Raw genomic sequence first — 71856 nt, forward strand, 5'->3', positions numbered from 1 at the left:
TAGCCCTTGGTGCAGGGTGGTTGTGTTTAACCCTCTGCAGCTGTATCAGTGAGGGCCAAGTGTGAGCTGTCATGAATCTCAGCTCTCTTTCTGGCATTCCCTGCCTTGTGCTGCTGCTCTTTAGGGGCTGTCTGCCTCCTCCATGTATTTCCAGCTCTCCTACAGATTTGTCTCCATCATGATGGGCTGCACAACTGAGCGGCAAAGAGCCAAAATTGATTTAATTTGCACAGAAACCTCTCTTGCTCATATCCACCTTTATCTGCTTAAGAAAAAGGGGGTCCTTTACTTCAGGTTTCCCTCTGACACCCTCTGGTTTAGCAGTGAAGAGTCTCTCATCTGCCCCAGAAAAGCGTGGGGAGCAGTGCAGAGGAGCTGGTGGACAGTGGCAAGGTTTTTGGGAGATGCTGCAGCTGCCCAGTCATTTCCATGTTTCCCCCCTCTACATTCACATAAAATATTTAATTTACATCTTTCCCTCTACCACAGGTCTTCATTTTAGATACAGACCTTCAATGAAGATGATTTTCTAGAAAGAAAAAAATATATGAGCATGTGCTCACTGCCTGTGGGAGGGGGAAGACTCTTCAGCAAGAGTGAAGAAAACAATTTTTTTGGTAATTTGCTATAAAATTAGTCAAAACCACGGATGACTCCCAGTGGCATAGGGGTTTATTACAAAGGCAGGGTTTTATGCTCACCTGGCCCTGCTGCAGGTCTGTTTTTCTTGTTTTATGCAGCTCTGCATCCACCACAGTCCTCACCAAACACCAAAAGTCTCCTCCTTTGCCCACCAGAGGAGCCATCAGCCTAATTCATGTGGTCACACTATTTAGACCTTGAGCAAGTTTTCTCAGCTATGGCTCTGTACAAGGTATAAATATTTTATATAAATATTTTACAAACACCCTGCACCCTTCTGCTTAGGCACCCTCGAGGAGCTCACATGAGAACTGGTAATCAGCACCATATTTTGAAGACTGTGTCTTTTATTTATTTTTTTTAATTTCTTCTTCTATTTTTTTTTTTTTTTACAGAAAAACAAGCAGCCCCTGCTCCATACTGGCAATTTTATTTTCACATTGCTGTTGACACACACTATCCTGACCAGTCAGGTTGTATTAACTTCCCTGATTGGCACCATGGGTAAAGTTACAGTTTGTGTTTCATTTCCAGCCTCCTGCTCAGAATTCCAGCTCCTTCATGGAGCAGATACCACCAGAGGAATTTGATGGACTGTGTTTGCTTAGTGAAGACCAGGCTGCTTGACTTACCTGACACTTACTCTTTTACTTTTCCTTTTTTTACCTCAAAAGAAAAGTTGGGATCTCAGAAAGTTGGGGTTACAGAAATTACAGATTACAGAAATCTCAAAAAATTTGGATTACAGATCACCTGACCCGAGGGAGGGAAAAGCTAAATAATAACAACAAAATACATTTTTTTTTAAGGAGAAGAGCTTTTCTGTATTTCAAAGAAAATAGGCATTGCAGCATCTGTGGGTTCCCTCAGCCCCTGGAGATTGCAGTGACCTTTGAGATGGATTGTGGGCCATCAGAAGCTAAATATGCTGCCTTTGGTCAGCTCAACATGAATTATGACTCTGGAATGCTGAAGTCCACGTTCCTGATATATTTAGGTATAACCAACGCTTGTAACATCAAATTAAACCAACAGATTGCTGGCTGGCAAAATGAAGGCTGAGAGCTGCTGCAGGCCACAGGGTAATGGAGTTACAGTCAGAACCTGGTCGCTCGCTTGCCCACAGCTGCCAAATCTGCAATTTTTGGGACTGTTTTCTCCAAATCCTTCCTCACTTCCCAGTAGATCTGCACAGATTTGAAATAGCACAGCCCAAAGCCCAGCAGGGACATGGGGCCAAGACCAGGCTGCTCCAAGGCCCATCCAGCCTGGCCTTGGGCACTTCCAGGGATCCAGGGGCAGCCACAGCTGCTCTGGGCACGCTGTGCAGGGCCTCACAGGGCAGAATTTCTCCCCAATATCCCATCTAAACGTGCTCTCTTTCAGTTAAACCCATTCTCCCTTGTCCTGTCACTACAGACCCTTTGAAAAAGTCTCCCCATCTTTTTTGCAGGCTCCCAGGATCTGAGCCTGATTACAGTTTCTCAGGGTCTTTCTGATGGTTTCTGGATCTAAGCTTGATTATTATTTCAAAAATCTGTTTCATGTTCATGCCCAACATCTGCTAGGGCTGAGCTCTGCTTGGAATACATTATTTTCCTTGGATTTGGGAAGGTGCTAAAGTTTCCCTGAGCAGTTGTGACTGCAGTACCTTCCCAAGGAGCACCAGCTCTGGCCTTTCATCTTGGCAATGAATGTCCTTCCCCACACTCCTGTTCAGAAGTGTGCATGTGAGTGATTTAGTGCTCCATGTCAGCAAATCAGGATGTTGATCTTAACTATGTTTTCCCTCTCCCAAGGCATGTTAGGAGCCTCAGACAGGACTGCAGACACCCTTGTGTTAGGTGGAGTAAAAATACAGGCTTGAAAATTGGTCTTTATCTTCCAGTTTTATAATTCAGATGCATTTGTTCTTGTGTCACTCCCAACATCCTCAGGTGTCATTAAAAATCCCAGCTACACCTGGGAATCTTCGTCCCACTTTGCCAGAAGTCTTCATGTTGAAAAAAATAAGGAAAATATCACATATGACAGCAAGAAACATCCTCCTGGAGCCATTCATTTCTCAGCAGGGGCAAAAAGGAGAAAAACACACCCAAGCTGAGTTTATCTTTCTTTCTTTCTTCCATGCATGGGCAGAGCTTTGATTGTGACAAAACAAATTCACCATGCTCAGTTCTGGCCTTTGCCAGAACGAAACCAGATTTTGGTGCCTGGGCAGCAGAAGGACAGGAACTGGGGCGGGATTTCTTGTCACAGGCAGAGCTGTGTGAGCCTGTTTGCTCTGGCAAAGTTCCCTTTTATTTATGTGAACTCGCAGCCGCTTTTCGCCGCGCGGGGCCATCCCCTGGAGAGTCTCCTTCAGAGGAAATCTGTCCAAACTTTGATGAAAACTGTCTTGTTACCTCCCTCTCCTAATTTGCCTTGGGTGTATGGGCCAGGAGAAAAATGCAGCCGCCCACCAAAATGGTGAGAAGAAATTCCCCCGCCTAAAAATGAAACGATTCAGCAATTTCTTTTTTCACACTCCACATCTCTCTGGGTTGCCCCACGAGCCAGGCAGCAGTAAAACCATTTATCAGCAAGCAGGGCTGGGGCCACCTAATCAACCATTTTTATAGTCATTTGGGCTTCCAGTTTGGCTGGAAAATAAGTTCTCAACAAATTCATTAAGTATTGTTACCACACAGAAGCCATAAATAAGTACTTGCTGCCGTGGCCATCTGCTGCTGAAGGTCACTGAAAAATAACTATTTCAGGAAAATGTTTAAATTCTTATTGGTAATACCTCTAACCAAAGCCAAGCCAGTAGGGAGATCATATGTTGGTTAGTGGGTGGCCTTAATGATTTTACCTTAAAAGTAATTCCAAAAATACACATATCAGGCATTGCAGCTAATTCTGCAGCGTGATTTGACAAGTAGGAACCAAAACATATCCAGCAACCAGGCAGTTCTTAGTGGTGGGGCAGGAGGGTTAAAAACTGCCTTGGCACAAATGGCAGTGTGGTGCCTTTGTTTGAAATCAAGGGGAAAGCTGGAATTTTGTGCTGTTCCCAACATTCCCTCCTCTCAGAGGGAAAGCCAAGGAGACTGTAGGTCCCTCAGGTATTACCTGGAGTTTCTTCCTTTGGAAAATGCCCCCCCCTTATTGCAGGGATGATATTGGGATGGAGAAATGGACACTTTCCACTGGACCAGGCTGCTCTAAACCCATCCAGCCTGGCTTTAATCTTATAATGTTCCCAAATCTCTTTCTCTTGCCATGCTCTCTCCTCAGCCTGTCACTGGCTTTGTCCCTCATGGGAAAATCAGAAAAACTAATCAGAGACATTCATGTGAGCCCCACAAACACAGTGGCTGAGCAAAGAGCCAGAACTCCATGGAATGTGAAGGGTTTATTTCCATTCCCCAGGCACACACTGAACCAGGGCTGCTGGGGCTGAGGAGAGGCATAAAATCACTGTCAGATCAATTTGGTTCCTCTGTCTGTGAAGGCTCCTCCCAAACTAACCCATGAGATGGACTTGAAATGGAAAAGTTAATCTTGAAATAATAATCTTCCAACACTTCATTTTCAGTGTTGTTAAGCATGGCATGTGATGTTCATGATTTGCAGGGTGATAAAAAGTCGCAACAAATCAGAAGCAAAAATATGGGGTCAAAATCTCTTCAGTGCCAGCTATTAACAGAACACTTTCATTGCAGAGAGGTTTCTGAGGTGGAGCAGCCTTTCAAAAACAACTTCTACCACCCTGTCCTTGTGTTTTGCAGTGACATCTCCCTGTCCCACCCTGTCCCAAAGGATGCCCTGGGCCAGGGCTGCTGTCCCTCTGTAGGGTCAGCAGAGCAGCAGGACAGGAGCCCCAGGGGCTCGTGGTGACCTTGGGGCACACATTGCCATCAGCAGAGAGCAGAGCTAAGCACAAATCCAGAAAGGATTTGTTTTGCTCAGCCCCTGAGCTGCTCACTGCCACAGGATATCGGAGTAGACACAGCTTGGAAAAGAATTCAGGGAGATCCCCATGGGATGGATCCATCAGTGACCATGAATAGCAAGGACACACCAGCAGCCTCCAGATGAGGAAATCCCCGTGCTGGAACTCACCAGAAGCTGGGAGAATATTCAAGGCACTGCTCTTAGTTTGTCTTTTATTTTGTGGCATTTCCCTCAGTGCCTGTTGCTGTCTGTCAGAGGAAGCAGACCTGATCCTGTGTGGCCATTCCGACCCCTTTGCACATGGCTAAATGCTTTGAGCCCTAAATGTGCTGTCCTGCTTAGTGGGAAGAGGATTTAGAGCTAGAGGCATTTAGGAACTCACCCTCCCTTCCAAAAAAAAAATTGTTTTCCTTCACCTTGAGGGAGCTGAAAATTCTTTGCCTTCCCCAATGGTGTAAGTGAGACAAAAGGACCTTTATTGTTGTGAGCACCTGCTAATTTTAGAATGAATTGAGGGGGAAAGGGATGTTCCATTGGCCTCAATCCCTGGAATCAAGAAATTATAAGAATGCTTGTAGCTGTGCTGTGCATCCCATTCCTCAGGAATCTGCTGTTCAAACAGACTCTTCACCTCCAGTTTTGCTTCCATTCATGATGTGACATCAGTGCTTTGGTTTTCCTTGTAATTCCTGACATTTTGCCATTGCTAAAGCCATGGGGATATTGCAAATACTGACCTAATGCTTAATAAGGGCGTTTGAGGGGATATATTAGTGTGTATATGTATATATCTATATTTTTAATATATATATTATATTTATAGAAATTTTATTTTTTATATCATTCTGTTCCTAACAGCAAGATACTTAAGGCACATCCAAATGCACAGAGACAGCACTCCCATTTTTCTCCTGAGATACATTTTGCTGTCATTTGTGTAACCTTTCTTTTCAGTTTGTTAATCAATTACACTTCGGGCTTCATCAGAGGGGTCCAAAGTGTAACAGCAGCCACTATTGTTGCAAGGGAAGGAACAAATTGATTGATGGTGGGTAATCAAAGTAATATAGAGACTTGGCATAGGCAATATTTACTTTACATCTGTCACTGAAGATATTTTACTGCCAATCAGTGCCTTCAGAAGGCTGCCTGGAACAATAGAGGTCTTTCTACTTAATTCCTCCTATTGACTGGGGCTTACACTGACAAAGTTCACTTGCTATGTAATCCTCAAGGCATGCACTGGCTGCTGCAGCCAAGTTTTGAGATATATATCCCCCTGTGTCAATGAATTGGAAAAAAGCAGCTCTTTGGAGCCAAAGCATTGAAGGTGGTCCCTGAAACACGGCCCACGACAGCGTTCAATTGGCGTTGTTGGCTTTGGAGGTGTCAAATTGATAGGAGAGCTTACAGGAACCCTCCCTGCAGCTGCTGGAGATGTGAAAGGCCTTTGATGGTTCACTGGTGACCACTGTTTGCAGGTCAAGTCTGGCCAGGAAGATCCTCTGCAACAACAAAGGAGGGGCGCTGGTGGGAAGCGGGAGGAGGGGGTCATTTTTCTCCATTTCTCTCTGGTTTTTTGGGTGTTTTTCCCTCTCCTTTTTTCTGTTCTGTCAGTCCTGCTTGCTGCAGAGAATGGTGTTTACAAGATGAGTCAGAGTAGCCACAGACCAGGGCTGGAGTGGGGGAGCAAGGAATCTGGGAAAGAAAAACTCCTTGTGCCGATTTTTGGGTGCCAGGGTGCGTTGGATGCCCAGTGCCAGCAGCAGAGGGGTGACAGCCACAGCCCTGTCACCTCAGGGGCTGGCTGGGGACACGAAGCTGCCTTCACCCTTCCTGGGTAAGGTGAGGAGCTGGTGAGAACAGGGGATGTCCCTGTCAGCTGGAAGTCATTGGTACCTACAGCACATTCCACTTCCAGACACCAACTGCCCTGACCCTGACCTAGACCCATCAGACCAGGGCAATGGCTGTAGGCTGAGGGAGGGTGGATTTAGATGGGGTATTGGGAAGGAATCCTTCCCTGTCAGGCTGGGGAGGCCCTTGCACAGGTTTCCCAGAGCAGCTGTGGCTGTCCCTGGATCCCTGGCAGTGCCCAAGGCCAGGCTGGACATTGGGGCTTGGAGAAACCTGGGACAGTGGAAGGTTCCACCATTGCAGGGGGTGGAACTGAAAACACATTTTTCCCTGTTTTATTTGCAGGTCTCCTGGACATCCACCCACAAGGATTTGGTGCACATCTTGTCTGTAGCTGGTGCTGACTCAGTTCCCAGTTTCCTGGTTTCCCAGTTTCCCAGTGCTCCTGTCACTTCATTCCTGTGGCAGTTCATCTCCTGGGTTAAGCACCAGTTGAGAGCCTTTGGCTCACAGGCTTTGCAGCTCCTTCTCACACAGCAAAATCAGACCTCTGCCCTCCTTAAGGCACACTCTGAACTGTATAACCCACTTCTGCTGAGGACTTATCAGCCAGATTGCAATGTTTTAATGACTCTCAAATTCAGTGGAAGAAGTTACATCATCTTCATACTTTAAAGAGCAAAGAGGGTCTAGACCTTGTTGTCCTAGAGGTTGTTCTTAGTGACAATCTTCTGTCTCACAAAAGGCAATTTTCCTGCATGCACTATATATATCTCCCAAATATCCTCAAGAGAGTTGAAAGTGAAGCACCAGTGGGGTTTCCTGGGTTTCAAGACCCTCTGCTCCAAATAGATTCTATCCTCTTTTTGATTATTATTATTTTTTAAAGAGTGGTGGGATAGCAAAGGGGAAAAAAAAAAAATAATCCTGGATCTCTTCCAAAATAGCTAGCTAACTTCCAAGACATGTCTGTCAGTAGGCTTGCTCTGGAATTTCCTCTGCAGTTACTGGAGGGTTCAATTTTTCCATAAAACCTGGTATTATGTAAGGGGCACTGACAAATGTTTCCAGTTGGACCCTGGGATTGCAGATGCATTTGACAAGAGGTAACAACCCAGGCTCCCAAATCTCTGCAGTCACCCTGGAGCCAGAGCACACTTGTAGCTCTTCTGCTTCTCCATGGATCAAAAAGAACCAGAATTAAAGGTTGGAGATTTAACCAGATGATAGCGGAGACAAAAAGAATTCAATCGGATTTAGGTGCATAAATGACAACACAGTGACAGGACAGGGTTATCACAGCACCTGGAGCCTTGGAGCACATTCAGGATTGTTCTGAAACGTCCCCAGGTCTTGCAGGTCTGTGTGGGTGGGGGATTTCAGTGTCAGAACACTTTTCAGGGAAGGCCTGGCATGGCAGAGGGTGTTTGAGGGTCGGGGCTGGGGAGCATGTGTGGGAAAGGCTGACACTGTGCTAGGTCTGGCCACAGCCTCTGCAGTCACACTGGCCTCCCCAGGAGCCAAATCCAGCTTCTAATTAGGCAGGGGAAAATGAAAGGACACTGGCATCTGCTCTGCAGCTCAGAAGAAGCCTGGTGTGCAATCAGATGTGAGTATATGTAGGAGCACTCCTTCTGTAAAACCCACCCACCTGTGAGCATCAATACGGTTGGAAAAAATGGAATTATATGGGGTAACTACAAAAAAATGGGGATAGCTGTCCATGATTTACTGCTCACATTCTGGAATAGCAATAGACTTAGCTGAAAGGACTGAGATGGAGACCATTTTAGCATATTTGTTAAGGACAGGGACACAGACACACAATATTGCATTACTTTCCAGCAGCTGATGCCTTCAGTGTAGCTCAGGATGGGTTTTTTAATGTGCAGTGACACTTTGGTGTGTCATAGATGTGCCTCATTTCCAGAATGTGTTTGTCACCTGCCACTCCTATGCCCTGTCACAAACCCTACGGACCCTTCACACCACCCTTGGGCTCTGTCTCCTCTTATGCCTGGGACCATCAAGGAATCACAAAATGGTTTGAGTTGGAAGAGACTTTTATAGGTTACTGAGCCCGACCCTCTGCAGTGAGCAGGAACATCTTCCATTGCATGAGACTGCTCAAATCCCCATCCAATTCTGGAATTTTCCAGAGATGGAACCTCCATCCCTTCTCAGGGCAACCCACACTGGTGTTTCACCACCCTCATTGTAAAAACTTCATCGTCACCCTCAAGGATGCTCCATCATTTGGCAGCTTCTGGGGATGCCAGACTCACCTTTAAAAGTGAGCAAAATGTGTTTTAATCTGCAAATCCATCTGAGCTCCCTGCAATACCCTCCAATATTTCCAGTGTCAGCCCAGGATGAGAAACACAGCAACGAAATGGGGTAGAGAGGGAATATTTGGGAATATATTCCAGGGAATGCCGGAGACCTTTCCATGATTCCGTGGAGATCAGGGATCAGTCTGAGGGGAGGAAAGGGTGAAGGGAGCTGCCTTGCTGATAGGTAAAAGGTAAAAGTTCACAAGTCCACACGCACAGATGCCGAATATTTCATGAACTTGGAGGGATTCGGTTTCAGATCACGCTGCTGGAATGCAGCCCTGGCTGCAAAGACTCAGAGCAGAAGGGATGAGGGGGTGACAGAGCCAGGGTTGCACTCAAGCTCTTTGCACGCTCAGGAGATGGTGGAAAAGAAGAGAAAAAGGGGATTATTGGAGTGGGATGGTGATATCCTGGTAGGTTCTCCCAATGGAGGGGAAGGGGAGTGCAGGGAAACGTTGCTGGCTGCGTTTGCAGCAGCTCATGCTCAAGTTCTGGTGGTTTTATTGATCCCTCAGGGAGCAGACTTGAGCCTTTCCTGTCTGGATCTACCTGGAATCCATGCCCAAATACCTGGTCTTTGTAGGTTGCTCAACCAGCTGAATCTAGTTAAAAATCAATGGCCATTTCTTCCCTCTGAATAAATAATTGTAATTCATGTGGTCATAAACGATTTTTTTCCCCCTAAGAAAGCTCCCCTTGATATGCAGCCACTGGTTGTCAAACAGAGGCTTGTTTCCTTTCCTGTTAATAAGTCCTGTCTCTTTTTTTTCCTGAACCAGGCTTTTTGGGGCATTACATCACCATGCACCAAGTTGTGTCAAGGCTGGATGGAGATAATTCACATCCTGTCAGGTCTGGCATAAGAGAGTGGGCGACCTTCCAGCAGGGAAAAATATGAAAGGGAAAGTAAAATGGATTTATTCTTGTGTAAATGAGGGCCAGGGAATACCTGACAGATGGATTTGGGAGGTGATTCAGGAAGAAGGTTACGTGTTTAATTCTGTTCACTTTTTGCTCCCCTTCACCTCGACTAATAATGCCTTAAAAGCTTTGTGTCATGGCCAATTGTCATCTAAATACCTACAGGGAGTTACACCTACATTATTGCTCCTTGGACAGTGAACGCATTTGGGTTCTGTTCTGCCAGTTCATTGCAAAATGGGAAGGTAAAAAAATGACCTAAAAAGTGATCAGAGCCAAAAGTTGTGACCCATAAACGACAAAATGAAACTGTTCAGTCAGAATTGTAAAATCACAGAATGGTTTGGGTGGGAAGGGAGCTCAAAGCTCATCCAGTGCCACCCCTGCCATGGCAGGGACAGCTCCCACTGTCCCAGGCTGCTCCAAGCCCCAGTGTCCAACCTGGCCTTGGGCACTGCCAGGGATGGAGCCACAGCTTCTCCAACCTGTGCCAGGGCCTGGCCACCCCTACAGGGAACAATTCCTTCCCAAGATCCCTTCTAAATCTATCTTTGTTCAATTTGAAGTCTTTTCCCCATTTTCTATCACTCCATGCCCTTGTCAAAAGTTTCTTTCCTTCCTTTTTCCAGAAGAATTATTCTGCATTTCCTTAGAGTTTCACAGCCACTGTGCCACCCTCATTATTTGGAAACTTTTACAATTTTTAATTTGAGCCTTTCTTGCTGCAGTGCAGTCCCACTTTTTCTTGTCCCCACCACTTCAGTCTCTGTGAATGAAGTTTTTAGGTTTTCAGACCTAAAACATAGCTAGTATGGAAAACCTAAAGCCTAATTATAGTCCCATTTTAATTAATGAACACCTACTATGAATTTAACTAGATTCAGGATGAAGCCAAAGCCTGAAACCTGCTCTTACTCCACAGTTACCAGAAACAGGCGACCAGAAACAAGAATTTCAGATTCTGTTGCCCATGTTTGTCCCTCAGGGCTCTGCTCTGCAATTAAAATAAGGAAGAACTGAAAAGTCACACTTTATAAAAGTGACCGTAACTTTGCATCGGGCCAGTTTGAATTACAAGCTGTGATGACTTGGAATAAATCCCTTTTCTGGAGATATGTCTCTGATATTTAAGGTGTGGGATCTCTGCTCTGTTCTGCCCTGAGGTCTCCTCTGTAACAGTGTAAAATCAGTGAAAACTTCAGCATTTGGGGAGATTTACTCTGGGTTTATGGTAAGTAAAGGAGAAGCATCATTGCACATGAATCTTAACTCAAAATAAATTTACTAAGTGCTTTAGTACTTCACATTTGGCCTCGAATTACTACTGTGTGACAAGATTTGAGGGCATGTGAAACAGGAGCAGCTTCAAAATGAAAAATCTTGCAAGTTATTTCTATTTCATGTTGCTACAAACTCTTCAGAGTCCTCCACATCCTTTTGGTTTCTGATTTTTAATGAAGCCATCATAAACCCACAGCAAATTTAGCTCAAGGAATTCCAATAAAGCCTTTAGGAAAAAAAAAAAAACCTTCCAACATACTATATCTGAAATGACAAGTGTGTTATTACAATCAAATGCAGACTGACTAATGTTTATTTGGGGTTGGGGAAAAATGGATTTTAATTCATGACAGCTGATTTTTATACTTTTTTTTTTTTTAAGAATAAGAATTATTTACCTGTCTGAACCAAATTATGTTGTTTGAATTTGAACATTTAAGGATGAAAATGCGACTGAGAAAGGTTATCCACCCATTTTAACATAAAAACCAGTTGAACAAAGAGCCGTGTATTTAAAAGTGAAAACAAAACTCTGTCATTATTGCTTGTGGAGAAATGTGCAAAATTAAGTAAAGGCAACGGAAACGTGGTTTTTGCATGTGCAGCAAATAGGGGTATTTCATGGTGGAACTTTTCACTACCTCATTTCAGGCACTTTATTGCTCCTCCAATTTCATTTTCTGTGTAATTTGACAAAATTACAAGTTCCTTCCCGCCCAAGGATGGCTTTGCTTTCAAACTGTAAATGTGTAATTTCAAGCTCCAGCTTCATAATGCACCTTTAAAACAAATTGAAGCCAGATTGCCCCAGCCAAGGAGTCGTGTTGGAAATGAATAAAGGTTCCTTGCAGAAGGGTCTGTGTCTGTTCTTGTACCAAAAAACAAGTGGGCTCCACATCTGATGGCTTTGCTGTTGACCACCACAGGCTCTCACTCTGTTATTCATTAATGTGTCCATTAAAAAAGCCTTTTTATTATGATTAAGCTTTCACACCTACATCCTGACACAGAAAGCATACATTTTTTACAAATGGTACAGAAATTATCCACCTTCCTTATTCTGTCTGTTCAGTGATGCTCAGCTGAGCCATTGGAAGATATTCCTAGAAGTACTATTGGCAGAAAAAGCTGCTTTTCTCACTGAAATAAATGTACTGGAAATACTAATGAGTGGGCAAAAACCTTTCCAAGAAATATCCAAGCTGAAGGATGCAGGACCATCATCTCCTGGCAGTGGTGAGGATCAATATTTGTTCCCAAACCTGCTATCAGAGGTGAGCCCCAGTCTTGTGCTCCAAACTGGGATCTGGAGAACCACGAGTAATTTGTGAGCACAATTAATGTTGCAGGTGCTGTTTCCATCATTGATATTGTTCCTATCATTTAAATAAAATTGCAGAATATTCTGGGATGGAAGGGACCCACATGGATCATCAAATCCAAGTCCTGATCCTGCACAGCCCCATCTCCAAGAGCATTGTCCAAACAACTTCTGTCCTCCCCAAAAAAGGGGGGGAAAAACTAGTTTTAATCAGGTAAAATGCAGGTTTTCTCTACTTGGGAATGTGCTCAGGTCTGCTCTGAGTGCTTGGGCTGAATCCCTGACCTCTGGGTGCACACAGGGTGGTCTGACAGCCACCACAGTGCTCGGGGACCTTCTCCTGACACTTTCTTCCCTATTTCAGCACCTCTCTTTTGGGTCTCAAAGGATGTGATAGAGTGGGAAGCGGGGCCTGGGAGTTCGTGGAAGGATTTTCCCCTCGTCCCCAGATGCTTTTTTCAATTAAATAATCTGTAGGCTCAGGAACTGCTGGTGGATTTACATACCATTAAATATCCCTGGGTGTGGGTAATTGAAAAATGTGAGGAGTGAAGCATAAATCTGTTAAAAAACCCTCTACAGAACCTGCTTTGGAGATTATTACTTAAGTCAAGGATATTAAAACTATGCTGAGGTTATTGGCTAATCCACCAGTGGGATTTCCTACAATTCTCCAACAGATAAAAAATAAGGTGATCCCAACTGGCCTCCAGCTCCCTTGTGTCAAAGGGAAGCCTGTTGTAATTACAGGAGACAGAGAAAAGAAAGATTTGATTTAATTTAGCAAAAGACCAGGACAGCATCAATATCCTGGGGGAATTGTTTTTGCTTTAGACATTTGTAAAAAATTAGAATTTGTGGTAATGGCACTTACTTATACCTTTCTTTCCTCCCCCAAAATAACTGTAAAAGCTTCAAACCTGGATTTTACGCCCTCAGAAGTGGATCTGCAGCAGGTCCATAGGTCAGTCTGCAAGATTTGAGGTGATGTTTTGAACTTTGAACAAGTTACAAATACTTCCTCGAACAGCAAATGCAATAAATATCTCAGCAGAAGAAATTTCTTTGACTTCTTTCCCTGGATGAAGTCCAGGGAAGAAAGTGGGGCCAGAGCCGTTCCATGATGAGGAGGAATTTAAAAAGTCAGCTTTAGGAACCTCAGCAGAAAGCTCATTTCAGGCTTCGTGTGAGTTTTTGATGAACATTTAAGGTGTCTTGAGCCATTTTACTCATCCCTGTTAAATTGGGGCTGCATCTGTTAAACCTGTCAGCCGTAAATGTGAAAAGCAGAAAAGCCCCTGCTGAAGGTTTGAAACCAGTCCTTATTTATCACTTTGGGTGGAATCGAGGGCTTGTTTTCCTTCTGTCTGGACATGTCACCTACAAGATCTCCTCAATCCTCCATCCTTCGCAGTTTGGGTTCGCATTTGGTTGGAAATTTGTCTCCAAACTCGGTGGGGTGGGCTGGGATCCCCAGCTTCCATGACAGATATTCCTTTCAGAGTAAACAGATATTTGTGTTACATTTATGAACAGTGAATGATGAAGGGGGAGTGACACACTTTCCTTGATGTGCTTTGTCACCCAGAGCTGTTCGAGCTCAGGGCAGTCAAATTAATTTAGGCCTGCAAAAAAGTGAGTGATGGGCCCTTTTCTCTGAGGTAAAGAGATATTTGTAGTGGCATGAAGCAAGCTGGGAACATTTCTTGTAAGATTGCCCAAAGGAAATAGCACCGTGAACAACTGGCTTTTTGTAGGGAAGACTACATTAAAAGGAAAAAAAAAAAAAACCAAACCCAACAACATAGTCTAAAACTATATTTATAAAAAAAGGGGGAGAAAAAAAAAGATGACATATTTTTTCAAGTCTTGCTGAAACGCCTGAAAAGTTTCCCTGTGACACTAAAATGATCTAAGTCATGTCTCCAAAGAGTAGCTCATCATTTCTCAGACAACAGCAGGAATTTGTGGCTGACCTCCTGAGGGAAATGGTCAACTTTCTCCATCTTTCCTCTCCATGCCAATGTTTGCCTTTAATTTATGTTGGTCAGTTGAAAATGGAAAGTTCAGTACCAAAGCTCAGCTAAAGGGGGGAAAAAAACCCAGCCTGAGAAAGGCCTTGTTTTGTGGGATATGTTTTCCACAGCACCCTGGTTTTACCCAGGCTGTTTCCCTGAGTTTTCCAGCCTGTTTCTCACCCTGGTGCTGCACCATCCCAGTGCCCTCCCCAGATGGAGAAATGAAAGGCTGCAGTAATTGAGGTCAGTTGTCGTTCCTGCTGACTGTTTGCAAAGGGTTTTTTTACAAGCTGTCAGGCCACCTCCATCTGGTAGAGAAGCTCCACATCTCTCCCAGCCAGGGCAGCGTGTTTTCTTTCAAAATATCGCGGAGGAAACGTGTTGCTTCAGGAAAGATGCAGGGAATTCTCAATGAAAGCCAGGGAACTTGGATTTCATGATGGGCATTGGTCCCTCAGCCTCTTGTAGATCTGGAGGTTTAATAGATTTAGTAGTAACTGTCCTGTAGATTTGTAGAATTAAAATTCTACAATTTAATTTAATTCTACAATCCAATTTAAACACTACCCCAAAGTAGCACAAGTCATGTGAGTTCCTCAATTAAGGTGAAGAATTAAGGTGCACCAAGAAGACAGCACCCAAAAATGGCACAGGAGAAACTCATGCTCCAGGCCACGAGAAGAAGAGAGGTGAAAAAAGCTGAAGTTTGGGTCTGTTGACTCTGCTTTGGTGGGCTAAGTGTGCGTGCATCTTCCTACACCAAAGGAAGGTCTGAGGGACAGCAGGGAGTTCCAGAGCTACTTCCATGATGCCTCCAGAAAAGCACTGAGGTGTTACCACCCCAGGAAGACACAGCTGCTTCTGCCTTCACCAGGCTGATATTTAACACCAGAGCAGATGGACGCTGATTTTGGGTGGGCTGAACATGCCCAGCCTCACAGATGACTACAAGAAACCCTTCTGCTCCGACCTCTTTGAAAGCTCCCTTAAAAAACAACAATTCAAAAAAGCAATGAGAAACTGATTGAGCTGCAATCTACAGGGCAAAGGTGATTAATAATTTGTGATGAGTGAAAGATTTTGTGTCACTGGAAGGAGCATCACAGTGATGCTGTTTGCCTGACAACACAAGGCACAAGTTTTGTCAAAGACAATTTAGAAGGAAGGTTTGAGATTTGTGTTCTAGCACAGTGTGGAACAGATCTCCATCCTGCAGATATTTATTATTTTTTGCAATTCCTTTTCTATCAGTAGCCTGCTTTTTGTTTATTTCTTTATTTTTCTGGTGAGGAGCCTTTATCAACCCGTGTGAGGTTTTTATCATTTCCAAAAGGCTGTTTTTGCAAACACAGTTTCCAAAACTGGAGAAATATAGAAATTTAGATTTTTCTTCCAGAAAAAGGTATTTACAGGCATGGCAAACATAAATGCCATTTAAGTTGAGTTTAAAATATTATTTATGCTAAGACAATCCCTTGAATGCAATTTCCACTTGGGAGAGACCATACTCTCCTGAAAAGATGAATTTTTCAGCAGGTCACACACTTTATGGTCCCAATGAACAATCCCAAATTGTGTAAACATGAATAGCAGAGGGGTTGGGTTGTCTGTTTGCCATCTGGTGGTTTGTTTTTTCCCCTTCACCCCGGGCACATCATGCTGTCTCATGCTTTTCCACACCCAGGACGTTGGAAAGAAGTTGTTCAACAGTTCAGCTCCTGCCAGAATCTCTCAGGCACGAGCTCATTTCCAGGGCTTCCACCAAAGATTTCCACTACCTGACACCTCACTGGACTTTCTCCCCGATCTGGAAACATCTGGACTTCCCTGCAGTGCACATCTGGATGAGGCACAGCTGCTGGAGGGTCACTCCCAGCCAGGGAAAATCAGAGATGTTGGGAAGATCTCAGAGCACCAGGCAAACACGAAACCCTACAATCATCAGTCCAGCCATGGTGGGCTCCTTCGTGGCTGAAAGGTTTCAGCTTTTTCCCATATGATCAACCCTTGGCACAAGCTCCAAATGTATCAAACTGAATTCACCTTTAACCCCTCAGGTTTCCTGGGTTTTTTCCTAGGAAAGAGTCTCCAGCTGGTGAGGGGAAGAACAAGATGCTCACATTTCCCAGCAAGACCAGAGAGAGGATGTTCCACACCCTGCACTGGCTCCTCCATCCCTCCTAAACTCCAAAGCTCAGCTGAAGCACAGCAGGCTCTGAGTCCTGCAGACCACAGGGCTCTGTGAGTGAGGAGGAGAACTCTCAGAATTTTGGGCCAGATCTGGAATGACGTGTTTTATACACAGATTGCTGGGAATGGCCAACTTTTCCCAGCTGGGAGTGGGCAGAGGGTGCTCCTGTAGGCCAGGGTGTCTGTGCATTGTCTGTGACAGCCCTGGCAGTAGCAAGTTGGGCCCTGTATATGAAATATGGTATTTTCACACATCCAGGGAATGCCACAATAAAACAAGGAACTGGTGCAGTTTACGACTGGGCCTCATGCTGAGTCCAATTAAACCTACTGTTTCCAATCAGGTTTAATGTGAGGATAAAGTGAATGCTCCCTGAGATTTGGAGGAGGATAATTTGTCAGTAATAATAAGTGTAGACAAACAGGATGTTCCACAGTGCAGGGGCCTGATTAAAACCAAATGTGTTTCCAGGGATCCTCTCGAAACTCCTGGCAGCCAACTCAGCCAGCCTTGCTTGCAACTTACAGCAGTTCTTTTGCAAAAGCTTGCAGCCTTTGCAATTCTTCCCAAATCCCATGGAAAAAAAATCAGAGCCAGGCCATTGGGTCACCCAAGAGCCATCTCTGTGCATTGCTGTTGGTTTTTGAGGTTTTTTATTCAGAGTGTGTTTCAGCTTTATAACCTGTCAATGCAAGGACATCCTAACAGGAAAGGGAAAATGTCTTGGATTTTCAGGCTGGCCCTATCCTACTTCCTGACAAGAGCCTGCCTAGCTGGTCTTAACATTGGCAAAAATGCATTTCCTGATCAAAAATGGGGTTTCCTACAAGAGGTGAATTCTTTCTTGATGAACTTTACCATAGAAACAAAACTAAAAAATCCCTTCAGTTTCGGCAGAGTTTATTGAAAAGAAACGAGGAAAGTTTTAAACTATCCCAGACTTCAGGTTTTAAATTAGACTTGAGATCACTCTAATAACCTTTTTTCTTATTTCCTAGCAAAGGATTTTCTCACTTTTTGGCCAGATGGGAGCCAGGGTACCTCAGCGCTCGTTAGTCAAGTTACAGTCCCTGGGAAATCAGCGGTTACCTGGTGCTGGAGAGCTGCTTTTGTTTATTAGAGACAACCAGCCTGAGGTCAATGTGCAGAGCACTTAACATACTAACAAACCACTAATTAACCCGACACAGAAGCAGGAGCCCGTGCCCAAAATGTGTCTCCAATTCTCCATCTCCGCGTGCCTCCAGCAGCACAATGGATTGTGTGTGGAGCAGGGGCGGTGGCACGGACCTGCCGCTGCTGCAAGTTCCAGAAATCTGGGTTGGGATGGGGGAAATCTCTGAAATAAATGCAGCCCTGGGTGTTGTGTACTGCTGATTTTCCCTGTATATAATCACCTCCTCAAGCACATTCTTTGGGGCTGTAATCTCTATTTCAAATTTACCTTTGCCTTAAGGGTGGTTCAGATTTACCGGAATTTTTCTGTCTGGACCCTCTCTCTCTATCTGCCCTGGTGGCACTTGCTTTTTTCAACAACAGGTTATGGGAATCACTGCAATCCTCAAAAATATGGATTCTGTAGGTCTCAATGGTTTTTTGGTGCCTTATTTCCAATAACAGAAACCTCCATTACTTCCTGACATCTCATTCCTTAATGACTTCTTGTTAGGAAGGTCTGATGAGTTCTTTCCAGTCCCCCCAGGACCAAATATATATTCTGATATTTAAAAATATACTTTATATATATGAACACAGTTAATAAACCCCATTCTAGGCTATAAACAGGGAGACAACCCCAACACTGGAATCCCAAAGACTGTTGTGGGTGAATTCCCATCAAAAATGGAGCGCACATAGAAAAAGGTGGAAGTTTTGAAGTCCCAAAATGAAGCTCTGGTGTGGTTTTGGGGCATGTCCCCAGTGAAGTGGCCTTGCTGGAAAAAGGCTGCACAGGCACTGAGGGGTTTATTTCAGTCTCAAAATGGGTGGAAAACTCTCTCCTTTCTTTCAGCCTGGAAAAAAAAAATGCAGGTGAATTCACAGGGTTGAAAAGGCCTGAAAGAAATCAAACTTTGGAAGAAGATGTTTTGGGGTACCTGAAGATTTGTATGTCTCTGGCATAAAAAAATAGAATTTTCACAAAACTAGGAATTGAGATGGGAAAATGGCACCAATAAAGAAAAGAAAACACATCCTAAATGGGAGCATGGAGAGAAAGAGGCCGCAAAACAGGGATGCCAGTCTGACACAGTCATGCCTGACTCTTTCCTGACAGAAGTGACAGTGGCCAAGATGTCCTTTCAAACAGCAGCAGCTTCTCCAGAAAGCCCTGGATGTCTCTGAGCAGAGCTGCCCCAGACAAATAAACCATTTGATTTAATTTAGAGCCACAGCTTGTTCCCAGGGAAGGGTAATTGGATCCAAGGCAGAGAGCTGGGAAGGGGGCCTGAGATGAAACAAAGGAGGCAGCTCTGCTGCTTGGGATCCTCCTGTCCTCCAGTGGAAATTTCTTATGGAACAGAAGGGAACAGAACCCCTTCTCCAAACAGCAGGGCAGCCTCTGTGACCTAATTTCCTGCCACTGTTCCCTCTCCTCTGATAATGGGGAAGAACGCTGCTTTTCTCCTCCCACAACTAAACAAACAAAGCATGGAATGAGTGGGAATGTTTCATGCCAAAAGCCTGCAGAAGGAGAGCTGCTCTGGCCTGGAGACCTGTGCAGACAGAAGGTGAGAGCAGGGTTATGAGGTGATTGTTTCTGCTGCTGCTGTCCTGCAGCTCCCAAGCTTGCTGCATCCTGATGTTCTGAGAGCTTCCCTGGAGTGGTGAGGAGCTGGGAAAGAGGAGAAGCCGCCTCTGACAGGGAATGGAGCAGCAGGAGAGGCTGAGGGAGCTGGGCAGGGGCTCAGCCTGGAGAAAAGGAGGCTCAGAGAGGCTCCTGTGGCTCTGCACAGCTCCTGACAGGAGGGGACAGGTCCCAGGGAACAGGGACAGGAGGAGAGGGAACGGCCTCAGGCTGGGCCAGGGCAGGCTCAGGGTGGGTATAAGGAGAATTTCCTCACAGAAAGGGTTATTGAGCATTGGAACAGCCTGCCCAGGGCAGTGGTGGAGGGATCTAAATGTGGTAAAGGTGTCACAGGTGGGGATGTGGGTCAGAGGTGTTCACGGCGGTGCTGGAGGAATGGTTGGACTCGATGGACTCGATGACCTGAGAGGTCTTTTCCAACCCAAATGCCTCTGGGGTTCCATGCTTTGCCTCCTCCCTCCCTGACTCCAAAGAGCTTTGGAGGAGGACAGTTGGGTTTTCAGCTGTTGGCCATTGTCACCTTCCACTGGTGCCCAGTAAAAGTAAAAGTGACATTTGGGGCCTGGGGTGGGCTGGGAGGTGGAATTGAGGCCCTGGCTGTGGTGCCAGGGGGTTGTGGCAGCCCCGTGGGTGGTACCATGGACAGTGTGCCCATCGTCACATGGCGCTGTTCGGTGAGTGAAAACCTGACATTAAAAAATAAAAAAAAAAAAAAGGGAAAAAAAATCTAAAAATATCCCATCCCAACACATGGTCACAGGCTGATCTTGGGACTTGCAAAGAGCCTGGAAAATGATATCAGTGTCTGAATCTGATTTGAGTCTTCTTGGGTCTTCCTGACCCAGAGTAATTCAACAGTGACCTTTCCTTGAGCTGTCACCACTTAGAAACAGCTGCGGAGCAGAGCTACATGGATATATCCACAAGATAAGGCATTTGCAGCTTTTTTTCTCTTTTTTTTTTCTGTTTTGGGATCAGGAGAGAAGTAATAACACTGGTTTGTGGTGTTGTTTGATGGGGTTGTTTTTCATTTGAATATAAATTATCACTATTTTCCTCTCTCCTTCTCCTCGCTGCACATCATTAAACACTCAGCTCTGGACTGCTCTTCCCCACACCTCTCAGATGTGTCATTTACTCTGTTGGAAAGAAAGAAAAATCCAAGACTATTCAGGATAAAAAAACAGTTGTTTGAAATTCTAAGGCATAATTATAAACATTTCCCTCAATGCTGGATTTCCTTTTTCTAAGCAAGTGCTGTCACTGTCATTGCTTTCAGTCTGGGCAGAGTTCTTGTAACTTTATATACTTGTTTTGTAACTGTGACTGGTTTAAAATTCAGAGTGAGGATGGTAGGAAGCAAATTGGAGATGTTTTTTCCTCTTTTTTTTCATTGATTGTTTAAATTTCATACCCCTGAATAATGGAGCTGGTTCCTGTTCACAAGAACATTTTCTCATTTTATATTCCCACCTCCAAAACCAGTGCTCAGCCTGGGAATTATTTTAGGAAGATTACTTTTAATAAGATCCATACAGTTATAAAACACCATCAAAATATATTAACTCTTCTCTAGTCCTTTGCTTTAGGCTGGAATTCTCTCTGCCCTGTCATGCCTGGAAAATTAAAAATATGTTTTAAAATATTCTGCTTTGTTCTCATGAGAGAAAAAAGGTGTTTGCTCCAGAAGGCTTCTGATTTATGTTGTGTTTTTTAAATTTCTTTTAAATAAACGAGGGGAGGTGTCACGGAGCCGCTCAGCAATGTGCTTGGCGAAGGTGGAAGTTGCATTTAAATCTCTTTTTCCGATTTTTTTTCCGAAGGAAAATGCTCCGGGAGGCCACTAGAGGGTCCAGCTCGGAGCAGGCTGCAGGTGGAGCACCCACCCTGCTCCCGGCTGGAGGCTGCTCCAAGCCCATCCCCAGGTCAGAAAACACCTGGGAGAGGAGAAAAGGAGGAGATCAGTCGGGAAATTTATCCTAATGATCGTCAGAAAAGGGTCAATTGTTCCTCACTTCAGTTAATTTGAAGATGGGCGTTTTTGGGAACCAGAATTGCTGCTCCTTCTCGTGGCTCTTTTCTTCTCCCTTCTCATTCCTTAAGAAGCTCTCTGGAGTTTTAAATTTCAGTTTTGTTTTAGTTTTGAGCGTTTTTCTTACAACTCAAGGGATAATATATATATATATATATATATATATATATAAAATATAATTATATATATTTAATATATAATATATAATGTATAATATATAATATATAATGTATAATGTATAATATATAATATATAATATATAATATATAATATATAATATATAATGTATAATATATAATATATAATATATAATATATAATATATAATATATAATATATAATATATAATATTATATATAATGTATAATATCTATTAATATAATATATGTAATATATTATAATATTATATAATGGAATATAATATAGTATGATTAATATAATTATATTATATTATATTATATTATATTATATTATATTATCACGTAGAGCCTTTGAATTCCAGCTGGCTTGTGCTGCACTGAACAAATCAGCCTGAAATACAGAGTGGCAGCGAAATTGATGCCTTACTTCAATTTTTTTTTGCCCTTTTTTGTTTGGAAAGCACGGAATTATCTGAAATGGACCCTTTTGTGGGAGGCTGTGTGCTAACACCATCCAACACGACAGGGAGTCCTCAGGGGCGTTGAGGATCCCAAACTGGGACAGCAATAAACCACTTATTGGCCCATTCGTTCCTTTTTGGCACCTTTGCCAAGACCAAATGCAGGGGAGGACCAGAAAGGGAGAGGCTTTTATGGGAGCACAGAAGGGAGCTGTCAGAAATGCCCTCGGGAATGCCATTTTGGGCCAGAAAACCCTCCTGTAGTTCAATTTTACTGATCAACTTCCTGGGAATGCCATTTTGGGCCAGAAAACCCTCCTGTAGTTCAAATTTACTGATCAATCTCCTGGGAATGCCATTTTGGGCCAGAAAACCCTCCTGTAGTTCAAATTTACTGATCAATCTCCTGGGAATGCCATTTTGGGCCAGAAAACCCTCCTGTAGTTCAAATTTACTGATCAATCTCCTGGGAATGCCATTTTGGGCCAGAAAACCCTCCTGTAGTTCAAATTTACTAATCAATCTCCCAGGGATGCCATTTTGGGCCAGAAAACCCTCTTGTAGTTCAATTTTACTGATCAGTGTCCCAGGAATGCCATTTTGGGCCAGAAAACCCTCCTGTAGTTCAAATTTACTGATCAATCTCCCAGGGATGCCATTTTGGGCCAGAAAACCCTCCTGTAGTTCAAATTTACTGATCAATCTCCTGGGAATGCCATTTTGGGCCAGAAAACCCTCCTGTAGTTCAATTTTACTGATCAATCCCTCAGGAATGCCATTTTGGGCCAGAAAACCCTCTTGTAGTTCAGTTTTACTGATCAATGTCCCAGCTTACAGCCCTGGGAGTGTTCAATAAACAGGGGCAGATAACAGGTGGGACACGGGGAGGGGGGAGCAGCCCCACACTGTGCCCATCTCCTTTGGCACTTCCATTCCCAGAGCTCCCAGGGGACACCTTGGAAGGTTTGACCTAAAAAATGTCACCTGCAGGACTCAGTGTCCCCAAATCTGGTGCCACGTGCAGCAGGAGGGTGCCTGGTGCTGCAATTCTGCCTGGCACGGCTCTGCTGAGGAAGCTGAGGAGATTCCTGCCCCCAAAGCAGTGAGATTTTAGCAGGGCAGGCCACAAACACCCGACAGCAACTGGCCAGAAACAACCCCAATGGAATATTGTCCTTTTATCAAGAACTGTATCTTTTATCGTCTCTTTCTCACTTCAGTGGCAATTTTTTCCCTGTTTTCTGGGGCTCTGGATTTTGGTTTCATCATGGGGATAGGGGGATAGGGAGGTGATATCCACAGCTTTATCCTCAGAGCTGACAGCTACTGAGAAAAACCTGCTTGTGATGTGGCTCCATTACTCTGGGATTACATTTAGGCATGTAAAATTCCTGCTCCTGCTCCTGAATTCTGTCTGTGCCATGTCATGGAAAGTTATGGCTTGGCTTTCACGGGAATAATTCACTCTGCTGCTGCCCTGCATTCTGCTGCCAGCAGAACTGTCATGCTTTATGGGCAGATCCAAAAGTGCCCCCTTCCATAAATGTACAGTTTGAAAGGAGAGGAAAGGCTCGGGTTGCAGCAGTCCCTGTTTGAAAAGGCAGCTTGGAACACTGATTATTTTCCTTCCTCCTGCACCAGAGCATACCAAAGGTCCCATTTTTCTCCAGCCCCCCCACTCCAAAGGCCAGGCCCCAGTCGGGGCTGGGAGCTTTGCTTGTGTTAAATAAAACAAAACACAGAGAGCTGTTCAGAAAGGATCAATAACAAGTGATCCTTTACCAGGCTGCTCAGCCTTCCCTTTGAAAGCAGGGCTAAAATTTCCATTGATTTCAGCAAGAACCAGGGATTTACCTGCAAGTCAGGGTGGCTTTGGTCTGAACACAGCAGGCTGGGATGTAAATAAAGCTGTGGTTTAATCCTGCACTCTGCCACCAAAGTTGCACCTTGAATAATCCTTTTTTTTTTTCTTCCCTAGTGCCTCACTTTCCTCACCTATAAAAATGAAGACAAATGTTGCTGGTTTTCATATTAGACTTCAAAATTAGAAAATAATTAGGTGAACTAGCAGAATATCTTTCTAGTTATCTCCTGGATTCGATTTTTTCTGCTGTTATTACTTTTGTTAAAATCAGCTGTTCGTGCTCTCTACTCCCCTGCAGTCCACTCGAGCATCCTTAGGTTGGTAAAACTCTACTAAGGAGAAGAACTGAGGATCCAGGATTTAAATTTTGTCAATTCCACTTACTCCATGCAATCATCCATGGATTAGACAAGCAGTTCTGAGGGCTCTCCCAGCTCCTTCCTTGCTGTGACCATCTCCAGGGCCTGATCCCTGTGACACTGGGATCCAAGGGGGACGTGCTGCTGACTTTAATTTGAATTTAGCTGGACCACACAGCCCTGACTCAGCATGCTCCAGCCTCAGTGACTGTTGGCAGGATTGGATCCTATTTTCCATATTTTTTTTTTTAAATATACATAAACTTGCTTTTAGGGACAGCCTGTGTGCATGATGAAAAGATAAACTTCACTAAAAAGAAATTACGGGAAAGACACCCAGGTGTTTTAAAAATGTATGTTAAGACCTCAGTCACTCCACCCGGATTATCTTTTATTTGTTTTGTAGGCAAACAGCAAGATCTTAAGGATTTTAATCCACAGAATTACAACCCACCAAACAAAAACAAGGAAAGGTTTTCTCCTGGCGCATCAAATCGGGATTAAATCCTCCCGTTCCAACGGGGACTAAATAAATATTTCCCTCTGGGAGTTGACACCGCCAGCCTCTCCACACGCTAAGGAGGTGAGTGTGGGTTTAATGGCTGTGTAGATAAGCCCTTATCTAAAGGATACAACTCCACTTTACAGCCTGCACACTTATTTACCAACTGCTAATGCAGAGTGCCTTGGTGGCACTCGTGCCTCGGTGACAACAGCCCCGCTTATCTGGGCCAGGTAGCCCCATTGTAGTCATGCCCCAAACGGCCCCGAACAGGAGTTTTTGGTAAAAAAAAAAAAAAAAAAAAAAAAAAAGCGATTTACAGGGACCTGCTAGGAAAAAAAAAAAAAAAACAAACAAAAAAGGTGTTTTGCTCATGCTTTAAGCGAGCAAAGTTTGCCCCGGGCATTAAAAGCACCGCGCGGCTTCAGCTGAATTTCAGCCGCGTTTGGGAGTTTGTTTGGGTTGCTGGGTCAAAGCGATCACGAAGGTGATTTTTATGATTGTTTTTTGTTCTTTTTGTTCTTTTGCAGAGGAGAAAAGGAGGGAAAAGCCTCTTCAGCCGCGTCCCTGCCGCTGCCGGAGGAGGGATGCTGCCTGCCCAGGCGCCGGGACCTCTCCCAGGTGATGTTTAAGGCACAGAAAAATCTCCTCATGCCGGCTCACAATGGCCACATTGTAAACGCGTCCCTTCCCATCATGTAGGACGTCGGGATCGTTAGTTTTGGCTGGAAATAAAATATATGTATTACACGCAAAGCGCTCTGCTCGCGGGCAGCAAACGCGCGCTGCCGCTGCCATGTTTCTCATTACATTTCCCCTTTGTTCCCAAAAAAAAATGACTGAGTTATTGCATAATGCGGGGATCAAGGAAAAGGGAAATACAGCATGAGGATGGAAACGAAGGCAGCCTGTCAGTTTTAAGCGCAAATGAATGCTCGGTTTCTTTTATAAAGAAATCCCGCTGCAGGACTAATCGTCTGGAAAAAAATTAAAAAATCCCATTCTGACAAGTAAATAGTTTGTTTCCTCCCCATTTCAAACAGCCTTGAGAAATCTCCAGCACCTAGTCAGAGGATTTATTTAAGTTTTCTCGATTCTTGAGTTTTCCCCCCGAATTTTGCGTGCGTGCGTTTTATTAGGTTAATAAAACTCGATTTCCAAGCTTTTGGACGCCTCGGGGGTACAATGAGCTCGGATGTCAAATGCATCAAGCAGCTAATGAAGGGATTTCAGAGGTCTCCAAAGTGTCCATAGCAGCAATTTGTAGCGTCTCATAAAGGTGAAGCCCATTCTGGCTCCAGCGTGTTTTGTCTGACGCTTTTCCGGGCGCTCCAACTCCGATTTGCTGCTTCATTCGGATTTTATGTGGTTTTCAAACGCCCCGGTGTCGCTGTCACAGGGATTGTGGGCAAAGAGACTCAAAGCAGCATCCCCAGGAGAGCTCATGGCAGTGGTACTGGGAAAGGGCAAAAATCCCAAACCTATCGTGCTTTACAGGGATTCACCTGAAGGGATCCAGAGGAGAAAACGGCACAGGGGAAAATCCTTATCCAAGGAAATATTTTACTGTGTAAAGGTCTTGTTGGGAGTGGGGCGGGGGAAGCTGGACTGTTTTTTCTTCTTTTTTTTTTTACTTTTTCTTTTTTTATTTTTTTTTTACTATTTCAATTGAAAATATATCTCTTCTCTCTTGTCTTCTCTTGTCTTCTCTTGTCTTGTCTTGTCTTGTCTTGTCTTGTCTTGTCTTCTCTTCTCTTCTCTTCTCTTCTCTTCTCTCCTCTTCTCTCCTCTCCTCTCCTCTCCTCTCCTCTTCTCTCCCCATTGTTTTTCTTGCCTTTTCTTTCCAAAATATATTCCTTTTTTTATTTTTTTTGTTGATTTATCTAATTTCCCTTTTCTTCCTCCCCTCCTTTTAATTTTTTTTTAATTACTGTTTGTTCTTGGGGCTTTTCCCCCACGACTGTTGGTGTTTCATCTCCTTTTCTCCAGCCCCGAACCCTCTCTGTGCTGAGCTGGGTGGGTGACACTGAGGGAAGGAGGGCGGAGCGGTGGCTCCGCGGGCTCCTCTGGGCTTTCCCCCGGCCGGGCCACTCAGTTCTGCCCCCACTCTTTTATCCCTGATTCGCTCCTCATTCCCCCTCCCCAGCCCGGTGCTATTTTGGCAAAAAAACCAAAACCCAGCGTCTCTCCCCTCCCAAAACCCCATCCCGGCCATCCCGGGGCTCCTCTTCCCCCGGGATTGGTGTGTTTATGGAATTCCTGGGGGAATGACCTTGCTGTTGCCAGTTTTCCTCCTCCTTTTCGATTTCCAGAGGTTCCCTAGAAGCCGACCCGCGCTCCCCTCGCAGCTGGAGCAGGTTTTCCCTGTCCCGGCTGCGGGAGGTGCCAAAGGCGCTCCTGCCACCGCTGGCAGCTCGCTCTGACATCGGTTCCCAGCTCTTCTCGGCCGCCAAATTAAAGATATCATCGTGATAGTAATAATAAAAAATAGAATTTAAAATTACGGGGATTTTTGAAGCCGCTGCTTCCGCTGGGAGGACACCCAGAGTGTGTGTAACACCCAGGCATGGGAGAGATGGGGATGGAGAGGGGCTGGGGGGACACCAGAACCCCAAACAGGGAGAGATGGGGATGGAGAGGGAGTGGGGGGACACCAGAACCCCGAACAGGGAGAGATGGGGATGGAGAGGGGCTGGGGGGACACCAGAACAGGGAAAGATGGGGATGGAGAGGGACTGGGGGGACACCAGAACCCCAAATATGGAGAGATGGGGATGGAGAGGGACTGGGAAGACCCCGAGAACCTCGGGCAGGAAGAGATGGGGATGGAGGGGGAGTGAAGGAACCCAAAGCATCGGTGACTCCCAGGGAGGGCAGAGATGATGATGATGCTGGAGAGGATCTGGAGGGAGACTCAAAGCACCGGGCAGGGCAGGGCTGGTGATGGAGAGGCACCGCTCTGGGGGTGTTGTCACCCCTAAACCTAAAGGGCTCTTTTGGGGGGCACGGATCAGCAGCAGCGAGAGCTCTCGCAAGGCAGGGCTCTCGCTATGAGGTTAGAACAGCAGCGTGGGTCTGCTCTGCAGGGTTTACAGAGCCAGCTCATCCGTGGGGCGGGTGGAAGGCAGCCAGCTCGCCCGAGAACGCTCTTTATTAAAAAATACGGACTCGTGTTGCTTCTAGCGGTGACCCCGCAGTTCTGGGGGAGGGCGGCTCCCCCCGCTCCCAGCCCCGCACCCGCGGGAGTTGGGGCATCCTCGGCCGCCCTCAGCAGCTCCTGGGAGAAAATCCCTGGAGGGGGTTCAGGGGGTGATTTTCACCCGAACGGGAGCCTAAAGGAGCCACTCAGCGGAGGGCAGGACAGGGCAGCTCCGCTCCGCACGGCTCGGGGAACTTCCAAGGATCCACCTATTTGTTTGTTTGTTTGTTTGTTTGTTTTACCTAAGGAAGACACGGAGGGGGGGGATGTGCGCGGCTCGCTCCGTCCCGGCAGGCAGAGACTGAAATTCGGGGATGAGGGAGGGACGGGTGAATTGTTGAAAAATCAGGAAAAAAAAAAAAAATATATATATATATATATATATATAAAACAAACTCCTCTCCAACCTCTCCCTGCTACCCTCGCCCTTGTACAAACTGCACTTGTAGCAGAAACACCAGCACGGAACGGGCTCATTTCTCCATCCTGCTTATCCCAGCCCCTGGGAAGGGAGGATAACTCCTGGGAAATCGCTGTGCATCCCGCACAGGGGGCTCCTTTTGCGGACAGATGTGCGGATTTCTGCCGGGGGCGAGGGACACAGGAGCCAGTCCCTGCCTCGCCTACCTGGGTGTCCGTGGGGTAAAAGATTCAGGAATGTGAGGGAATTGCGGGCGGGAGCCCTGGGAGCGGTGCGCAGCTCCCCGCGCTGCCTGCGCGGCTCCGTCCTGCGCCCGCCCTCGCTCCCCCGCCGCCAAAGCGAATCTGTTGCATTTCCTCCATTGATTGTTTAGTCAGAGGTTTTGCCAACTTCCTGACGGTTCGGTTTCTGATTCAGAAAAAAAAAAAAAAAAAAAAAGAGAGAGAAAGAAAAAAAAAAAGAACCGCATTTCCTTTTTGACTTAAGAGGGAGAGAGAGAGAGACAAGCGGAGGCTGGGGGCTGGTGGACGCATCGAGCTGTATGTATATGTACTGGACTTTTTCTCTTCCCTCTCCCCGTCCCGAAACCCTCCTCCTCTTCCTCTTCCTCCCCTGCGAGCCCGGGCTTTGCAGCGTCCCCTTCTCCTCTCGCAGCTCTGCCTCGCAGAGCTCCGCTGCTCCAGGGACGGAGCCTGAGCAGGGGAAGCGGCTCTGCGGAGCTGCTGCTCCGAGCTCTTGGGTTTGCTCCCTTCTCCTTAAATTGCTTAATTTTTTTTATTATTATTTCTTTTTCCTGTCTTTTCTTTCCCATTCCGTACCCTATGCTTGCAGTTCTTGCGGCTACGACAAGGGATCCAACTGCAGGAAGAAAAGTAAACATGGAAATCTGTTCCACTCGCCTTTATTTGCTTCGGGTTTTTTGTTGTGGGGTTTGTCTGAGCTTGGTTTACTATTATTTCTTTTTTTTTTTTTTTTTTTTGAAAGCAGCAAAACGCCCTTTGCATTTTATTCCCTGCTCTACTGTCTTTAATCCCGCTGCTTAAAGTGTAAGAAAGTCTACAAGAGCTGTGCAGTTAAAAACCTGTAAATCTTAAATCTGTATCTATCTTTCTCATAGTTCATTTTTATCCCTAATCCTGCCATACCAGAATATGCTTAAAATCAGTGGTGCTTATGCAAAGCTTGGCATTAGCAGAGCAAGCTTTATGGAAAATTATTGTCTTTTCCCCCCCTCCAAGCCCCTTTTCTAAACTGTTTTTGTGTTGGCCGATATTTATCATTCAAATCAGCAGAGACTGAGCCCTGGCTGCAGCAGGTCTGGAGCTGCAGAAGTGCAGGGCCCAACCCCAAACCCCCTGAAATCAGCGTTGGGTCCAGCCCTACAGAAATAAACCAGAGGGAAATCCTGGGTACGGTGTAAAGAAAATATATTGGGGTCAGAGAGAATGGGGCTTTGTTCAGCTGCAAGGGGCACAGGGCACAGCAAAATCCCAACTGCTCGCTTGATGCCAGGGGTTTCACAGGGAAATCTCCAACCACCTTCAGCGGGAAATCTCAAACCACCTTCAAATTAGGGCCTGCTTTGGCAGTCAGTCCTAAAAGCTGGTCCTAAAGTGCTGGGCCCTGCATTTCTACGTGTGCACGGGTAAGCTGCGTGTCTGCAGCGCTGCCCAGGGGGTGTGGGAGCACTCCCGCACGGACAGAGCTTTGGATGCGCTGCGGAAATCACATATGGCACGGAAAGAGGCAAGGACAGATTTCTCGTCAGTCTGTCCACGCTCTCGGTGTCCCCACGCGTGAGCCGAGCCGTGGGGGAGATGCTCAAGCGCCCCGACCCCGCCTCGAGGAGGGCGATTTGCGCATCCCGCGTTATTTTCGCATCCCTCTTCACCTTTTCCTCCCGCCAGGAAAATCTCCTGGCGGAGATCACAAACCGTGCGCCCAAACAAACCAACCCCAAACTCCCGCTCTGGGGACCGCCAGGCACCCCAAACATTTGCGCATCCTTTGCTGCGGGGTTTTGTCATCCCAGCATCGCAGGCGCGGCTCTGAGGAGCTTTAGGGAGGCTGGAAAAGCGCGGCCGGGATCGCTGCGAGGTGCGGGCTCTCCGTTAGGTGGCATTGGAAGTTTGGTGCTGGGACAGGGAGCGCTGCCTCTGCCTCGCCTTTGGGAGCGGATTTATCTTTTCAGCACTTGTTGGATACTCGCTGCTTAATTTGCTTTATCAACAGGCGGTTTAATGGTTTGATCGGGGAAGAGAGAACCTCCCCTGTCCCCTCGCGGAGCTTTGTGGGCAATTAAAGGCGTTATCAAAATAATTGGTTGTTGTACGACACTTAAAACCCATAACAATATAATGTATATGTAATATAGTATAATGTAGAGCAGATATATATCATGTATATATAATGTAGAATAATGTAGAGCAGATATATATAATGTAGAATAATGTAGAACAGATATATATCATGTATATATAATCATGTATAACATAGAGCAGATTATACACAGCCCTTTCCTGTTTTCTAGAGGTTCAAACACCTGAGAATTCATCCGTGCCTTGCTGCACTCATCGGCAAAGGAATTTTACACACATCTTGTGGGGGTGCTGTCTGCTGAGCAAAGATGAAAATAAGAAAATAAAAAACCCTTTTTTAATGGGTATAGCACGAAGTAGTTTTGTTCTGATGGATAAAGGATGCAGTTTTAAATGGTAAAAATAATTAAAATTTCTTAAAAAATAAAAGTCGATATTAATCAATTAGGAAAAATATTTTCCTGCTCACAGCAACTTTGTGAGAGTTCTGTTTTTACATCTCATTCCAGCAGTTTTTGTTAAATTAGAAAAAAAAAAGCCCTTCAACTGTTGTTTTTTTTTTTTTTTTTTTTTTTGCAATGATAGAGATCGTTTTAATCATAGGATAATGAACCTAATTCAATTTACACTGGTGAAATCTCATTAACTAAATTAGAGCCAGCTCCTTATTTACAATGAGCAGAATCAATCTCAAACTGTTTGCTATTGTTTGGTTTGTTTTGGTTTTTTTTTCCCCCCTGACTTCTCGCTGTCATTTAATTTAAAGGGCAGGCTCCACATTTATCCTCATTTGGGGAAAACATTCTAAAGAATTAAATCTGGATTTTGATTTCAAGGCACTGTGTTTGAATGGCTTTAAAACCTCCTGATTACTTAAAACCTCCTCCTTATTATTATTTAATAATAATAACTACAGTATTATTTATCAGAATGATGACTGACAAGCTGTATCAGAAATGTTACCTGAAGATTTATATATAATTAAATATATACATGTACTAATGGCAAAATATATGTTAAAGCTTTTTTTTTTATCTAGTAAAAAAATTGTTTTAAGCTACAAAATTTTCTCATCGTATAATTTTTGCCCATTTTTGCATTCCTTACTGTGCCTTTCTTTACCTGCTCTGAAAATGTGTTGAACTTCTATTAATGACCCTTTCTCCCCTCCCATGGGAGGGAATATTCTGTTTATTTTGACAACTGATGTTTTCAAATATTTTTTCAATTTTTTTTTTAATACAGTGGGCACATAGTTTTATTTCAAAGTGTGATTCCATGATAATTAGCAAAAAATTTATCATTTTAATAGCTTGGTTCTCTAGACTCCAGCAATAACAAAATGAGTGTTCACATCCCAGGTATACTTTCAAATGTAAGTTTGAAATACTGTCCCTGTAATATCCACAAGGGCTCAAGAGGGTCAATGAATACCAACATTTATGTTGATTTATCTGAAAAAATAGTGGTTCAACTCTTGGAGCCCGTTGGGAACATCCCAATCCAGTTCTGCAGCAATTAACAACAACGATGACTAAAATTTTGGGGTTTTAAAGGTCATTTTTGCCCCTTGCACAACTGGGACACACACACACACACACACACAAAACTATAATTTTCCATGGCTCATTCCATCCATTTTTGATGGAAAATTGGAGAAACCCAAACCATTTTCCCGCCCTTGCCTCCGTTTGCAGCTGAGAGCAAAGAGCCGAGGCTGAAGCCAACCCAACCCCGCCAGGGCAAGCTGGGACTCCCAAAATTCCCATTTCAGATTGAACTCTGCTGAATTCTGCCACGCTGAGCTCCTTATTCCCCTCTGCACCAAGGCACATTCCCACCCCCAGCTTTCTCCGACTTTTTCTTCCTCTCTTTCTCCTTTTCCTCAAGGTGGGTTTCCCCGAGGGCTCTGTTTGTTTTTTTCTGAGGTAGCAGCACCAACCTCCAGCGCACCGGGATTTTTGGGATTTTTCCCCGTGCGGTAACAACGATGTCACCATCCCGAGCTGAAACAAAGCCGGGCTTTATTTGAGGGGCAGAGCAATATGATAATCCAGGAGAAATCAGAGACCAGATCTCAAACAAGGAGAAATTGGTGAATTTCCATGAAAAATCAATGAGGAGCTGGAATGATTTTTTTTTTTATTTTTTTCCCTTTTTTTTTTTTTCCCCGCGTTGGAAGAAAACTGATATTAAAGTCAGCAAGCTCCGAGCTTGCCCCAGTGTGTGGAAATTTCGACATCCATTACCTGCTTTTGACCTTTAGCAGGGCAGCAGAAAAAGCAGCGCTCAAACCCTCGGCAATGGCACAGAGTTTCTCTTTCACCCACGAAAACCAGAGGGGAGAAATTCAAATTAATTTATTTTCTAGAATTAGAAAAGTTCCCTTAAAAAGCACGTACACAAAGGAGCGACGTGGTTGTAGGAATTAAAGAGTTTTTGTGGCTTTTTCTTTTTAATTTTTTTTTTTTTAAGGCCCCCAGGTTTGCTCGCGGCTGAAACTCCTGGAAAGCTCAGGAGGAGAAAAAACCCAAACAAACAAACAAAAAGGGGATGTTTAAGCCCTGGGGGTCAGGTTACCCTGCTTGCCTATTCATCACCGCCTCCTCCAGGGATGTTTAACCACATTTTAGGGTCCTCGCAGGCTGCGAATTGTTTGGGAATTGTTTGGTCCGACTCCTCTCCCTGACGGCATCAAAAATGCGCAGCATTTTGGGGAGTACGAGATCGTGGGATGAGGCTTGGGACATTCAAATTGTGGTCTTGGGCAGTGGTGCAAGTCTAAATAAACACTGAAAAACTGCAGGGAGAGCTCTGCACGGGCTTCTAGTTAAAGTAAAACCGTAATAATAATTAGGGAGTTTGAACTAGGAAGGGCCAAACTCTGCTTTAAGCGGCCCTAATGATAATTACGTTGTGGTAATGAGTGTGCAGGCCAGTTTTAAATAACGTAAATAACAGTGGCTCTGTGTTTTTGCCTTCAGAACGTTTCAGCAGGAATAGATCTTTGTATAATCCTATAGAAATTCCTATGGCTCTGACCTGATGCTTTATTTAGGTGGATCAGGGCTTTAAGGTGGCTCTTCCCCATCACTCCCAGCCCCTCAGAGGCATTTCCTTGCCTTGTTCGTGGTTTTGTTAAAAAGAGATAGAAACTACAGGCTGGCTGTGATGCCATCCCAGGCTCACATCCACCTTCCAGCCTTGGGAATGTTTCAATCCCATGCCTCCAAAGCAAAAATGCCCCGACAGACAAATCTCCTCACACAAATGTGGGGGGGGTGAAGCCTTACCTGATGAATGAAAGCAAGGAAAGGACTTCTTGCCCATGATTAAAAAAATAAATTGGTTTTAAAAGAACACATTCCATTTATTCAGATTTGAGTTTGGCTGAGGTTTGTTATAAAAATAGTGCCGTAATTTTTTAAGAAACATTTTCTGTTTGGATAGATTAACTGTACACGCAGGCACTTTAGCTTTTGATTCCTTTCAGTAATAGAGTAATATTCATTGCTGGCATACAAAAGTCCTCCTAATAAAAACAGTTTGGGAAATCTTCCACACCAGACAGATAAAATCTCTTTGAAATGTCGGGGGGGGGGGGTGATGAGCAACAGTCAGAAAATGGGATTTTCTCGGCCCCCAGGTTCCAGTGCTGCAAAAGCATCACCATCACTGGCAGAAGTGCATCTCTGCAGTGCTCTGCTGCAAATTCCTAGGTTAAAAAAGGCATTTGGGACTGATATTATTCCTAGCTGATTGCTAGAGCCAGAGTTTTGTGTATTTGGGACAAAAATAATTTGGGAGTCTCATCACTGTGGGAGCCTCCCTCCCTCTTTGTACTCTGTATCTGGGGCAGCGTTCTGGTACCAAGCAGGATCCTGGCACATCCTTTCCTGCCCACCTTGTTCTCTGGGTTCCCTCAGGCTCTCAGAGAACTGTTTTGCTTCCCTTTAAGTGTGGGAAAAGGCTGAGTGAAGCAGCAGGGCAGGGGAGCCAGCACAAGGGATCCTCTCCCCTCTGCCCCTGCGCTCACCTTCCAAACAGCTCCTTGTGCCCATTGCCTTTACCATCTCTGTCACAGGCTTTTTGCAACAATTCCTCTGCTGGCCTGAGAACCTGAGAAGTTCCTTTCTCTCATTTTATGTCTGTTAAATCAGGGCAAGGTTCATCTGAGTTAAATTTTCATAGTTCTCTGAAAATCCCCACCTCCCTGAGCTGAGGCTGCAGCCCTGAACCCCCGCACTGCTGCTGTCAACTCAACGTCAGCAGAAGGAAAAATTAAAACAAAGGAGAAAAATAGCCAAAAACTGGAAGGAACAAATATTTCTCCCATTTTCTGTGTCAGTGGGTGAGGGCCAGCCTGGATCTGGCTGGGTCTATGTCTTTGGTACCCCTCTCATCGATCCAGCCCACAGAATTCATCCCAGCCCCAGCACATTTGTACATGCGGGGCTGTTGCTGGTCCAGGTTTCACTTGTATTTGTTTCTGCCTCACAATTCTCTTTTGTAAATCCTGAACCATTTCTGTGCTGTTCATTTCAGTCCTTTTCAAAGTTGCATTTTGGGTGTTTTCTTTCTCATTTGTGGTGTTTTTACTTCAGTGCCTCCACGGATGCACTGCCAACGCAACCGTGAATGCACCCAAACCTGAAGGTTCAATTTAGCAGCTCACTGCTCTTTTGACATTTTAATTTCATCTCCTTTTTTCTTTTTTTTTTTTCTTAAAGAGAATTAGTGGTAACTTTATCTCTCATCAAATTCCAGGATTTTGTCTAATTCAATTATGCCTATGGAGGCTCTTTTCTTCTTTCTTTGGCTTTACTGAAGTGACACAGATGATTGTAGATCTGTTTCTGAGAAAATCCAAATCGCCCTGGAATTATCTGCAGTTTTGTTTCTTTGTGTATGTCTAATAATATCTCTTATAATTCTTCAAGACTAGAAAGTTCTAATTTTTTTTTTACATATTATTATTAAACCCATTTAATGTTCACTTGCAGAGATTGGTAATTTGTTCCCACAGCAGTGGTGATGATAATACAAAAAAATATTAGGAAGCAGCACCTCTGTGCTTTAGGCTTCCTTGCCATGTTCCCTGTCAGCTTGCATCCCCTTCTCCTCATCTGTGGGATAGAAATAACCTTGGGACTGGGAGAAAAGTGTGTTTCTCATAAGAGCACAGGACAGGAAAGCCTTTTCTTTAAATCAAAAGCAGTTGGCTGCTGCAAGAGCCTGGAGGCAGAAACTCTGCTGCTGCTGTTGATGTCTGTCAGCCCCTCCACCTGCCCACAGGCAGAATTCTCTGGGGTTAATATCGACCCCAAAGTCCTTACTTTTAATACTGCTCTAATCTGAGACCTGCTGCAAAGCTCTGTGCTTTCCGTGTGGGAACAGCCAGGCTTTCCTGGAGGCTGGAGGGAGCTGCCTGTGGCAGGGGAACGGGTCATGGGACATTCCCCAGCAAGCCCCTGACCTCCAGAGCTGCTGCTGCTGCTGGGAATTTGGGCTGGGCTTTGCCCAGGGCCCCTCTCCTGGAGCTACACTGGGGTTTTTAGGGGGTCTGTCCAGCGTGCTCCCACCACCATCCTCTCCTCCATCAGGCACATCACAAGGATAGCAGCGATGCCTGCATGCTCAGACCATTTTGGCTTTTCCCTCTTGGCAGGGAATTTCACCAATTTTCCTTCTGAAACGCCCTTTTCTGGCCAACTGTGGAGCTGAGATTCTCTTCCCCTGCACAACTCTTTCTTTCCTGGGTAGGTGGGAAGTCTATGTGTGCCCCAAGAGAATAACAGGGATCATCCTCCCTTTCTCTGTAACCCAGTAACCCTCGTGGGCTGAAATACAGAGTTTGGGTCGGGAAGGACCTTAAGACACGACTCTGGGAGAGGGGCAAAAGACACTGTGGGTCTCTGAATAAAATAAACTACTGGAAAAAACAAGGAAGCCTCTATTTGGACTAACTGGAAATTCCACAAAGTGCTATCACCTCCCAACTTTGTCTACAAAATTATTAGCTGTGTTCCCTACCCTTCTTCCTAGAAACATCCTTGCCTAGAGGGAGGGATAGAAACCTAATTAAAACATTACTTTTGGCACATTTATACTAGTAACACCACTGATTGAGTTGTGTTTTTCACATGAAAGCTGTAAGACAGAAAAAGGGCAAAGATGAAGCAAAATCCTTTTCTCCCAGAAGTAGGGGATTTGGTTCTTGAGGAAATAGTTGAAGTTTTGACCTTTCCATTCCATTTGCTGTTGTAATCCTCAGCCCCCCAAGTGGTCCCACAGAATTGCTGGTGGTGCTGCACTGGAGGTTGATGTGACCCTGTGAAAGCTGATGCTGCTGGTTTCACACAGCTTTGCTCCAAAGTTCCCAAAGATGAGGATGGACATGTTGGGAATGCCGGGAATTTCGGGCCTTGCAGGCCTTGGCGCTCTGCAGGTGGATTGGTATGTGGAGAGGTCACACCTAACCAACTTCTTAGACCTCTGGTGTGAAAGATAAAGCCATCTGGTCACCATTTGACAGCTGAAATTGTAATCACACCATTTGGCCCAGGAATTGCTGGCAGCCACCGTTTGAAGCTGTCCCAGATAGGGATCGAGCCATCCCACGGAAGCCGGGCCGCTGGAATTCATCTCTCCTCATCTCCCTGGCCTGATTTTCACCTTCCCCACTTTATCTCTGCAGATTCCTCATCCCGATTGTGAACTTGGCAGCGGCTCTTTGGCGTGAACAGCCCCAGTGGCCACTAACCAGGAACACCTGCTGGCTACCCGGAACGGGAGGAGAAGATGGGCATCTCCAGCGGAATTCCAGCGCGGAATATGGAAGTGTTTAAAGGAAGACCTTCCCCGCTCAGGGTAGCAGAGATCTGAACCTTTAAATTGCAGCCATTCCCGGCCTGACGATAAGTAAATAAACAATTCACAGCTGCGAGGGCTAAACACAGAACACATCTATCTCTCGCCTGGCCTGATTGCTGGACGAGTAATTAAGTGCGAAATGTGAGCCCTCAAAGTCACCGGGAGATGATAAAGGTCTCCAGTTGTAAATTAGCTGAACTCCTCGATTTTAACCCTTCAGGAGCCCTTGGGTGGCACTGGGTGCCTCAGCGTGACTCCGCTGCAATTTGCATGCAATTATTCCTGACATTTTGCCCCTGGGAATATAGAGGTGTTATTTTAACAAATTAAAAAAACAAGGGAGGGAGTTGCTTTGTCTCTTCTCGCTGGGCTGACGCAGGGCACCCTCACAGTCCCAGCTCCTGGCTCTGTCACGATGCTCGTCCATCACATTCCTGCTGTCACTGTCCCTCCTGGCGATAGCAGAGGTGTCACAAACCCAAAATGCATTAAAGCCTCTGCTCAGGCTCTGAGATAAAGGCTGGGATGGGCAGATATCCATCAGTGCCTTCAGATTGTGCTCATTCAGGATTCACCTCGAGAATCAGGGTGTAATGAATGACTAGAGATTGAAGTATCACCACTTGTTAAGTAATTCATTAAAAGGGTTGTGGTGTTTTGCTTTCTTTGGTTGTGGCTCTGGTTTTGGGGTTTTATCCTTTTTGTTTCCTTTAAATTAAAACTTTACTTTTTATTTGATAATTTATTTTAAGGACTCAGCTCCTGCAATTTTATGACTATAATCAATGCATTTTCAGATGTGTAAGTAATTATTTTAGCACACAATGAAAACTTTGTCAATGTCCAACAAATGTCCAGTTTTCATAGTTCAAATGTCCAGTTCATAGTTCCAATGGACTGCTAACTACAAGACAAATAAAAATAATTCAAAGTTGAATTTTTAAAAATAAATAATTCCCACACCGTCCAATAATTTTTGAGTGCTAGGTACCAACTTGGCAACTTAGGCTTTATTTAACTTAATGGAGTTTTTCTCCTTAGATGATGCACAGGCCTAGATGACCTGTTTGATGCTGGAGCTGGATTTGATTTGAATCCTGGACTATGAAGCCATGGAAGGACGGATCTATGGATCTGGATCACACTCAGATCACTCCATAGTTAATTTTTATGTGGACCAAATGAATTCTCAGGCTCTCTGGTGAAGGGAGAAAAGTAGAGAGTGATTAACAGCAGGACCTCAGCTTCCTTCTCACTGAATCATAAGGTTTGTTGGGACTGGCCTCATTATTATGAATTTCAGATTTAACTCCCAGACTTTCACTTTTCTCCTGTTCTGAAGCAGCTGCTTATATTTTACAGCTTTTCCTGAAGCCATGGCAGGAGCTGTGCTGGAAATGGTGCCGTGGGAGTCTGCATCCCAGGTCAGGAGACCAGACATCAAATCCCTGGTGCATCTTGGCAGCTGGGAACGCTCCAGCAAACCAGGAATGCTCCAGCAGACCCTGCCAAAGCAGCTGCTGGGAGCACATCACCGGTGGTGCAAATGGTAGGTGGGATCAGAGGAGAACCAGCCAGGGATGTCCTTGTTGAGCAGAAGAGCCTTGTCTTTCCCCAGTCCCAGAGAATCCATAAAAACCACTCAACTTCACACAGCTGCTTTGCTCGGAGCTGAGGCCACGTGGAACACAGCTCATCCTTTTTAGATCCTTCTTCCAGTGGGAACTGGGCAGGGAGACAGCAAACTTTCAAACCCCAAGCTGTGAAGGAGCAAGAACACTCCCAAAATGTCCCTTCTAAAAGGGAGCCTCCCTTCTGGGTTTCCAATGCTATCTTTGTTACCACCCTTGGTAACCTCGCTAGCAAAGAGCTGAATGTTATTAGAAAACAGCTGAGCATGGGTGGGAAGACAAGAAAACAAAAGGAAATGGAAGTCCTGGAAATTGATTTTCCATTTGAACCTGTTATTTTTTCTTCTAATTTTTAATAAGACATTTTATGAAGTTTGCTGCGCTGCCATCTATTTTCTTTTAGGGTGTGTTATCTTTTGTGACTTAGTTTAGACTAAAATAAACCTCACTTGCTAATTAAGGATAGAAATGGAAATCCAAAGATTTGCTTCTCATCAATGCCAAGCAGTAAATCCTTTAATGCTCCGGGATTTTGCTCTATAGCTCTAAATTTCCCATTGGTATTTAGTAATCTGCTGATTGCATTTACTTTAATTCTTTGGTCTTCAGAGTGTTCGTGTTGAGGCACTCACTTACAGTAGCTCTGCATGTAAAGGGCAATGAGTTAAAAGCTGGAGAGGTTTTTTTTATTAAATTCCAGCTCTGTTTTTCCTATTGAGTTCCCAACTACTGTGTTATATCACACTAATAGGAGTTGTACTCTGGCTGGACAAATGGCAGCGTGTTGCAGTGTCCTGGGGGAGCCATGACATCATTTTTAATTTGCTTATCTGGACTCGGGAAAAATAGGAGAGTGTTTGGTGAGAAAGTGGATTTATTTCTGCTCCAGCTCACCTCTTCTTGCTGTGACGTTATGGGAACCGTGTCCCTGTGCAGGTTACACCCACTGGCTGCTCCCTGGAGGTCTCAGATGTGCCCATTCCAGCACCTCAGAAGGAATGGAGGGATTTAATGGCCCATAAACTCATTTTCCCATTCCCAAGGAACTGAGGAGGAGAGGGCCACCATTTCCTTTAATGCATCCCTCAAGATTTGAGGCTTGCAAGCTGAGAGAAGCCAAGGAAACTTCCAGGCAGTTTTGTGGTTGGGTTCCACAACCAACTTGACACTGGGATCAACAAGAATAGGGACTGGGGAAATTCTCTGGAGCACCTTGGACACCTTTGGCTGTGTTTGGACTGCATTAGCTCAAATAGGATTTGATTCTTAATTTTTAATTTTTAATCTCCTCATTCCAGCTGAGACTGGAAAAGGTGTTTTATCCCTATGAGAGCTGGAAAAATGCTTCCAAAGAGCTCATCTAACCTTTGCTCTGTGTGTCTCATGGAATTAGGACAGGAGGCAGGGATTTCAGAATGGGAGACAGCTTTTAAGTCATATCATTCTGAGCAAATAGTTTACATACAGATAATGTTGGATAAGTAGTTACCAAATCAGTAAATGCTTTTCTAATTTGACCCAAGTTTTTAGCATTTGCTGAAATCATGGCTGTGTCTTCTCCAGAAAGATAATTTTGACATAAAGCCTTTAATAACTCTGTAGAACTCAGCCCACTGGGAAATTATATTTTCCCTAAGTGAAGGTCTGGCCATTCTGTCCACTTGTTTTGTAATGAGAACCTTCAAAATTGAAGTGCAACAACATTTTTTATCATTTATTTACTTACTGCACTCATTCCAGAGAATCACTTGTGAACTACAACTTGCACTTTCCCACTCCTAACACAAACATACATTTAATTAATCTCACTGATGCTCTTTTAAGCTTCAAGTCTCAGAATTCGGATATTTAAATTCTCTTTGTCAAGTTGGATAAATTAGGTTTGAAGAAGGGAACCAAAGCTGTATTTTCTGAGTGATTTAGGAAAAGGGAATCAGTCTCAGTAGCTTTCAGTCCAACCAGTGCCATAAGCTCCTGGCCACCTGGAACAGCTGACTTGGCATTCCAGAGGCGAGTGAGGACCAAAGGCTCCAGCTCCCTGCAGTGGGAATGACCTCACAGCACGAGGAAGACCTGATTACATCACGGAGATAACCTGTTCCCTTAAAAATAGCAGGGTCAGGGAGGCAATAAAGCTGTCAGCATGGCAATCACAGCTTGTGCTCCACCAGCTCCCCAGGCTGGGGAGCTGCAGGGTGGGGACCTCACAGTGAGGACGGCCACGTTTGGGTAAACAAACCCATGGCAATACCCCAGTGCTATTGTCTGCTCAACAGCTCTATTTGTGCCAGTGATATTTCCAGGTTAGCTCCTCCTAGGCCCATAAAAAATCTTGGTTTTATTCTTTCTGCTGTCCTTTTTTTCTTTTTATTTCCCCTGGATGCAATGATAGATGGAGCGTCCATAAAAACCTCACGGCTCCATGTGGGACATCCCCAAGCTCTGAGCCAGGTGTGGAGCAACTGGTCATGGAACAGGCTTCCACCCAGGCCAGGGCTTGGCTCGAGCCTCCTGTCCACTCACTGGGATGCCTCACTCTTTGTTCACATCCAGCTGTGGGAATATTTCCCACCAGGGGCCAGGCCAAGAATGGAAAACCATCCAATCTCTGCAGCCAAGCAGCCTTGGGAGGTGCTGGTGGTGCAGGTGGCAGCACAGCCCAATATTCTCATTGTGCTGGGCTGGTTGGTTTTCAGCAGAGGAAGATGTTGTGAAGGGTTCACATCCTGTTGGTGCCTCAGATACGTTTCAGCTATTGCTGTTTTCCTCTGGATAACGTGTCCCTTGGCTCAGCCTCCAGCTCAGCTTGGACAATGGGTCAGAGTGATGCAACTGCTCTGGGGACTTTTGGACACAAGTGTCGAACTGTGAGGTTTTGATAAAGATTGAACATGGGCAAAGCAGTGTCTAGGGATAAAACATTTCTTATTATATCCAAAATGAAGCACAAACTTGTGCCACTGATAATATATAGCAAGGCTTTGTCTGTAAAACACCGAGTCTTCAGCAAATTTTGGGGAAATTTTTGATTTTTAAGGTACTTTTCAGCTTAAAGCCATGTCAGGGGTTTAGTTCAGAGATGAGAAAGACCAAAAGAGGCATTGGCCTCATGTGAGTGAAATGTGGCTGCAGTCAGAGCAGCTGCCACTGCCTTGCACAGCTTTGCCCTTCCTTTGGTCATGGCTCAACATTGCACTCAGAGAGCTCCAGGCTGTTAGAGCCTGAAATTCCTGACAATCACATCCACCTTCCCCCATCTTGGCCAAGAAATCCATTTGGAAATGAGCTTTACATCCAAACTTCCATTGCTGTTGAAAAGGGTTAGGGGTGGGATGAGATTACGAGCAATCAGATGGGATAAAATTGGGGTTGACCAGAAAATTTAGTTGCAACTCAGAAAAAACTTTAGGAGTTTTTTAAGTATATTTGCTACTTTGCATAATATTTTGTTATATTGTTATATTTTGTTATATTGTTATATGTTCACACTTACTGATTTTGAAACACTGTGAGATGAGGCTGTTTCCATGGACTATTTTTGTTCTGTACTGGAGTGGGGGGAAAACCTGTTCTTGTAGGATTTTCATCCTAGAAAGAAATAAGAAAAAAATAATTTGTGAGTGTTTTTCTAAATGGAATAATTAGTCTTAAGCTTGCCTATCACCAAGTCCTAATTATTTTTTGATGTTAATTCCATTGATTGTCCATAGGTGAGTCAGAGTCCGAAGGCAATGAAGGAATTTAATTGGAATGATTTTTCAGTTTTTTGGGTCTATTTACAGACTGTGGTATGTCCATTTGATCAAGTGCCAGAATGTGAAACTGAAACACCAGTGTTTTCTTCTTGCTATAATTGGAATCTTTTAAGATTCCAGTGTTTGAAGGTGTTCACTGCAAGGTTTTGGTTCTTTCCCATCAAGATTTCAATGCTAATACATAAAATATGAAACCCAACGTTGGCTGCCTTCCTCTTCCATTGAACTCAACGTGGATTTAGTTTTTTTTATTTCAATCAGGACAATGTTTAGCACTTCTGGCTGCCCAAAAGACACCATGGTCCAGCCACCTGCTCTGGATCTGCAGGCTGAGCTCCACAGGTGTTACCAACGCTTCCCAAGCCATCACTGCTCTGGAAACAGGAATTTCTCTCTTTTTCTGAGCAAATTATAGTGACCTGAAACACGACTGATGCTTGGGGCTTCTTGGGAGCAGCCCTGTCAGGGAGGGAGCTGAAGGATGTTAATTTTTGGGATGACAACAACATCTTTTAATGAACGGGAAGGTTTGGCCTCCAAGGGCTTTGCCTTGGGGAGAGGGTGTGAAGGGGAGCAGCCCCTGAGCCCTGGGTTTGCCATGCTGGCTGGAGGGCGTGAGAAGAATGGGGTTTGTACCTCTGCCAAGCCCTTCCCTGCTGCTCTTGGAGGAACCAAGCTGCAAAAAGCTCTTGCCTGCGGAGTGTCGCAAGGACTGTCTTGAATTTGGCTTCAGGAAACAGTTCAATTTTTTTTTTTTTTTACATTTTTTTTTTTTAATCTAGCTTGCTCCACATTATTAAAAAATAAAGATATGATTTATATGGATCTGTTGCACAGGGCAGGAGACCTATGTCACCTACAGGGATGGTGATGGGGTGGCAATTTCTCTGTGTTGGAGCAACCAGACAGCCTCAGTTCAAATCCTTTCCTTCATCCAGTGCAACAATAATATCTTTTGGACAAGGGATTTTGGAAAAGTTGACTTGTTTGCTTTACAAAACAGACATAAAATTTCTCCTTCAAGGTGCTAAATTTGTGCTGAGCTGGTCCAAAACACGACTGCATCTGGCTGTGTCTTGTGTCTGCCACTAAAAAAATGTCCTAAATTCCAGACAACCTCTGGGGCTTTGAAATAAAACTCATTAATCCTACATTTGAATTTAATATTTGAAATTTTATCCTAATCTTTTTTTTCTTCCACATGAATTAACTTTAGAATACTTGGAAAGGAACACAAGGGTGGGTTTTTTTCTTCTTCTTTTTTTTTTTTTTTTGAGAGAGAGAGAGAGAGAGAGAGAGAGGGAGAACATTCTTAACAAAGGGTATAAAATTAAACTAAATTTGACCTCTGCCTTTAGCAGATTTTCCACCTGGTCTGTGCAGGAAATCAACTTCTATATAGCAGCTCTTTCATAAGGAATAACATACATGAGTCTGTAAGTGACAGTTTTTCTTGGGTGGACAACAATGTTAGTTACTTTTTATGATTAATTGATAAATGTTTTGATATGGTGCCTGGGCTCGGAGTCAAAAATCACTCCAGTTAGATGATCCAACACTTGGGAAGCTGAGCCAATTACAGCTCAGGCACAGTGAAAACAATTCTAAAATATTTGAGCCTAAAAATGTGCATAGTTGTTAAGGAATCTTACATGTGGGTGTATGGTGGTATCCTGAATTACAGCGACTTGGTGGGCCAATTTCTTCAGGAATGCAGGGAAGCGCGGGGATTCGAGACTCCAGCATCTATATTTCAAAAGACTTGGGAAAACAGAAGAACCACATGGGCTCTTGTGGCTGGGCACGTGCTGAGGAAAACCAGAGCATGGGCCAAAATGTACTTTTAGTCCCTTGGGTTGCACAAATCCCTCTGCTTTTCTGGGGAAGGTTTTAGGTTTCGAGTCTCCTTCCCTTGACTCTTAACCCCCTCTGAGCTTGCTCTTTTCTTTTTTTAGGCTCCAGAATTTGCTTTCTACACCAGTCTTTCGACTTTCATCCTCAGATTTGCACCCTGATGGATTTTTAAATGGTCCACAAGGAGCAGGATTTCATGTCTGTGATCAGGTTGCCCCTACCAGCAGGGTGGGCTGGACTCAGGGGTTTTAGGTACAGCCCAGCACCAAAAAAACTACATTAGACGCAGCTTTTGGAGGTCCTTCAAAAGAATAACCTCGTTTGCAATCAGAGTTTATTTTCTCAGATTATTGGGAGAAAGAAAAAACACTCTATATTTCTCTTTCTACAAGTAAGTGAATACAGAGGAGTTTTTTCATAAGGATTTTGGGGTCATCAACCCCAAAATTTGATTACTCAAAGACCATTTGGAAAACTCCCTGTTGCAGATTGCTGATGGCTTTGTGTGTGACAGAGCTGTTCCCAACAAAGTCAGTGGAAATGGAATATCTGCTTTCTTTTCTGGTTCCACGGCCTTCAGTTCCTAAAATGTTACATGGAAATTTTGAGGGATGCATGCCTGGAATTCTGTGCCACCATAGATCTGGAAACTGGAGGGCAAATCCTGAACTTCAGAAATCTCAGGGGCTTTTGGCTGTTCAGCATTTTCCATGCAAGGATCTAATCCTAGCTCCAAGAATTTCATTGTCTTCAGTGTATTTTTATTCCAAGGCCAAGCTTCACTTTAGAAAAATTAATGAGGAGAAAGAGGATCTGCTGGAGGCTGTTTGATATCACTAAGGCCATCAGCTTCTGAAAGGCTTGAAGATACTTGAATAGAGTTAGATCTAGGTATTACTCCACCTTTTTAGAGCCCTTTACTCTTGATATTTTGTGAAGGAAGTGAGGAGAGCTGAAGAACATATTTTCAAATGGAAGAGCATCTTTCCTATCCTTGTTTTCCAGTGAAGATCCACTCTGCTATGTGGTTACAAATACAATTTCCCCAGAAAATGTCTCATTTCAATTATGATTTGAATGGCATGACACCCCCTTCCCAACCCTCCTTCCGTCCCTGACACCCTGTTTTGATCCTGGATCTAAACACATTCCTGCTTTCACTTTATTTAACCCTGGAGGATTTCACCACTGTTGATCCAAAAGGAAAATTTCTACCAGCACACTGTAAGCTTTACTGCTCGTGACTTCTTAATCATGCAGATTTTATTTCATGTTAAGCTAGCAACTGAACTCTTCTAATAAACAGAGTAAAATCTAATTAGGCTACTGGAGGGGAATAGAAGAATTTATACTCCTCCAGACACACAGACATTAGGAATTCTGCCTCAAACATACAGCCAGGCTTCCTGGCAGCCATCCCCCTCAAAGAGTGGCTAATGATCCTGCTAATTTGCACTTAGCTGATACTGCGAGGAGTTCCTCACAGATGGAAAATATACTTCTTCCATGAGATCATCCAGGGCAGCAGGGCCTCGTGGATTGTGCACAGAGAGAAAGAAATCCCAGCTCCTAATCCCACGGCTCCCACTCCTCTCTGTGTGGTCTCTCTCAGTTTCTCCATGCACAATCTCGCTGTTCATTCATGGGCTCGTGGTGATTACTCACTCACTCCTTTCTCTGTGTTCCCAAAGCAGAAGGCACAATTAAAGCACTGAAATGCTGTGGTTAGAGACTCCACACTACCTCTAGAGCATCTGTAGAGGAGATTGACAGCACAGATGAATTTGGCTGATTTTTGGGCTGGTAATTATTTCAAGTGTTGCTGGGGAGAGGGAGAGCAGAAACCACCTGGCCTTGGGGAAGCTGACCCCTGTGGAAAAGGACAAATCTCCCCACAAGAGGCCACACAGCCAGTCTGCACCCAACCCCTCAGGGACATCTCCATGCACACAATCATCCCTGCACACCCATGGTCCCTCCCAAGGGGTGATGCTCCCCAAAGAAGTGGTGGAGTCACCACCCCTGGATGCATTCAAAGAACATGACACTTTGGGACCTGGTGCAGTGGGCATGGTGGTGATAGGACAAAAGTTGGACTGGATGATTTGGGAGGTCTTTCCCAACCTTGATTAGCCTGTGGTTCTATGATACCACCTCAAGATTTTACCCTTTACAACCGAAAGCAGCTCAAAAAGGCAGTGGGGTCAAGCTTGGCCTCTCTGCTGGTTCGGGCTGGGGTTGATGTGTCGTGCAAGGGGCAGGGAGTCCCCCAGCACATTTCCTCACTGCTCCCTGCAAAGGACACCCCAGATGTCCCCCAGCTGTCCCAGCTGTCCACTGGCATTGGGAACCATGGGATAGATGGCCAGAACTGACTGGGAAAGTGTGAATACCATGGAAGCAAAGGGTACAACCCAAGGCATGCAACCCTCCCCAGGAACTGGTGCTCAAGGCTCTTCCCCAAGCCTGTGTGTTTTCCAGCATTCCCTTTTTCAGACTGAGAGCTGTCATGTCCTTTCCCAAGACAGTTTAGCTCTTCCATTGTCTTGTCAGAGTTGCTCCTATAAAACCATCAGCCATTCCTTTGGCTTGAATGGAGGGCAGGGAGAGAATATAGGGGTAAATGTTAATATAAAACCAGAAAAAAAAGCTGGGGGTTTTTCATAAGCAAATGGAATAATAAAATTATAGGATCACAGAATGGTTAGAGTTGGAAGGGACTTTAAAGCTCATCTTGTTCCAACCCCCTGCCATGGGCAGGGACACCTTCCACTATCCCAGGTTGCCCCAAGCCCCATCCAACCTGGCCTTGGACACTGCCAGGGCTGGAGCAGCCACAGCTGCTCTGGATAATAAAGCAGGACATGGCCCAGCCCCTGGTAATCTCAGGAGACAACTTTCCCTTGATGACATTAGGGCAGAGTGCCAACAGCTCTGGCCCCTGGAGATGTAAATGCTCCAGGAAGGATTCAGGTCCTGCTGAGACCAGGTTTGTTCAGGGAAGGGTGTAGCCCCAGGAGTGGGAGGAGAAGACCTTCCTCCTCATATTTCAGATTTTTCAAAGTCAAAACACAAAAAGTTCCAGAAAAAAAAACAACCCTGCAGCGGGCTGAAGCTGATGTATCTTTTTCTAACACATGGAGCTTTTGTGAAATGAAATCCCTGGCCTGAAACCTGGAGGCATGGCTTACTTTTAACTTTTACTTTATCCAGGCAAACCTCCAGCTGATGTGAGAGAGCACTGGGTCACATTAGGATTTGGCCCACAAGGGCAGAGCAGAGCCAAGCTCCCAATGTCACATAAACATTTTAACTGGAGACTGGGATTTCTGCAGGATCCCAGGGACAGAACAGGGCTGTGATTTGGTCCTCTGTGAGACATACAACGAGGTTTAACTGCCTAGAGCATGAGGAGAACAGGATCCAAAAATCTGCACAACCATCTGTATCATCTCTTCCTCTTCCCAGAGATGTCTGGAATATTGTCTGTTTTGTGTGATGGGTAGAAATGAGCTCAAAACTGCTTAACCTGTTCTGTGTGGGTGAAAAAAATTCAGAAACCAACCCCTGGGTTGTTCATGCTGAGGTGGGAAGTGTGTTCTCGCTGCTGCTGAAGTATGAAGAGGGCATATTGTTCATTTAAACCACACTCTATAGTTTTTGCAGCAGTAAAGTATTTTTGAAAGTTTACAGCTGTAGGAGAAATTCCCTGGAGTTTATCCATCAGTTTCCTGCCAATCAGAGAGATGAAGGCACTCCGGTTTGGGCTCCAAAAGTGACATTTTAGTGTTACACGTCTGAAGCGCGGAGCAGTTTCGAGAGAGCATCCTGACAGGTTTGGAACTCCAAAGAAATGATTTTCTGGTGCCAAGCTACACAGTCTGGGAAACGCCGCACGCCACGCTCGCTCCTGTCCCTCTGCCAGAGCCCAAAACACGGAATCAAAGGAGAACAAGAAGTATGGCTCAGGACTCTGCTTTGTGCATGCATTTCAAGCAGGAGCTCTCTCTAATATTTAATGCATGAGCTGCTCTCTCAGCCATAAGAATTCCATGCGGGAGGAGGTCCATGTTCGAGTAGATCACGTCGCAACGCTGTGGAGAAAGGGAGAGACTCTGCAGGAAAGAAAACGTCCCAGGCTGACCAAAAAAACATCTCCAGTGTGGAGGAAATGGTAAAACTTGGGCCAATCCACTGCAAGGCCGTTAATTTATAATTTTAAAAGTTGTTTCAGAGTGGTTTCTGAAAGGGAAAGCATGGGCATCTGAGAAGGTGTGGGTGCTAAAGCATTGATGTGGGAGTCATCCTGCAGGGAACAAGAGTGCCAGGCCATGCCTGCCTCCACAAAATGGTCAGAAAGAGGAGACTGGAAGACCTTTAGAGTTATTGCTTCAAAATAAACCCAAAAGAATGGTTATGAGATGGAAAAAAAAATACATTTGTTTTCTCAGTATTATTTTATTTAAGTAGAGCAGAGAAGAGCTGGGAGAGGAACAGGCCACAGTTTTGCTCTTAATGAATGATTTTAAAATGTTCTTTAATGGGGTGATAAGAACAGAGCATCTTTTAATTAAGGCCTGGAATGAATCAATTTGCAATAACTTCTTTTAGCTGGGTAGGGCAGGAGCTGCACTGCCATAGGCAGGTTCATCCACAGGAATATCCTGGAATGTGATTGCTTCAACCCCAGTTAGGGTTGGAAACAGCTCCTTGAAGGGGAACAGCTCAGATGTGGTTCTCATATCTCTCCTGAAGAGCTCTGCCAGGACACCAGGGGAGAGGATCTCTGAGCTCAGCCCCTTCTGATGTCCTTGAACATGGGAAGTTTAATATTTTCGAACGCTCTGTCACGGATTCGATGACTTTGGCCCAGCACCTTCTGTTTATTGTTAATGAAAGGCAATAGAAGTGTGGAAAAGTACAAAATGTCAACCTATGACCTCGTGAAATCCATGGCAGGAGACAGCAAAGAAAGAAAACCAGCCTTTGGTACATGCTTGGTCCCTCCTGCCGTGTTGGGATCCAGAAGTAAAAGGGTTTTTTTTTTTCAGGACTGGGGTTTAGTAAGTCAGGAATTTTGTCTCTCCTTGTTTTCCTTGCAGTTAGTTAAATCCTTAGGCTCCTGTTAACGCTGAGCTCCAAGCTGATTTTTGTGTTAAAATGCTGAAACCTAATTTTCGTTTAACAATTTTCTCGTGGAGGCCAACATCAAATTAGTGTGTTTTCCACTGGCAGCCCCTGGTAATTTGGTAGGCAGGAGGCTCACACATACTTAAGTTATTCAATACATTTTGTTATACTCTGTACAAGAAACCCAGTCAGAAAAGGCTGATTTATGATATTCCTCAGGTTTCCTGTTACTTTAAACCACCAGCATCCCATGGCCAAGCCCTTCAGAGGCAGCCAGCACATCTGGCCCAGAGTGCTCCTGTCACCTATGGCCAAAATGCCATATTTATAATCGAGTCATCATAGAAAAGAAAGAATTGATTATGATGAAAAGGAAAAAAAAAAAAAAAGGAAATCTAAAAAGCAAATTTATTAGTGGACATTTGTAAATATGTTCTGGTGGGTTTTTTTCCCAAACATCCATCCCAGACAAAGAGGAGCCCACAGCACAATGAGCAGGTTTATTAGATGTGTGCAATCACCTCTTTTAGCCTAATTATAAATTACTGAACGCTTTGATTTTCCCATTTCACCCATTTTTAATGTCTATTTCATTTTCCATCTGTACAGACAACCCAGCCCTGGCTGAAGCCAAAGCCCCACAGTCCATGTGAAATCCCACCTGCACTTCTGCAACTGCCTGTGAAGAAGTGAGCCTGCTCCTCACAAAATGCATTTTAGCTGCCCTCCTTGGGGATTTCAGGCTTATGCAGTCCCTGTGTCTGGGTTGTATCTGTGTATCCATCTGTCAAATGGGATCAATGAGCCAAACTCTCCCTGAATATTAACTTCCTACATGTTTCATAAAATAGTCAGAGGCAGAAATTTGGCTTAACGTCCTCCTTAAAGGGAAAGCTGGATTGCCTGTGTGTGCTGTAAAAATCATACACAAATCCACAGGGCATCAAATGAGGCTCACAGCACAAATCCTTAATTTTTCTCATAAAACTATGGGTTTGAAATATGCTGTAAAATACAGGGAGTGAAACACCTGCGATGTTCAGGCTGGTCCAGGCTGTGGGATCGGGCAGTTTTTTGGGGTTGCAGGACATATAAACTGGCATGAGCAGGGATTTGTGTGTGCACCCCAAAAGGGCACAGGCAAGGCTGCATTTTCTTCTCTGGAAGATGCATTTACAGAGATTCATTTTTAATAAGAGACTCATAAAAGAAACCTATAGATGATAACAAACAGAGGCTCAGCTGTGTCACACCCTGGAATGGAAATGGGAAGAGCTGCAAAGGTTCAACATCTCTGAAAATCTGACCACTGAGTATTTCTAGTCAGCTTCCCCTGCCAAAGGAAAATGAAATTTTCCAAATCTGTGCCAAACTCTGACGTTCATGAGCAGCTCCTCAAGTAGGTTTGGATGATGTAACCAATAATCATGAATCCCTCCTCCACTTTCTTAATTATAACTGGCTGGGATGAATTTTTATGGGGATAACACAACCAAAATCTGAATGGCTCTGTGCTAAACCTCATTATGCAGTTGTGTTATGACACAAAATTCGGGAAAAAAGGGAATTCTGCCTCATGAAGGTGGTGAGGCCCTGGCACAGAGCAGCTGTGGCTGCCCCTGGATCCCTGGAATGTCCAAGGCCAGGCTGGACAGGGCTTGGAGCACCCTGGGACACTGGAAGCTGTCCCTGCCCATGGATGGGGTGGCACTGGTTGTGTGACCCCATAAATAGCTGGAGAAATAAATAAAAAGAAATATCCTCAAATTAATTGTTGTGATCTTAGGTACCTTTTGTCCTGGAGCCCAAACACACATTTCTATCTAGGAATTTCTAGGTGAGAATACAATTAAATCTAAATAATGATGCCATTCATGGAGGAAGGAGGCTTTGTACTCTCTGTATGGCCCAGCCAGGCACTTACAGATCGTGGGCAAATACAGAATGAGCATTTAAATACAAATATGGAGCTTGCACACTCATATTTAAAACTCAGATTGTTTTTTGCTGATAGAAGATTCACTTTGAATGGAGAAGAATCCTGACAATGAGGCCACATTGTCCTGGCTCCAGAACTAAAGGGAAAACTGGGAGAGAAACTCAAATCTCCAGCCAGGCATGGAAAACAGGAACAGGTCAGTGACCACTTGGAGATATCAGGGTGAGAGGAACTCAGGGGTCTAAAGAGCCTCTTATCACCCAGGAGGGACTGATAGAGGAGGGTTAATGGTGCTCAAATACTTCCTGGCAATGACCTTCCTGCAGCCACTTCTTCTCCTTCACAAGGGCTTTCTTTGCCCAGCAACAGCAGGGATTATAATTTATTTTGTTGTGATTTTACTTCTTCCCTTTTTTCACAGGGTTTGAAGAAAATCAGAGCTGGTGGCAGTTCTCGGATTGGCCATAAAAATGGCACAAAAAAGCAAAAAAATTCTGTGAGATTTCTGCAATTGAAACTGATTTTTATGGCATTGATTTTCTGCCACTACAGCAAAAAAATCTGGCCCTTTTTTATGAACCTTATTTTATAACTCTGACCCTTTGTGTTCATGAAATACTTTCAGAAATCAAGACTGGACACTGGTGTTAATTAGAATATTAATTTTCTTTATTTAGAGGATTCTCTTGCTTTGCCACAAGTCTATGTGAAAGTGCATGGAAGTAATTTCATAAAATTTCTGAATTCACTCAGATATTTGGATCTAAATAATTGTAGAGTTTTTTCTTAATTAAAAAAAATTAAAAAGAGGGAATAAAAAAGGGAGAAAAATTCTGCATAGAGTAAAGGTTTCTGACTGAAATCTGTTTCATCCAGGGCCATCAAGTGTCAGCATCAGCTTTGTCATTAAAGAAGGTTGGGCTGAGGTGGAATTTGGTTTCTTCTTCCAAGTAACCAAAGTGGAAACAGCCTCAGGTTGTGCCAGGGGAGGTTTAGGTTGGATGTTAAGGAAAATTTCTTGACTGAAAGGTTTGTTAAGCACTGGGAAAGGCTGCCCAGGGCAGTGGGTGAGTCACCATTCCTGCAGGGATTTATGACATGTGGATGTGTCACCTGGGGACATGGGTTAGTGCTGGGACAAGGGATGGACTCAATGATCTCAGAGGTCTTTCCCAAGCTAAATGATTCCATAACTCAAAATTCTCAGTTTTTTCCCTGCTTTCCTGACTTTTCTATAGGTTTTTTTTGTTTGTTTTTCTTTTTTTTTTCAGGTATGATTTTATTCCTTTCATTTTTTACTTTCAATAATCTCAATGGGGAAAAAAAAAAAAAAAGAAGAAGTCTTCTTTGGAAATATTTGAAATATTCTCCACTGGAAAAATAATATCTTTTAATAGATGGATAGTCATGCAAACACAACAAAACCAGCCTGGATCCATGGGAATGACTTCACATGGCATGGTGGGGAGGCAGCAGGAATTTTGCAAGGAATTAATACACCAGGTTTGAACCTCTGGGGATGAGGGCTCCAGTTTGGGCTCTGGTTGGGAAGGAAAATAATAAATCAGGGAAAATCAGTGTGGTGGTCTCATTAGCACTCGTTACAGAAATCAGCCACACGATTTGGGGCCGTTGGCAGCTTTTTGCTGGGTAAATCCAGGGCTGGAATAACAACTTTTACTGCAGGTTAGGTTTGAGGAGCGCTGGAAGGGGGAGAAGTTTGCACAAAGCCTGGCTGTACCCAGGCCAGTGTTAACATTCCCTTTACTTCCATTTGCTCTGAACTCACTCAGATATTCGGATCAAAATCGTTTTAGGGTTTTTTTCTTAATAAAAAATAAAATAAAAAAGAGGGAGTAAAAAAGACAGACAGGTTTTGAATTGTAAAACATGTAACAGAGCCCATTCTCAACAAGTTTTATTGCTGTTCAAGGAAATCCCTGAGGTCTATCTTTGAATTAGCTGAATTAGGAAAGATGTAAAACTAATCAGAGTGTTGCCATCCTAATACTCCTTTGTCTGAAACACAGGAGTTTTATCTTCTGGTCAAATCATTATAAACGACTTTTTCTAAAGGACTAATAAATCAAGCAGTTTGCATTTCTTGAAGGAATATTTTTGTCCTCAATTAAACAACCCCAGCAAGTTGCATTTATAAAAACTGCCCTGGGTCTCCCAAGCATTTTGCAAAGCAGTTTGCTGCACACCACATCTGAGCAGAGCAGGGGGGTGGATGTGTGGAGGTATCCCCCCTCTCCATCCCAGGGGAGTCTCAAATGAGCCAAATATTCAGCTGATGTAAATCAGTGTTGTTCCAGATCCTTTTGGACATGATATTGTGCATTAAATCAACAGCCAGCCCTGCAGAGCCCACCCCATCCCTGGGCCTGGAATTAAAGCCTGGGCTGCTCAGGAGTTCGTACCCAGCAGCCTCCAAGGATTAATTAGGGCTGATATTTATTTCTTTTGATAGGAAACCCAGATGTGTGCAGCTAAGCCAAAAAGCAGAGGGAGAGCCATCCTGCTTTTTCTTCCAGCAGACAGAGGAAAAGCAGCGCTGCCCACCCAGAGTTAAAGAACAGGAGCAAATAATTATCAGCACAGAACAATTTGGGGTTTCATCATCTGCTAAACCACTTTACCTGGCTGATTATGAACTCATTCAGATAACCTCCACTTTCTTTTTCTTTTTCTTTTTTTTTTTTTTTTTGTTATCAAATATTGTAAATATGAGTGTTGATTTATTTGTCTGAAAGCTGGGAAGAAAAATATGGAGGGAATAGTCTTGCATTCCACAGTCACAGAAATAAATCAGCTTGGATTTCACTCTAAGTACATGTTCTTGAGTAAGTTATAAGAGCACCTGTCCATTCATTAAGGAGTTTTCCTTCAAATTAATTATTAAGACCAGAAAATAGACACTTTAAATCACGAGCAAGCACCACCCTTGGTTCCCACAATGGGAAGGGCATTTCCATCAGGAAATTGCAACTCAGCTTTAGAAAGATGTTACACTCAGAGCATTTTTATTTCGAGAGCCATGGGCACGGCTTTGGCAATATTATTTCACTCAGAATATTCCCCAAACTGGACTGATTCCACATGAACCACGGAGCACTTTCATCTTTGTGCAGAATTTCTTTGTCAGCCTTTTGTTCCAGTGGGAAAAATGATCCACTCCCATAGATAGCATTTTGATTTCTTCATTATAGAAAGAAAAGAAGCAAAAAGGAGTGTTCCCAGCCTTTAAACAAAACCTAATTTTGGTGTATTTCAATCATTCATTCCCAGCAGTAATTCTCCAAGGAGTAGGGATCACCCAAAAAAGATATTATTGAAAAGAAACATGGAAAAGTCAGAATTTTAAATAATTTCTTCCTTTATTCCATTGGAAAGAAAACTCTGAACACTTTCGAAATAACAATTCAATATTTTTGATAACAATTTCTATTTGTTTTGTTGTTTGTTTTTTTTTTTTTTCTGTGTACCTGACAATTGATTCCCAGTAATGAGACTCCCACTGATTTCACTGAGTTTTGGATTAAATTCCTGGGCAAGATTTGAGCCAGTGATGTAATGATACAAAACTGGAGAGCCCATTCCTTTTCCCTGATGCAGCCAGCACATTACACTGGAGAAATGCAACATTTTTCCCATCTCAATAATTCCTATAGAATTTCAAAGAGCCCAATTTTTCTCTCTTTGTCACTGATCCCATCAGTCTGTTTTACAGTATCTTCAAAAATTCAGTCTGCAGGGAAAAAAATGGGTTGGACAACAGCAGACTCACTTTTTTCCTCATTTTTAAAAAATTATTTTGGGTGTTCCTGATATTTGTTTTGGGGGGCGATGTTGAAATCGGGATTTTGGAGCATTTCTCTGCTTCTTTGCAGTTTGTTTTTATTTTGCCTGGGGGCATCTCCACACCTCAAAATCATCTCAAAAAACAAGGACACTCCTTTTAGCTCCTCCAGCTGGTGCAAGACACGTCGGGATTGAGGGGAAAAGGGGCGAAAAAAAGGCAAAACCCTCTGGTTTTGGAGTTGGAAACTGCTACTGGAGGTGCCCTGCTCCCCTTGGATGTTCTGGAGAACATCAGCCAGGCTGAGCTGGGCCCTGGGCTCCAATCTCTCTCTGCTCCCCCCAGGTCTCTGCTCCGCTTAATCCTGTCAGAAAAGTCTCCAGCAAACATTTGTAATTGCAGGCAGAAAGAACACTGCTGTCTTTCTTTTTTTTTTTTTTTTTCTCCCTGACTTGACATCTATCAAATTTAGTTTAAGTGTTCCCCTGGGTCAGGCGAGTTGCTGAGCTATAAACTAAAAATAATTAAAATAAAATATTAAAAAAAAACCCCTCAAGCCTGCTTGCCAGGAGGGTATCGTTGGGAGTTAGCAGCTCTCAGTCATGGATTTCAGAGGGCTGGAGCAGCTGAAATAAGGCAGGTAGGCTTCATGCAGCAAAAAAATCTGAAATTCTTTGATATTTTGATGCTACAGGCTTGATCTTTGCACGTCAGGAGGAGTTTCTGTAACAGACATTCAGAATTAAAATGATTTTTTTATTCAATACTGCAGTTAATGTAAATTTCACAGCCAAAAGGAAAGGCAGAGAAAGGTGGAAGGAATTGTCCTGCTTAACATCCCAGATAATTAAAACCTCACCCTGACAATCCCTCCAGGTCCCCTTCCCATGCTATAAAAGATGACTCTGCCAATTTATTGACCCCATCTGATGGATCAGCCATCCCCAAAATTGGAAATTCTGGTCACAATGACTTCAAGTTTGGCTGCAACCCGTCCAGACAGACAGCATGTTCCCAGACTGGTCACATTCATAAATGTCATAAAAAACATACTTGTTCTCTGACATGCACAAAATAAAATCCTCCAGCAAGACATCTCTAACCAGAAAGGCATGAAGGAAAAATCTGTGAGCACGTGACAGGGAGTGAAGGCTGCTCCGAGTGGTATTTTTGACATTGGTGGAAGTAAAACCGAAATAAAACTTCAGCAGGCGTAACTGGAATATTGGCTTTATTATTTTTGTTGTCCTTATAGCTCTGAGAAACCACGGTGGGGAAGAGTGAAAAGGAAGAAAAATTCAGAAAAACACGGTTCAAAATTTTTGTGTGAGTTGCTGCAGTGTAGGTTGAAAGAGAAAGGAAAAAATGAAGTCAAGGATCACATTTGGGGGATCTGAGGAGAATCAATCATTGAGGTGCATAATGAAGAACAAATCTTTACATGTCAGCAAAGAATTAACCTGGGTTGTCTAAACAAGTCCATTTGCATCTCATTATGCATCTTCTGCACTTTCTAGAGTTATTTTTGCCACTAGTGAAAAAAAAAGAAAAGAGTTCATGCCATCTTTTTCATGCCATCTTTTTCATGTTATCACTGCTGGACACTCCTGAAAAACTAAATTTTTTTTTTCAAAAAGGTGGGATTATCAATACTTTTATATTTCTTTCAAAACTTGCTAAGTTCTTGTTTCTGTGAACACTTGAATAAAAGGGGATTCTCTATTTGCTGATGACAAAGCCAAAAAATGAGAGAATTGCCCACACTTAACCTTCTGAAAGACAAAATCGATCATTTCAAGCCTTAAAAAAAAGGAATATTTTTTTTGTTTTTTTTGAAGTGTGGCACTGCAACTCGCTCTAAATCAAAACCAGACACAGCACCATTATTCTGTTCTTGTCAGAAATGCTGAATAACACCCTCCCCAGCCCTACACCGAGGCTGTCACCTCCACAAGGATTGCAGCTCCTCGGCCACAAATTCCTTCCCTGCTCCCTGGGGCCACCTCCCTGGCAGAGGGGATGCCCTGGAGTGGAGGCAGCAACAGCCATGGATGGTTTGGTCCATGGTTAGCCCAGGATTTGGGAATGAAATGTGCTCCAGAGCACGGGCTGGAGGTGGTTGGGAATTTTCCAAGGCGCTTTTTTGGCGGGGTGTCACAGAATGGCAATTTGTTGAAACCGAAACCATTCACAAGGGAAGGTCTGTCTGAACAAAGCTCCCAGCTCAGGGGGAAAAAGCAAAAGCAGAAAAGTGAGTAGGAACACAAAAAATAATAATTTTAAAAGGGGAACAAAGAGTGGTTAGAGAAACTGCCCCTTCCCAGTAATCCTGTGGGAAAAGTTCAGGCTGGGTGTGAATCCTGCTTTCCTCACTGCAAATGGCAATTTCTGCAGAAGGTTTTTAGAATGAAATTGCAAAGTCCAAGTGGAATAGAACAACAGAAAGGACATTTGCTCAGTCTGATCTCCAGAAATTAACCATTCCTGGGCTCTTTTAAACGATGATTTTTGACCATTTCTGAAGCCACGTTTAGTTCTTATTGCCAAGAAGTGCTAAAACACCACTTAAAACTGGATTGATTGAAAATACCTGATCCAGCCACGAGGACATGATCAAACAACCAGTACCTGCAGGAAATTTTCTGTCAGACCCATTCCTCACTGGAAAATCGCTCCTTTTGTAAGCCTCTTTTTCATAAAATCTACCTGATTTTTGGGCTCACGTCTCAAAAACCCAAACATGACAAACCCAGATTATTTCATGGCTTTTAGGGTTTGAGAATAAAGAAATAATTCTTTACCAGAACTTACCAGAGCTGCCTCAAGGGTGGATTTCCTGAATGAGTTACCTTAGAATAAGGTAAAATGACTTTAAAATAGTGCTGGAGAGGGTTTTCAGTGAGCAGATGCTGCTGTTTCACCTTTTTTATGTGCATAACAGAAAGTTTATGGCTCAGTCACGCCACGCTCACTCTGAGGCCAGGAATTATGACCTGGCTGTCCTTTGCCACTCATTTCAGTGAGATGTTTTCTGTCCTCTGGGGCTCTGCCTTCCTGTCCTGGGAGAGAAGGAAAATAAAAGCAGGCTGAAGTGAACATGCACATGGTAAAATCAGATTTGATGCGAGTGTAGCTCTCCTGATAGCCAGGATAATTCTTCTTTCTGGTTTTAGTCTGGTGTTGGTTGAACTTTGGTCCTGATATAAGGCAGGCAGGGAAAACCCAGGAGTTAAAATGTTGGGAGGATGGAGATCTTGGGTGGACACGCAGAAGTGGGGTTGCACAGACCATGAAAGCTGCTGGGCACCCAGAAAAAAAAATATAATAACCTGACAACTTTGAATTTTGACTTGTTAACAAGCTGTAAATAGCCACAGGCAAGTCTGGGATGAGTTTAACCTCTGGATCAGTCAAATGGGCTTGAAGCAGGTTTTGGTTCCATAGGGAGCACCCTTGGTGGAAGCTGTCACCAAGGTGGTGTTTGAGCACCTGAATGTTGTCACCCACACTGTGGCTTTCTCCCTCTTTGTGTCTCACGTCCAGAGGAAGGAAAACCAGGAATTGCTATCCCTCTGCAGCCACGTGCAGAAAGAGAGGCAGATTTTAGGGTATCCTTCCTGAAGAAACTCTATTTCCTCTCACCCCAATATTCCTTTTCTCCCTGTTCTTCCCTTACCCTTAGCCAGGAGAAGGAGAAAACAGACAGAAAGAAAAGAAAAGAGAGAAATTTGCTGCCTGGATTGGAAAAGTCATCTTTTCCCAGGAGCAGTGTAATAACATTAATGGAAGGGAGAACGGGAAAGAGGAAATGTTTCGCTAACGTGGAGAATTTCTGGCCTGGGTTCTTTCTGAGGCCTGTTTGTCAGGGGGAAAAGGAAATTGGTGGCTGGATGAAATATGAGCTGATGCAGCTGCAATGCCTTTAAATACAAGCTTTTTTAGGCACACTGGTGCTTCAGTTTGGGGATATAAGCAGATGCTGAATGCCTTTCCCTACTTCACATGGGGCCTTTGCGTGCTGTGGTTTTAAGGCCAGTGTTCAGGTGATAAAAAAAAAAAAAAAAATGGAGGGGGAATGAAATGTCATTTTTGGAGAGGCAAAAAATACTTCAGGCTCTTTGGCGTAAGTCATAAAGAGCTTTTTGTGCACAGGCAGTCAGTGCAGTGTCAAGAGAAATCACTTGCACAAGGTGGAGTAACACTATCTGAAATTAAATTCTGGCCTCCATTTACAAGTAACACGTTAAGGTTAATAAAAAAAAGTAAAAAAAAAAAAAAGCTTTTTCTTCTCAAGAAATTGAGGAGAACTAAGAGATGCCCCCTCCTCTGCTCCAAAAACATTCCCCTGGTGTTCTTGCCATCCATAACATGGCAGCCTCACGCATGGGGTAATTAGCAGAGCTCATCAGCCAGCCCTAAGGAGAACACTTTGTCCAGTGGGGTGAAACCTGGCTGGAGGCTCAGGGCTGCTCTGCTCTGAAGGTTGGAATTGAAAAGGTTTGAACTCTCGTGCTCCGGCTCTCCAGGCTCTTTGAGCCTCACTCCTATTTACACTGAGTTTCCTCAGCATAAAGGGGCCTTCAAGTGGGCATGCAGTGAAGGAATATTTCAAGGCAAGGAGCATGCAGAGCGGGCTCTGGCTCCCCTCCTTGCACCTTCCTTGGAACAAGCCCCTCACTGTTTTCCTGCGAGGGAGAAATGCCAGATGTAGCTCCAGTCCGAGGTGGAGGAGAAAGGCTCCGGCTCTCAGCCCTATTGGAGCTCCTTTGCAGTGCACTGCCACAGCTCCAGGACCTAAATAATTACTTAGGAGGGTTTGTTTGGTTTTTTTTTATTATTATTATTATTTTTATTTTTTGTTTGTTTTTTTCTGAATTTTCTTTTTATCCCTGCTCATGAAGGCCCCGTTTCTTAGTCTTTCTCCATTCAAAAGTAATCTCGAATTTGGTCGTCTAAGGTGGAAGCTGTGCTGAAATGCTCTGGAGATGTCATTGAAATATAAATAGCAAATAAATGATTAAAAATAGTTTGTCCACTTGAATGGTTGCTTTAGAATTTAAGGATTATTTCTGACTTGGGAGACCTCCTTGGCTCAGTCCTGGTGGGACATTTAATTTATTTTTAAATGCCAGTCCATGTTCCTCACTCCTAAGGAAATTAAGGCACACTAAAAACACTGCAAAATCTGGCTTTTTGTCCAGAGACAGTCACAGGGTTTTCTGCGACAATATTTATGAGCTAAGACTCTTGTCCAGTCCCCCAAAGTCCCCAAAGAAAATGTCTCTTGCTATTTATACCTGCTCCTTTGCCAAGCAAAGATCTTTCAGACTATAGAATAATCTCCCAAAAGATGGATTGGAAACCTGGTTTGGCCAGTTCATTGTAGCTTAACTGATTAATTTTAGGTGGCTGCCATTTTTAGAACTAATTTTTTTTTAACAGAAAAGGTCTTCTTTAACCCCCCAAAGCTTTCAATGCTTTCTTTCCAGATTTTCGTAATTTCTGTTGAAGGGTTTTGCTATAACTCGCCTACCAAAAATATCCCAATATTTCATTTTAATCCAATAACCATTTCAGAACGAATCTGTTTCAAAGCATTATGAATTTGAAAAGGATCTATTTTGACCTCAGAATATTGAAACTCCGAGTAATTGCAAACACAGGTTTTCAACAATCAAGTTTATTTTCTCTGCAGCAAGCCCCACCCATGTGCCTGCAGGGAATAGCTGCATTTGCCAAATCCAACTTTTGGTGCACAGAAGAAGTGGGGTATATAAATAGAAAGTGTAAGCTTTTGGACATACAACGTGGGGTTGTAATTTAAGGCCTCCCAGCCAGTGGCAACAATTGTCCATGTCTTGTGCGGTGTCAATTTTCCCTCTTCTCTCTATTTGGCTCAGCAAGTTGCCTTCTGCAATCCCAGTTGAAAGTTTTGGCTTGTGCCTCCTCCAGCTCCCAGCTCACGTGGAGCCGCGGTCGTGGCGGGAAGCTGCAGGATGCTCTCCGCTAATCCCGTGCTGCAGCCTCCAGGCCTGTGGTTGGGTATGAAACAACAACGAAAAAAACCTTAAAAAAATTAAAAAAAAAAAAATTAAAATAAGGAATTTTTTTTTTAAAAAAAAAGCTTTCCTGAATGATATCCCAAATTGCACATTATCCCACTCGACAAACAAAAACCCTTTTGTGGTGGGCAGGACGCATCGCGCACGTCGTCATTTTGACAGCGAGTTCTGAGGCCGAGCTGGCTCTTGAAACAATTTCCCTGTGTACGCAGAGCTGTTCCAGTTCAGAGCAAGCATATGGCAAACACAGAAACTGCACTGCCTGATGCCAGGGCATGACCAAAATCTGTAATAATGTTGTTTACTTTCACCAGCTCTGCGAGGAAGAATGTAGCCTCATGCACTGAAACGACCTCAGAGCAGTCGCACTTTTGCTTTGTCAATAATTTACCCCAAAACCACTCATTTCCCTTTTGAAACATAAGGATTTGCAGCAACAGGGACAAACTCTTCTATAGGGAGTCTCCTGGAGAAATCCTAAGGAAAATCTCTCTCTGATGTTGGTGAAAATGAAAGGAGGCAGCAGACAAGCAAAACTTTTGGAGCACCCTTGGCTTGCTCTCATTTTGTTGTCATTTCTGCTAAAAATCAGACTGTTCTGAAGCCTTTACAGACAGAGCTTCTCCCACAAAATTGGCTCTTCCTGAGCAGTGCCAGGACGGAACAAATTTCAGCAAATTTCAGACCCAGCTCATGGTCTGGTGCTGGGAGGCCGAGGGCTTTGGCCACTCCTCTGCAGGAGGCTGCAACACCCCGTGCTCGGGAGGGTTTTCCTCCACACTTCTGTCAGACTCCAAAGCTGCCCGAAAGCCGAGGAGCCACGGGACAGGGCAGGCTTTGAAATGCTGGGGAAATAAACAAACTCAAGCGGCCGCCCTCGGAAACTCCGGGGCTCGCAGGAAAAACATCCCTCTGCCCAGCCCAGATCAGAGTGCCAGCCAGGAGGAGAGTGCTCCTGGCTCCAGCTGGGTTTGGAACATCAGGGAGGAAGAGGGACAGCCTGGAGGGATGGGATCTCCTAAATAAACCTCTGTGCTGGGAACAGAAGTCAAGGAATTCGAGTGAATTTCGGCGATTTATTGAATAGCTCAGATAAACTTGCAGGTAAGATTGCAAAAACTGATGCCACAAAAGTTCGGGAGATTCCATGGAAATGACAATGCATAAAGTAGTTTACCTGTTGCCTAAAAAGCACCTGGACATGCATCCCAAGCATCAAAGAGCCTGTGAGGATCTCAGCTGAGCTAAGTCCCACTCCAGGCACTGAGGAACAGGACTCTGAGAGCACATTGCTTAAAATCAACATTACCTCTGCTGCAGACAGTGTTTGCACAGGGCTGAAGCAGGAGAACCCATTGGTGGAGTCATAAATATTTATTTATGGAGAGAACGTTGCTAATTTACTTTTCCTCCCTTTTACAGTTCCTAATTCACGGTGTCCTCTCCCATTTCTGAGTCAGCAGAGCCACCAAAAAAAAAAAAAAAACCAACAAAAAACCAAAAACCTGATAAAAATTTGAGAGACCAATAAACACGGTACCCAAATAGAAATGAGATATTTTTCCAGCAGTTAAAACTCAATTACAGTCCAGTCACATGTTCACCCCACTCAATAGCTCATAAAATGGGCAATGAACTCACCAGGTGCTCAAGCATTGGATGGATGGGAGAAGGTACCAGGGGATGGAATCCTCCAGGGACTGGAACCTTTGGGATTTACAGCCTGAGGTTCAGCCTGGGCCTTGAGTGTCTCTGGGAAGAGGCAAAGCTGTTTCGGTCTTAAAAACCCAGGTGGGGTCTGTCTGGAAAACAGGGCACCCACAAATGTTAGGAGCTAATTTTGACTGAGGAAAAGGTAGATGTCACATGGAAAGAGCATGGAAACATCTCAGGGAAATCCAAGTGTTTAGCCTCCAGCAGTTCCACACATTAAAAAAAAAAAAAAAAACAAAACCAAAAAAACGAAAACAAAACAAAAAAACCACAAAAAAAAACCAACCCAAAACACAGAAAAAAAACCCCAAAACACACAACCCCCCCCCAAACAAACAAAGAAACAAAAAACCACACAAACAACAACCAAAAAAATAAAAACCAACAAAAAAAAAACCCCAAAAACCAATTGAAAATAGACATTTTCCAATTTGCCTGAGGCAGAATTTATAAATCTTTGCAGCCATTGCACTGCTGATGACTCCTTGCAGGAATGTGGGGATGTGTCCATGTTTATGGGCAGAGATATTCACAAGAGCAAAATCCCCAAACTAAGGAAGACACTGAAAGCTGCTCATTTCAGAGGCCTGTGGGCTGCATTTTCAGGTACCATAAGCAAAATCCCAGCGAGCAGGTTTTGCTGGAGGCCCTGGAGCATGGGAGGATCCCCATCCCAGCATCCTGCTCCTCTTGGAGGAAACCCAAACGTGGAGATTTCCACCCCCAGCCCCCCAAAGGATTGCTCAATGTTTAGTTTTGATTTCTGCATGTGATTCATGCCTGGCTGGGACAGGGCCACTACTAATAACAGAAATGCAGGCATCAGCATGGATCGTGGCCCTTCTTTTCCTTTGGGTTTTTTCTTCCTACTTTTCCTTTTTTTTTCTTCCTACTTTTCCTTTTTTTTTTTTTTTCTTTTTCTGAATACACAGTATTTAAAACTTTTTTTCTTTTGGAGTTGCACACTTTTACTGACACCAGGTTCTCTACTTTTTTAGCTCAGACCTCTGCAATAGTGTGTTTCCATTAGTCAAGTCCTGCACTGCTTTTATTTTTCTTTTTTGCAGCAAAGGGATGTTTCCATCAATTCTAAGAGTTCACATTTGAAAGCTAAACCACACTTTGCTCACTTGGACTTAAAATTGGTTCCTCTGAGTAGATTATTTACTCTTTCGACTTGTAACCCAAGATCCTTCTATCACCTCTCTGGGTGAGCCCAAGAGGATTTAAACTTTCTCCTCAGCTAAGAAAGCCCCAGTTTTACCAGCAAAAAATATTCTAAAGAACAGGGGGTAAAGGTGGATCTGATCCATTGCCTAACAAAATACGTGAAGTGAATAAATCACACCAATGAAATGAATAGACTTAAAAGAAAAATGCATCAAAGAAATGCTGTTTCTCTATCACTTTGTGGTGATACAGATAAACCTAGGGTCACATTTAATCTTTCCAGGAAGGTCAGTGAAATGATTCCCAGTCTCTACTTTCACATGACTTTGCAGCTTTTAGTCCAGCTCTGAGGAGAAGCAGAGGTGCTGAAATACAGAAAGATAGGATATCCTCTGTGTGTCATTTTTCCTACTGGAAAGAGGAAATAAAGGAAATCTTGCAAGAAGTCCCATTCTCATGAGTCTTTCAGCTTCTTTATTCACACCAAATGATCCTGGCTTGTTCAGATAAGGTTACTTTGGCTATTTACCCATTGTGAAGTAAATTATCAAAACTCTTCAGGCTTGTCCATCATTAACAAAGGTTGGAAAATCCACTCTTTCCCATGCCAGGGTTAAGAAAACAATGTTAAAATCTATTTCAGGATCTAAGAGATGCACGATTCAGCACCACAAGCTTTCTTGTAAAAAGATAATAAAGTTTCTCTGCAGCCTTTCTACTTATCCATGTTTTTGGAGTGGAAGTTGTAGAAGTTACAAGGAAAATTCTTTCACTCAGATATTCTGAAACCTTTAACAATTGAGCATCTTTTTCAGGGGTGATTTTTGTCCTTGTTCTGTTTAAGCTGGACCTGGTGCACAGGATGCACAGGTTGTGCTCTTCCTCACGTAGCCATGGATTCCCAGCCTTGCTGGTGAGAAATCCCAATTCTAGAGGAGGGAATCACTGCTTGAGGGAAGATAATTCCTCTCATATCCTCCCAGGCAGCCTGACCTGTCCCTTCAGCTGCACATAACACCAGGCTGAGCCCCTCCACCAACCCTCTTCCCATGCCTTGTCCTAAGGTGTGTCCAAAGAGGGATCACAGGAGGGAGCTGAGCTCCCCCAGAGGCCCATGGAAATACCAGCACAAGATTTGTAGCATCACCTGGTGATTTTTCACTGCTCAACTGTGCCTCTGCACTCAGGCACTCTTTGTTTATTGTGTGCCCTTCTAATCCTGGCACTGTCAAAGCCCTCCCCGTTAACTCTGCGTTATTGGGATTTATGAGCTGTGCATGGCTAACACACTGTTATGACAGTTGGGATGAGATTAGGTTGCAGGTCAACCTGCTCCACAGCCTGGAACGTTTTCAGGTCTCTTTGGAGCTAAGCATGAGGTTCAGACAGAGGAAATCCCAGAGGAGAAGGAAGGGGAGGAATGTGGTGCTTCTCCGTCCTACACTCATGACACCCCTGATAAATGGCAGCAGAAACCTCCTTCTTAGAAAGCTGAGGTGGAAAAATAAAAGGTATTTGATGAAGGTGGAGGCACAGTGCTCCCTCTCTCCAAACAAGAAGCTCCCAGACCAAGGGAAAACACTCTCACACTTTCCAGTTCACGCCTAATTTCAGACATAATTTATGAGATCAAAACACCTTGCTGATCAAAAGTGGGCACTTCTCGCGTGTTTCTCATTTTTTCCCACTTGACTGAAAACAGTTGGGGAGACGTTCAGTCAGACTCTTTTCACACGCCAGAAATCCCAGCTACACGCAGCAGAAATTTCTCTGAATTAGAGCAAAAACCTGCTCTGGTTTGCCAACTCCTGAGCAAATTCTTTTATTTTGCCGAGCAATTATGTCTTTGTTTGTCCAGGGGAATATCTCATAACTCCCTGCTCATGGAAAGGAACTGACCTCTGAACGAACCAAAAATAGCCCAGCAATAATTCCAACAAGCTGCTCAATATCTGCCTTGAGGACCCTTCTGGATGCAAGGCATTACAACCCATCCCACCGTGACCAAGAGGAGCAGGACAAGGTGTGGAGCATTTCCCAGCAGGAAGATCAAGTTTTAGGAAGGAGGGCTGAGGGTGCTCCACCATCAGCCATCCAGATCTGCTGTCATTCAGTGCTCACATCCAGTAAATTGTTCCAATCCAGTTGTGGTTGGGAGAAACATGCTCTGGATAATTCACTGCAGCCTCCTGCCTGTGGACTCTGCTGAGTGGAGCAGGGCCTTAATTGCTTTTTTTTTTTTTCCTCGTTCTCTTCTTGCTCAAGTGAATTGATTTAGAAACACGATATAAGTTAATGATAAAATCCTTCACCAAACCACTGATGGCTACGTGCTGCCTGGCTGGGATAGACAAATGGCCTATTTAGGCTGGAATTATGCTTCTGCAAGGTCTCAAATGTGTTTAAATTGTGCAATAATAGAGCACAGAGATAAGTGATTCCATGGCAAAAGCCTATGTATTAAACCCTTCCACAGTGCAGCAGAGTGTGGCAGGCGAGATGATGAAAATCACTGGGTTCTCTTCCAAGCTCTAAAGCTGAATTTCTGCACAACCAGCACTGGGCATTTGGCCCCAGTCAACCCCAGTTCCTTCCTCCTCTTCTTTCTGTCAGCTCCATGCTCCTGCTCTGCTTCCTACCTCTTAAAGAATAACCTGCAGCCTTATTCTTAGCCTATATTTTTGTTGTCACCCAAATAACACGGCTTTGATATCAGTAATGATTTCAGATGGTCTTGTAATAATGAATTAAAAATAGCTTGAGTGATATTTTGACTGCCATCCAAGCTAAATCCTTCCACCTAATCTTCCCAATCGACCTGCCTTGGGTATATCCCAAGGCACCGAGGGCCAAAGATTAACCAAAAACTGCGTTACGTTTTTCTCTCCAGATTTAAAAATGTTTCCCTTTAAAGGCAACACTCTTTTTTTTTCCCCCCTTTAATGGGTAAGCAGCCTCATTAGTACCAGGTGATTCATTTAAAGCACAATTACACAGGGAATTCAGCTAATTGATTGGATAACCCTCGATTCCTTTGTAAAAACACAATCCTCCAACCTGAAGTGCTTGGACTTAGTGGTAGTCATGTACCGAGAAGTTTTCTTTGAAAGCAAACGTTTAGGTTAATGGGATCCATATGATATAAATTCCTAATAACTTTGCCATGGGTGGGCTTATCGAAGTGCTTATCATAACACCAGTCGGGCCATTTCAAAGGAGCTTTCTTCTCCAACTTTCTGAAGACTTTTCTTTCACCCCAGACCTGCAGAAAACTCCGCTAACTCTCCATTGAGAAAATATTTGAGCTCCCTCTCAGGAGATTATTTTCCAAAGGGGTGTTTATTAACCCTTTGCTGGCAGGACAGAGTGTGTGATTCTGGGGAGGGGAAGAGCTCTGACCAGGAGGGGTTTGTGGTGCTGCTGTTCTGGGGTCCTGGAGGTCACATTTGTGGATGAAACTGGTTGGGGCTTGAGCTGAACCCGGTTCACGTGTCTGGACACTAAAAGAGGAATTCAACATTAATTTGGGCTCACTAAAACCCCAGGGAAGTAAAAGCTGACCTCTGTGGGTTTAATCAGATCCACTATTTCTATGTCATTCAGTGCCCCATCGCGCTGATGTAATAAATAAATAAATAAATGTAATAAAAATATCCCTCAAAAAAGCCACTGTTTCTAGAGGAATAAATGAGAGCAAACATCCCCTAAAGAGCCTTTGGGATATTTAGGAATCAGAGAACCAGGGCCACCTGCACTGTTTGAAGATAAAATTTTCTATACAGAGCTAAATCATCCTAGAAGCAAGCAGAGAAGCTGTTGCTGTAACTATAGTTTATCAATTTGTTATATGTTTAAAAAAATTAAATCCATTTACATCTGCCAGAAACATGTTATGGAAACTTAACTCTCCTCTCTTTTTCCTGAATTTTACTAATTTTTCCTGAATTTTTATTTTATATTTCCCCCAATACAGCCTCCTTATAGAAAAGCATGAAAATAACATAAAATAGCTAAACATGGTAGCAGAATTTTATATAAATACATGTGTATTGACAGTGAAAGAGAGATCCAATATCCTGATAATCTCTGGGAAAGAATAACTGCCAGAATCAAGGCAGGTATGAAAATGGCCATGGCCTTCACTGAAGATAGCACAGTAATTCTATAATTATTCTTTCAGTATTTAATTAAAACAAAACCATGATCACTCAACAGAAGAGGGGGACAGCATCCTAAAGCATGTTCATATGGATAAGATTCCTGCTGGGATAACTGCATGGACTGAAAAAAGAGAAAAGATGAGAACCACTTACTGTGCTCATGTTTGGCATTGACCAATGGGGATATTAAAATGATCTACATGTGTGGGAATGGGTAATCAAAAGTGGTTATCTAAAATGACCAAAAAAAAGAGGAAGAAAGAGAATTGTAATGGTCCAGTCTGAAGGGAAAAACACTGATTATTTTTCAAGGAGAAATTCAGAGACAGACCCACTTGCTTGCAAGAGTTTCCAGTGGTGCACAGAGTTCAGGCCACTCATGATAAATAAATCATTGTAAACAGAAATCCCATTGGAGATTTTGGCACAATTTAACCCAAAGACCTGCAATTCTTTGATGATTAAAAAAAAAAGGGAAAAAAGAAATGGAAGAATACTTTGAGCCTTGAGTGCAAAATGTGAAATTGAATTTTAAAATATCATTTTATGCTCTATTAGCCTAGTTTGCAATGTTTAGTCCTGCCCCCAAAGCTTGCACAGCGGGGTTTTTAAGCCCTTAATGAGTTGCCCCACACAACCAATGCCTAAAATATCTGCATTTCACTGCTGCAAACGCTCCCCATGCACAGTGTTATTGCAAAGAGGTGCATTTGTGAGCACTGCATCCCCTCACAGCAGGAGGAATAATGGTCTGGCACAGCAGGAGCCCTCCCAGGTGATGAGAGAACAGTGCAGGAGTGCGGCGTGTGGGTGTAGGGAGTTCCCAAACATTAATTAATGCCGAAGGGAAGTCAGCACTGGAAAATCTTGTTCTTGACCGTGGTGGGACAGCTGAACCCTTCATAACTCTGTTAATTAATGTGCTACAGACACTGGGCTCCTCAGAGGGGAGCGCCAGCTTGGAGGTGGGCATGTCACAGGAAGAGATTTGGGTTTGCTGGCAGGGAAGTGGGGGAGATGCCCGCAGGGTTCTTGTCAGCACCTAAATTAAATCGTGGCATGCAAAGCCACCTGTGGACATACGTGGACAGGGAAAGAAAGTACCAGAGGCTTTACAACCCTGTGCTTCAGGCCAACACTCTCCAGAAAGAGAGAAGAAACCTTCTGTTCAATGAGAGGAACCCACTGAACCTCACCATCCTGAAGGGCAAAGCATTTCCAAAAAAAAAAACCAAAAACAAAATAGAAGAATTAGAAATTAAAAAGTTTGGATTGCAAAAGAGACTGAGTTATCCTGGAATCTGGCCTCTAGGAGGCCTCGGGAGTAACCAGAACTGGGTATAAACTGTGAGATTATTGTGTTAGAGGCTTAACAGGCTTCAAAAAGCGGAGCTGGAGCGGCAGCGAGAGAGCGAGCAGCGTTTATTGAGCAATAAAAACAACATTACATTTCATGGCCCGGCCAAAGCGCCCTACAGAAGCAAATCCCCGTGCCTGACAATGTGGGGTGTCATAAATGCTGATTCTATAAAGGGGGCTGCTGAAGGCAGCAGCAGGGCCTATCAGGGTGTAATCAAGCCTCCTGTTAAATTAGCATCGCCCTGCTCTCGCTGCTTTATTGTGTGATGGGAGTGAGCCCGGGGGCTTTGGGGGGTTTGCTTCACCTCCTGCACGGCTGCACTCTGCTTACCCTCTCCCTGGGACAGCTCTCCCAGGCCAAGGGTTAGGTTTCCTCCCAAGGATTAAGCGGGAGGCTCATGTCAACAAGGTGGTCGTGGAGATAGAGACAGAGCAGGAAGGACTCGTGAGGCCGGCGGAGAAAGATCCAACAATTTCAAGGCAGCAGATTAATCCTGATAATGCAGAGTTGGGCCATTCCTTTCCCCCTGGTTGGGTCAAGTTCCCTTAGCAACCACAAAGCCTGTCATTAATAAAATTTAAAAAAACCCATCATAATTTCCAACCCCTGTGCCCTTTTCCTAGGCGAAAAGACAAATTGAATATAAAATGAAAGCTTCGCTTTTTGGCCTTTTTAAACCTTTTCTCCCTTTCCCACCTTCCTGCCCACAATTCTGCAGTGCTGACCTCGCTCCAGTCGCAGCCATCTCGGGAGCACATGGAACATATGGACCTGATTGTCCTGTGGAGTGAGGAGGGCACAGGGACACCATTCCCACTGACCTTTCCCTGCCAGGGCTGGGGGACATCAGTGACAGCATCTACACTGCCCTACCTACCTGGGATGCAGCAGCTTCTCCTTGAGCCTCTGTCTGATATTCCAATTATTGTCACAGGCACAGAGCTACCCTCCAGGGTTTCTCTGGAACAAAAAAAAAAAAAAAAAAAAAAGGCCTTTTTATTCCTTACTGAATTTTTTTGGCTAAAATTTGTATTTCTGCTAAGATGATTTAGTTGCTGCTGTTCTGTGAAAAAAGGAATGGTTGGAAACCAAAGGGGATAAAAATATGGATATATCTGAAGATGCTTCAACTTTCAGAAACCAGGAGTAACTGAAGAGGAGTTGTTAAAAATGGGAGGGGGTTTGTCAGTAAACAGAAACGTTTCTGTGGGAATTCAGGGGTTTTCAGCTGCTTGCAAAAATCACTGGAGAAATCCCACACTCCGACCACCTCTTTTTCATTTTCTTCTGGTCATATAACACCAGGTTTCCATTTGCTGGAAATAAATGAGGAAGCCATGGGGTATCCCTGCTCTCTTTATTCATGCAAATAATGCCATTAAAGTCCACAGGAGTTCTCGTATCCAGTGGGCAGGTGCTGACCCCAATTGTTTTAACAGTTCTTTTTGTTCACACCTCATATTCCAGCTGAAAAGCCTTATGGAGCCTGACAGAAGGCTTGAAATCCCAAGCCTGCCCAATGATGGAATTGGTATTGTGTATTTATGCTGCTTGGGTGACTTAAAAGTGGGCAAAATAATAGAAGAAATCAAGTGTTATGGGTAAATAAATGGCTGAAGTTTGGTGAATCGGGTTTAGACCATCACATACTTCTCGAGAAACCACAAACGACCCATGTTTTTCTCTCTGTGCCTCAGTTTCCCCATAGAAATTGTAAACTGGGATTTATCAAACTTCACTTTCTCAACATGTAGTCAGTGGTAAACTTCAGGTGATCGAAACTAGGAGAGAGAACTCAAT

The 71856-nt window shown here is 44.0% G+C and overlaps 1 long non-coding RNA gene across 6 annotated transcripts; it reads left to right on the forward strand.

Annotated features, from left to right (window-relative positions):
* Window positions 1-28751: 28751 nt before the first annotated feature.
* LOC143695109 (uncharacterized) lies at window positions 28752-54496 on the forward strand. 6 transcript variants are annotated; one of them, XR_013184034.1, is made up of 7 exons: window positions 28752-28828; window positions 37305-37528; window positions 38522-38747; window positions 38843-48894; window positions 50460-51985; window positions 53187-53292; window positions 54263-54496. It is a non-coding gene; the product is annotated as an uncharacterized LOC143695109 (long non-coding RNA). The 6 variants fall into 6 exon arrangements; XR_013184033.1 differs by having other exon boundaries at window positions 50460-53292; XR_013184036.1 differs by lacking the exon at window positions 53187-53292.
* The last annotated feature ends 17360 nt before the right edge of the window (window positions 54497-71856 follow it).

The sequence above is a fragment of the Agelaius phoeniceus genome, chromosome 12 (assembly GCF_051311805.1).
Source record: "Agelaius phoeniceus isolate bAgePho1 chromosome 12, bAgePho1.hap1, whole genome shotgun sequence".
Taxonomy (NCBI): Eukaryota; Metazoa; Chordata; class Aves; order Passeriformes; family Icteridae; genus Agelaius; species Agelaius phoeniceus.